This window comes from Cibotium barometz, chromosome 8 (genome assembly GCF_041138505.1).
Source record: "Cibotium barometz isolate CiBa-2024 chromosome 8, ASM4113850v1, whole genome shotgun sequence".
NCBI classification, from domain to species: domain Eukaryota; kingdom Viridiplantae; phylum Streptophyta; class Polypodiopsida; order Cyatheales; family Cibotiaceae; genus Cibotium; species Cibotium barometz.
Window position 1 is genome coordinate 25,502,436 of NC_141053.1, and position 72,089 is coordinate 25,574,524.

Sequence of the window (72,089 nt, forward strand, 5' to 3'; positions counted from 1 at the left end):
TTATGTTAAGGGATGAGCTACAAGCAAGAGAACCACAGGAAGCGGTACGAGGGTAAGAGCTTCAACTACTCTTCCCTATTTGTGTTGGTGACTATAATCGTGGTGTTGTATTGTGTGGGAAAGCACCCTAGAGGTGCAAGATATTGTGGTGAGATAGGAATGCCACATGTAATATTGCATGGTGTGTGAGAGTTGACCAAAAGAGTGGAAAAGGAGTTACCACATGGATGATGATGTGTAAAGTGGGATAAGGCTAGAGAGCCTATATCATTGTATGGTTCATTGTGATATGAAATACAAGGGAATAGTGTTGAGTGTGCAATCTCTCTCTCTCTAGTTATGGAGTTCTTAGTGTGGTTTAATCCAACTATGTCCTTCACCATGATCAATCCCATTTCTAGAATCTTAACATGGTATCAGAGCCTAGCTCGTGTTAAGGGTTGAGCTGCAAGCAAGTGAACCACAAGAAGCAGTACGAGGATAAGAGCTTCAACTACTCTTCCCTATTTGTGTTGGTGACTACACCCTTGTCAAGAGCTCCCGGGAGGCACCGGTAAATGATCTCTGATTGAGGAGCTTTCTTTGCGGGAGTAAAGCTATAGGGCAACTATATCGAACACCTATCGGATAAATTTTTTTGGGTCAAAAACGCATTTCGGGCGCGTCTGGACCTCCGTTTTTCAGAAAGCAGGCGATTTCGAGAACTGTGGGTGTAAGTCATCGATTCTCTGCAGAATTCTGTTTTAAGAACTGCAGGAAGACAGATTGACTGTGCAGACCCTGTGGATGCTGCAAAGAGGTCAACAGTTTCCATTGGGTGTATGTATGCATATTGAAGTCAGTGGTTGTGACATTTGAGAGTACTACAGTACCGCTGCAGAAAATACAACAGTTTGTGCAGGATAAACCAGAGTGCTATTTCTGGTAAAATTGTGTGTTTACCAAGATGTCAAATGATGGGATACCCCAGATTGTGGCTGAGAAGCTTGATAAGAATAGCTTCCATGCTTGGAGGTTCAGGTTGACGAATTTCCTGATGGGAAAGGGCTATTGGGACTTCATAGAAGGTGAGTATGAAGAGGCACCAGAGATACCGGACATAAATCCGACTGCTGCTGGCTGCAGATATGAAAGAGTTTAAAGACTGGAACCAAGGAGCCAGGAAAGTTATGTATTGGCCTCTCCATTATTCAGGATACCATGATTGGGCACATTCAGGATGCCAAGACCCCCAAGGAGGCGTGGGACACCTTGGTAAAGCTTTATGAAACAAATACCAAGGCACGTAAGATATAGTTGAAGAATGAACTTCATACTGTGGATAAAAAAAGCATGTCTGTGAATGGCTATGCGTTAAAGATAAAGAGTATTAAGGAATCCATTGCATCTATTGGTGTGTCAGTAGATGATGATGATAAGGTGGAGGTCTCTCTATGTGGTCTTGGGCCACAATACAAGGCGTTCAAGACGTCTATTCAGACTCGAGAAAACATTCCCAACTTTACAGATTTGGTGTCTATGCTGATTATAGAAGAGAAGAGCTTGGGTGAAGACCAACAGTCTTCACAAAATAAAAACAGTTCAGAGCAACAACAACAACAACAACAATAACAACAACAACACGCAGGTGGAAGAGGCAAATTCAGAGGCAAGGGGAGTCAAAGAGGCCGTGGAAATTGGCAAAGGCAGTATAATGATGCACGTGAATGCTATTATTGTGGTAAGCCTGGACATGTGCAGGCAGAATGTTATAAGATACAGGCTAACATGCAAAATGGAAAAGTGTAGCAAAACAACTATACATCCTCAAGCAGAAATAATGAGGATAATGAAAGGTTGTTTGTTATGCAGCATGTCGTGAATGCCATGTCTAAAAATGTTGATGCAGCACAAAAGATGATGTATGGTATGTGGATTCAGGTGCTTCAAACCACATGACAAGTCATGGGGAGTGGTTCAATGAGATGAAAAACCCGGAAAGACCAGGTTTTGTGGAAACAGGGGATGACACTGCTCATCTAATTGCCCATGTTGGAGATGTGCCATTGTCTATGCAGGATGGCAAAGTGAAGTACCTTGCAGATGTACTTCATGTTCCGAACATAACAAAGAATCTGGTTTCGTTTGGCCAGATGATTGAGCAAGGTTTGCAAGTTCGGTTTAATCCTGATGGTTGTTATGTTGAAGACTTTAAAGACAAGTGCAGGTTGGTTGCAAAAGGCAACAGAGTGGGCAGAATGTTTACGTTGAATGTAGACATGCCTGAAATGAGTGCTGCGATGTTTGCAAATGGTTTAGGAATTGTTGCAGACACAGACATTTGGCATAAAAGAATTGGACATGTGAATGTGCAGAGAATGAAGTCTATGTAGACTAAAGGAATTGTGAGAGGGCTGCCAAAGTTTAAAGTGGAAGGTATGCAGAGAATATGTGAAGCATGCCAATTTGGAAAGCAAACAAAGCATGTATTTCCACGCAACAGATATGTGAGTAAAAATGCACTAGATGGTGTGCATTTAGATGTATGGGGTCCTACAAAGACCTTGTTTATGGGAGGCTGCAGGTATTATGTGACTTTCATTAATGACCAAACAAGGAAAGTGTGGGTATATTTCATGAAGGAGAAGAGTGAGGTGTTCACTCACTTTCAGAATTTCAGAGTTTTGGTTGAAAAGCAAACAGGGAAATATGTAAAGTGCCTAAGGTCAGATGGAGGGGGAGAGTACTTCTCCAATGAGTTCTCTGAATTTTCGAAGAAGAATGGTACTCGGAGACAGTTTACATGCAGATACACTCCACAGCAAAATGGAGTTGTTGAGTGGAAAAACAGGCACATTGCTGAGATTGCGCGAGCATTGATGAAAGAAGAAGAAGATTTTCAGTCTCTCACCTTGTGTGTTCTCTATTAGGGTTTTGTGAGTGTGTATGTGTGCTTGCAAGAGCTCAAGCTCTCTTCCTCCTTGTATTTTTTCATGGCGCTGAAAATTTAAAAAATAAAAAAAAAACTGCGTGCCAGCAGCCTACAACACAAGTGATAAACATCACTTTTTTAATTTTTTGAGAGAAAATAATTCAACTTTCCAAAAAAAATAAAAATAAAAATAAAGGTCCATTCACACAAGGATCCTAAGGTTGTAACTCTCTTCAAAGATATGTTCATACATCGAGGGTTCCCTGCCCAGTTGCAACCAAGGGGTTTGTAATTTTATTTTTCACCCAAATATAATGATGGACAATCGTCCACGAGCATGCGTGCTCAAAACGAGAAATTTTTGTATTCACCCATTGGTATGAGGGTTGCCCTGCCCCAGCTCACCTAGAAGCTCGAAATGGTTGTTGCGTGATGTGTGCATGAGTGATGCACGTGTGAGGTGCATGCGCATGGGTTGGTTCCCACCCAAACTTCCATGTTCAAATCGGATGCAGTGGTTCTGCTGTGAGCGAGTCGGCTCAAAATGGACTAGGTGTCTAAGATGGTAGACACGGGCACACATGTTTGGTTGATGGACACTCCAATGTATCATTGAGGGGGAGTGTTGAGAGATAGCGATTGCATTTGTGCAATGCTACATTGATATAGGTGATGGATAATGGGTGAGTTATGGAACACCTCGATTAAGAGGGGGTGTTGAGAGATATAATCGTGGTGTTGTATTGTGTGGGAAAGCACCCTAGAGGTGCAAGATATTGTGGTGAGATAGGAATGCCACATGTAATATTGCATGGTGTGTGAGAGTTGACCAAAAGAGTGGAAAAGGAGTTGCCACATGGATGATGATGTGTAAAGTGGGATAAGGCTAGAGGGCCTATATCATTGTATGGTTCATTGTGATATGAAATACAAGGGAATAGTGTTAAGTGTGCAATCTCTCTCTCTCTCTAGTTATGGAGTTCTTAGTGTGGTTTAATCCACCTTAATCTTATGCTTAATCTATGTCCTTCACCATCATGATCAATCCCATTTCTAGAATCTTAACACCTCACAGTTATCATGGCTCTCATGAGAGTGGCAACCGTCGTCGTAGTGAGGGTAGTCATAGGGAGGGTAGGGGCGATCATATCTCACACTGCACTAGCACTGAGAGTGGAGGTAGAGGAGATAGAGAATGCCTAGGGCAGTGCTTTGGGGGTGGGGATAGTTCTTCAGAGTCACCACCACATCATGGTGATATATCATATTATGATATCACAAATGTGGGCGGCATAGTTGATGACTCTCGTGGGAAGGACGTGGTAAACTACTTGTGCTGCCAAGTAGTTTCTGCACACTATAAAGACTGCTTTATACATTTTAAGCAGCAAAGGGAGAGCCTTGTAGATGATTGCATTAAAGTTGTCCACAAAAAGTATCCTAATCCTCACAACTAAAGGTTTAACAGCAGATGGACGCAACACAAAATCAAAGACATACTTAAGAATAGGAGGTCTCTAGTAAGGAGACATGCAAAGGAGGAGAAAGCCCGAATAGATGCCAGTCAAAATGGACACGGCAAGCCATTTACTGCTTATAGGGGTGAGTGGATGAAAGCCAAGAAGGAGTAGTGAACCAACAAACAAGAGAAGCGCGACGGCACACACAAATGGAGCGATATGGATCATTGCACTTCCGATCTAGAGGTCGTGCATCATGGGAGGCTAAGTTTGTATGTATAGTATAACTTCATGTCTTTGAGACTGGTTACCATCATCGCCCACAGTAGAGGAGATACATGGGATTACCTTCACGATGAAGGGATCATCTTCGACGAACAATACAATCGAGCAAGGAGAACATCAATGCAAGTAATACTTTTTATTTTATTTACAAAATATGTTTCAATTTTTATAATACTTTATATTTTTATTTATATATATCTTCACTTTGTGTAGGTACAGGTGGACAAGATGACCCAGAGAGTGATGACTCCTCCGAGTAGTTTTTCTTGTAGTTTTTCTTCATGTATAGTTTTGGTTTATGCAACTATGTTTGTTTTTCAAGCCTCATGTGGCTACCATCGTGTAGTATGGATAATTTCTTGGATACAAGATAAAATTTTTCATCTTCTTTATGTATCTATGTTTTTATTCAAGCCTTATGTGGCTACGATCATGTATGGAGGAATTTTTAGATATAAAATATAATTTCTCATCTTCTTTAATCAATATCCGAAGTGTGTTCACAAATCTTTTTGTGCATATCTATCTTTAATTTAAGTTTTTATGTAGATATCTTTGCTAATCCTGATTCCTCTATGTACAAGGAAGCAAAACCTTACACCAGAGAGCTGCCTGCGCAAAAAATGCAGTTGCATGTGTAGAAAATGCAGCTATACATCTGCACAGGCAGATCTCTGGAAATCTTTTTAATTGCAGAACATGTCTATAACACAGGCTATAAAGGTGTCTATTTACGCGTCTATATGCATGTCTGTAAGCGCGCTTATATCAGTATAGACGCGCTTATAGATGCGTCTGTATACGCGATTATAAATGCGCCCATAACATTTTAAAGCACGTTGTCAAAACACGTCTATAAAGGTGCCTATGGTCGCTTTTCCATTTACGTTCGTACCTTGTCTATTTCTTCAATGCACCCTTAATGGTGATCTGTTTGCTGTTGTTATGATGATGTGACCGTGATTTCTATTATATCAATTTAGTTTATGCAATTTGTGCCATTCGGGTAAATAGGCACCTCACAAGTGATGAAAAAGAAATCCAAAAAAGACGATTATGGAGTTCTATTTTCCAAACAATTATTACAGTGCTTAATTACATAAACAGTAATTTAAGTAATAAATAGAGAGACTTAGAATTTAGAAAGTGCTAGATTTGAAGTGAAGTAAGCATGTGTGCCTCGTTGGGCGTCTCCGGTCCTCTCGTGTTGATGAATAGAAAACATTTTGGTTAAGCGATACAAAAACCTTCAACTTGAAATTTTAAAAGGTTTTTATTGAAATTGTTTTAGGTTTGAAGCAAAAAAAATTAACTAAAATGCCTTAAAATTAGGAGGTTTTATTTTCAAATTTGAACATTAAACCTCGGTTTTTCCGTGTAGAGTACTAGTGTTCAAAAAGAAACATTTCACGAATCAATTAAAGAATGGTTTTTTTTTATACATGCTTCAGAATGAATTACTTTCTTCTTGACAAATCCTTTTTCACTGGTAACTGGATAGTAGAGCAGCCAAGAACGCCAATGGCAGAGCAAAGCTGAGACACCACAGTACGTACATTTGGATTCCCACAGTACGTACATTTGGATTCTCCAGCGTCGTGTTGATGAAATAACTGAGGTCAATTCATGAGTGCTCGAGTACTAATGTTCTAAAAAAATATTTCACCGACCTCGATTTAGACGCTAATGGCAGAGTCAGGGCCTAAATTTGACGGGTTACTTAAAATTTCAAGTGACATACACTTTTCCAAACTACTTTTCACATGACATGAATTTTCAAAATCATGTTATTCAAATGACAAGCAATTTATCAAAATGAAAAGCTTTTTTAAAAACTAAAAAACTATATGTAATTAAACAATCAATCTACAAACAAGCTTTTTTTTAAAGTGAAAATTTAGGTATAAGTGTTGATGAAACTTGTATTTACATAAAGCATCCAATCTACAAACAAAAGGCTTCAATGTAATACTTATGTTGTGAAAGTACTAATGTAATACTTATTCTGGAGTGATGTTGTCAACCATCTTATATACCCATACATTGGCCAACATGCTGTCCAGACAAGATGCCTTGCATGTCCAACTTGCCAAAATTAGGCCTTTGACTATTGTTTAGTTGTGTTGCACTTCATGGAATTAGTGAACAAATCACTCTAATGGCATCGCCCTCCTCTTTTTTACTTGTAACCAAATATCAAAAACATCTTTCCAACAAACTTGTGATGCATCACTTGCATTAAGTGATAACAACATCAATGCATCAAGCGTCTCCAGACACATGCTACTTCTCAAGCTACTCTTTATGTCATTTTGTCTAGAGAAACCTCGCTCACATGATGCTGTACTCGCTGGAATTACTATGCTTGCTTGCCATAAATGCATCAGTCCTGGAAATGTGTCCCACCAAGTCTTTGTGTTGCTGCAGATTGCCCAAGCATCATGCATACCTCTACTCCTAGCAACCCTGTACAACATGCCAACAAAATCCTCCCGCTCACCCAAACATTTTCTAATGTCAATTGTTGAATCATCAACATTAAGCTTGCCAATAAGCCTCTCTAACCATTCTTCAGTCCTTTTATCCCTTTCAATTACATCTGAAGGATAGGCAGAGGGATTAAATAGCTTGACCGAGTTGAAAACCCCAAGATCAAGAAACCTATTATTTAAAGCATTCAAAACATCTTGTACAAATGTCCTTCCAATGTAAATACATTCAGCGAGGGAACCACTTGCACTTCCAGCATCATGAGGCAATACATTGAGATCAAGAGTTTCATCCTCCTCTTCTGAATCACTTACTCCTCTGTCTCGTTTCTTTTTTGGAGCTAATTTTGGAACTGGCACAAAGTGTAGCACATGCTTATGAGTAAACACATTAGAATCAACATATAACATATTCCCATCTTTTGACATGTTCAAAAACTTTGTAAGCTGTTTTGAACCAGCACCAAATTCGCCCTCATAAGATATATACCTTTTAGTGAGCTTCTCAAATGTCAAATCCAAGTAGACTCCAATCATAGTAACATCCATGTTCTCCCTCTGAAATTCTACAGTTAATTTATTCAATTCAACCAAAACATCAGCCAGCAAATGCATCATAAACTGGACTTGAAAGATTGTGGCATAATTGTACCATTTTTTCTCATGCATTCTCCATTGCTCCAAAATAGCAGGCATTAAGGGAACCAATCTTTCCATTACTTGGCCTCTAGATAGCCATCGAATTGCATGGATTTGTAAAACTTTCAAGTCTGCAATATGATACTCATGCATCAAGTTTCGAAGTTCGACATGTCGATTTGTTGATTTCCCTAGCCATGCATATACCTTGTTTGCAACCTTATCAACAAAAGCAAACACATGAGGATTCGATGCAAAACCATCCTTTGCTGCAAGTGCCTCACGGTGGGCAATACAATGCACGCCCATAATTCGTGAAGCCGATGCTTGAAACCGTGCCACTACACCTGTCTTATGACCTGTCATTGCTGAGGCACCATCCGTTACAAATGCAACTAATTTCTTCAAATCCAGATTACTCTCTAAGAGCATGGCATGGACAGCATTGTAGATTGCCTCCCCAGATCCATTATCAACTGGTAGCAATCTCACAAATTTACAATTGGGCTCTCCTTTGCCATTCCCAGGCAAGTACAAAATGTAGATAATCAAATGTTTCTCCATGGTTCTATCTGTACTTTCATCAATGAGGATTGAAAAAAATGGACTTTCACAAATTTCAGCATACAAGTCTTGCCTAGTACAATCTCTAAAAGCCATCAAGAACTCTCTTCCAGATACCGGATTGGTATATGCACCATACTCATCAGATGATGGCATATTAGGAGTGCCAAGTTCCCTTTGTAACTTACATTGAGTGGGATATTTCTCCAATGCAATATCATTGCATGCACAAAAGTGTACCAGCTTCATACAAGTGATTATTCTAGACTGTTCAGAATGCACCATTGTGTCAATACCCCCATCTATTGGTCCTTTGCCACCAATAGCCTTTAGCTTTGCATGATAAATACTTGCAGCTCTCCTATGATCTGCAGATTTTGCATGCTCATTCAAGGCTGAAAGCTGAATGCTTTGGGATCCACCCATTGTGAAAGTATTCACTCTTCCATCTTCTTCACACCAAGTGCATTTTATGCGGTCCTCATTACATGTAGACTTGCATAAATATGCCCAAGGATGTAGTAGAGTCCATTGAGTCCTCCACTTCCTTTTGGGTTTATTGGAAGAAGACTCTTGGGAAACCTCATTACAAGTTTTCGAGCTCCCACCACTACTCTCATGTCCTACATTGGCAATGGTCTGTCTTGACAAAAAAGAATCTATTGAAGGTTGTGACTTTTTCTTTTTATTGCGTCCTCTATGAGGCACTAGATTGGGACGGTCAACCATCACTGAAAATTTAAGAATAAAATAAGAAAAAGAAGCCACATGTTAATAAAGAGAAGAGAGCATACGGTATACCTTAACGGTTAAGCACGTTCATTTATACAAGGCCGTTATACTCCTTACCGATTAAGCATGTTCATTTATACAAGGCATATATACTACTATAGTAGGGGAACAACAGACTAACAACAAAAACAAGACACAAAAGGGAATAGCTGAAGATAGCTTAACAAAATGTTAAAACAATCCAAATAAGAATCCAACCTGGGAATAAATTGCAGCTACTAGCAGGTCCTTCCTCCACCAAGATCGGAAGTAGCTAGCTATGATCACAACTCACTAATCAAGATTCAAGAATCATAAAAGTAAGTTAAGAGAGAAAGACAGATAGAGAGCAATTTCATTTAATTGTACATAATCATACAATACAAAACCACCTCTATATATTATAACATTTGTCATAAGTAAACAATCCACTGCTAGATCTGTATTAGATTAACAACATGGCTATAAGTAAACAATCCATTTGTCAGATCAACAACATGGCTATAAGTAAACAATCCATTTGTCTAATCTGCAAACTGAAGCAGTCGTTCAGTAAATCCATTTTTTATAGAAACCTTCAATCGTATATTATAAAGAGTGTAATCAAGCAATAGCTACATACCTGAGAGTCGAGACAAGTGCTGAGAGGCTGAGAGGATGAGCAATGGTGGATGCTAGGACAAGTGACATGTTAACCAGTCACGAGTGAACCAACAATGCAAACTAAGTGAGCACTGAGTATAACTCACCCAAATGAAGCCATTTTTATAGTAGGAGCCACACGTGCTAGCTAGTAGCGGCCAAGTTCCAACTATCACTGATTCACTGCAGTCTGCCATGATGCCATCTTCATTGAGAGAAATCTGCAAGGACTCTCCCTCACACTCAGGACTCAGGAGTGGGTAGTCACTAGTAACTACCCACGAGCAGGGCTGTACACACAGCTGGACAGAGAGGTGGCCGCCGTGGCCGGAAGAGGAAACGGGTTACAACTTACGGGAGTGCCAGTGGTGGGGGCCCCGGGCCACCTCTCCAGCAGTCCGAATCTTGATCAATGATAAAGAAATCAAAAATTACAGAAAACGCAAGAATGGAAGACTCAAGAGAGAGATCTGAGAGAGGTGACAGCCTACAGGTCGACCGTCGATCATCGATGTATACATAATACGAGTTACAAGTTACAACTTTACAAGAGCAGGCTGCAGGCTAGCAGCCATGGAGGATACGATTCACGAATCACGATGAGTCCTCAGTCGATGACCATGGTCCATCACCATGGACACTGGGTGATCCACGCTGGCAGGCTGGCAGCTACGTTCTTTGAGAAAAGGCAGGCGCCACCGTGCCACCATGCCAGGCTCCAGCCTCCAGGGGCCAGGGCTGAGGGCTTGCCGCTTCGTGCAGACTCCAGAGGGTAGAAGCGAGTCGGGCCGGCCCGCCGCCCACCGGGTCTCAGAGCCTAGAGGCTCGCCGCTGTATGTGCTCAGCGAGTCAGCCTCCTTCAGTTGAAGTTCAGCCAGGAGCCTCCGAGTCCCGACTCCCGACCCTCCAGACTCCGAGGGTCCGAGCCTGAGCGAGTGAGCCTCCTACTTCACCGCGGTCCGCAAGCACCAGGCTGGCTGGTGGCAGCTATGAGCATTGAGCCACCACTCCACAGTCTCGACTCTCCACCAAGGCGGCAGCGCGGCTGAGTCGGCCAGGCTCGAGCCTCGGCCTATGCTGCTGCGGCACCTGCAAGCCTGCAAGGGTGCATGCATGCAGCATAATGCATGTGCGGCGTGCCATGCATAAGTTAAGACAGCCGCGGCCCACACCAACTGGCACAGCTGGCCAGTGGCACACTGGCACGGTGGCCACTGGCGCCTATTAGGCTATGGCACGCGGCAGTGGCCAGTGGGCGACTCGCCCAGTGCCCACCATAAATCCATAATCACTCCACATCGGCCGAGGCTGCATGCATAGGCCGAAGTTGATGAAACTTAAAACATCATTATGATTCATTAATACTATTTAATTAAATAGTATTAGCTAATAGCAATTTAGCATATTAGGAAATTGGAATTTAGGCTTTAAATAGGCTAATAGCTATTAGCCTATTAGCATTGAGCAAATTAGCAATTACCCAATATTTGTAAAATTTGCAAATCATGTTTGTGCATCCGAAATTATATATATATATATATATATATATATATCAAAAAAAATGAAAAGCACTTTTTAAAAAATGACATGTCATTTGAAAGGCATTTGAAATTACTCTATTTCAGAGTGAAAAGTTAATTCTAATGCATTGCATGTTTTTTGACATAGTTTTTTTAAAAAAACCTTTTTTGACGGGCAAAATCACCCTTGACAGGTAAAACACCCGTCAAATTTAGGCCCTGGGCAGAGTAGAGCTGAAACATTTAGGCGAAGCTGAAAATGTTTCTGTAGCACTGATAGGGCCAATCTGGCATCGCCCAGTGTAGACCGTGCGATGTGAAGACCGTGCGATGTGAAGTTGTGTGGTGAAGCGCATTTCCGATTCAATCAATAATAGAGACAATGAGAACGCTGCCACGACATCTAGAAAGGGTGATTGAATCGACGTACGTAAGAGATGAGGGGTCGTGAAACTTTTGTGCTTAATTGCACATTTGAAAAGTGGGTGACAGATACAAGCGTGGGTGATTATAATAAATTAAAAGCAATGCCGTGGCCACGATCATATCTATAAAAGGTGATTGAATCGGCTCAAGAGAAGGGTGATTGAATCGGGTGAAACAAGAGAAGATTGCCAAAGCCAGCTAGGAATCATGGCTCCCATCACCTCCTCGACCACAAGCACCAATAATATTGAGCCCAATGGCCAGTTGAAGGGTGTCAAAGCCATGCTGGATCACGGCGTTAGAGAGGTGCCAGCCTCTTACGTAAGGCCGGCCCACGAGCGTCCCTCCGCGGACGAGTATGCAGACCTCGAAGTCCCCGTAGTGGACCTTTCACACTACAAGACGCGGTGGGCGGATATCGTTGACCAGGTTGGTCGTGCATCGGAACAGTGGGGCTTCTTCCAGGTTCGCGTGGCAGTTCCTGAGATTATCCTTAATGGTTTTTCCGTCCACCATTATAAGTGTGTAATGCTGCTTATTATGGCATGGGCGCAGGTGATTAACCATGGCGTGGACACAGAGAAGATCATGAAGGCTATGAAGAAGTTCTACGAGCTGCCTATCGAAGAAAAGAACCAACTCCCGTTTGAGGATGCCCACGCGCCCGTGGCGTTTGCCACGGGCACGAGACTTATGCATGAGGATGCATGTGGCTTATTCATAAGCCTCATCCATAAACCTTATGTACAAGGCTCATGCATGAGGTTTATGCATAGGGGTAATGCATAAGCTTTATGCACTAGCCTCATGCATGAGGCTCATGCATATAGTCACCTCTTGAGAGAAGCATGGCTATCCATAGAGGGGAGAGAAAATAACAAACCCTAATCTTAAAAACCTAAAACTTACAAACCCTATAACATGTAAAAGCATAAGAGAGGAAACAGAAAAGAGAGAGATCTCTTGCCTTATGAGGCTTGTATGAGTGGATAACCTACAAAATCAAACCAAATAAAGAAAAAAAAGTATTAGTTATCATAATCTTAACCCTAATAGAAAGCATATACAAAACCCTAATCTCAATAGAAATACTAATGAAAGCTTTTACATCACATACAAAACTTATTGAATTGTTTTTTTCCCTTCTTATTGAAGCTTAACCCTAACCCTAGCTTTTACATGAAACCTTAATAGAAAGCTTTGATTGAGAGCCATGAAAGCTCTCTATTAAGTTTTGTATGTACAAGCTAGGGTTAGGGTTACCCTTTGAGAAGGCAAAAAAAAGAAAAGAAAAACTTCAAAGAGAAGGAAAATACTCAAAAGAAAGCTTTCATGGAAAGCTTGTTTGCATAGGAGATAAATGAAAATAGAAGACATACCTTGCATAGGAGATAAATGAAAATAGAAGACATACCTTGCATGAGTTTCACGAGGATAGGAAAATACTCAAAAGAAAGCTTTCATGGAAAGCTTGTTTGCATAGGAGATAAATGAAAATAGAAGACATACCTTGCATGAGCTTCACGAGGATAGGGTAGAAGAGGTAGAAGTGATGGATTAGACAAACTTGAAAAAACTCAAGGTATCACAGTTAGGACATTCAAATAATAAAATCGACACAGCGACAAAAAAGGTAGGAGTACTTTTTCTAGGCCATGTTGCTAAGCAACATTTTTTTCATAGTGTAGTAGCATTTTTTGCTGCAAAAAAGCTCTTTTGAGTAGAGATAAAATGTAGCAACATTTTTACACTGTTTAATACCATTTTTTTACTGCTCGTAGCATTAAAATCCTTGGGATTCCCCCTTCCAAAATGCCACTGAAATGCTCCTATGCCCCAATGTGTTATAATGATGGTAGTAAGTAAAGTATGAGAGTGATGTAGCAATGAGAGTAATTGAGTGAAAACAATAAGGGCACTACGGAGGCGCTATGGGGAGAAATTTGATGGCAAGTAAAAGAGAGACAGTGCATTTGTAGGAAGAACCATTAAAGGTGATGGCAGTAGCAAAGAAGGAACCCTACACCAGGAGACTTATGCATGAGGATTTATTCATAAGCCTCATGCATAAACCTTATGTACAAGCCTCATGCATAAGTCTCATGCATGAGGTTTATACATAGGGGTAATGCATAAGCTTTATGCACTAGCCTCATGCATGAGGCTCATGCATATAGTCACCTCTTGAGAGAAGCATGGCTATCCATAGAGGGGAGAGAAGATAACAAACCCTAATCTTAAAAACCTAAAACTTACAAACCCTATAACATGTAAAAGCATAAGAGAGGAAACATGAAAGAGAGAGATCTCTTGCCTTATGAGGCTTGTATGAGTGGATAACCTACAAAATCAAACCAAATAAAGAAAAAAAAGTATTAGTTATCATAATCTTAACCCTAATAGAAAGCATATATAAAACCCTAATCTCAATAGAAATATTAATGAAAGCTTTTGCATCATATACAAAACTTATCGAATTGTTTTTTTCCCCTTCTTATTGAAGCTTAACCCTAACCCTAGCTTTTACATGAAACCTTAATAGAAAGCTTTGATGGAGAGCCATGAAAGCTCTCTATTAAGGTTTGTATGTACAAGCTAGGATTAGGGTTAATCATAAACTGAATTATACTAAAAATTCCTCTTCTTCTCATTTAATTTCTTAGATCTCAAATACCATGGAAATTCCTCTTTTTGTATTTAATTAATTGCATTCCAATGTCATGGGTACTCCTCTTTTATCATATCAAATATTTCTCATAAAGTAATTTCATCTAAAATAAAATACCCATTAATTCAGTATGCTAGGAATTTCTCTTTTCCCATCTAAATCATGGAATTCTAAATGTCATAGGAATTTCTCTTTTAACATTTAAATATTTCTCATAGATAAAATAAATTTATCTAAAATTTATCTTTGAATTTAAACACAATACTCATTAATTCCAATATGCTACGAATTTCTCTTTTCTCATCTAAATGATGGAATTCCAAATGTAAAAGGAATTCTTCTTTGACCATTTAAACTTATCTAAGTAAAAAGATAAATTTAACCAAATCTTCTCTTTAAATATAAATAAAAATCTCAATTAATTCCTTTACACTAGAAATTACAGTTTTCTCATTTAAATATTTGAATTCCAATATGGTGGGAATTTCTCTTTCATCATTTAAACTTATCTTTACAAAAAGATAAATTTAACTAGAATCCTTCTTTAATTTTTTTTAAATAAAATCTACATTATTTTAGCATCACAATTTTTCTCTTATTTCATTGGAATACATGGATTTTCATTGTCATGGGGATTGCTCTTTTAACATAAAAATGGATTACTAGAAATTCCTCTTTTTCGTATTTAACTATTTATGTATAAACCTAAAAATTAATTTTTTGATGATCATAATCAGAATCATTCAATTAATCTAGGATGATTAATCCTAGAATATGGTAGGAAGTCCTCTTTTCATAATATAAATGAAAATGATTTACGTGTTTATTTTTCAAAAATTCTGCCATAGCTCCGCTCTGCTATTACTGATAATTCTTAATAAACTTGAAAGAATAAAGTTTAGTATTATTCATGTGATTAGAATAACCACTAATTGGATCATTATCCAATTATGGATTGATTCTAAATTTTACCATAAATTAAATAGCATAAAAGTATTAAAAAGATATTATTTTGGCCTCCAATTAGACAAGCATAGAAATTACTTTTAGATTAGAGAAATGCTTCATGAGAAGCTTCATTCGAATTTAGAATAGGTCATAGGAATGACCATTCTTTGGGGGAGAGAGAGAAATTCTTAAAAACCATTATAAATTAAGCATAAATGGAAATCTATGTGTTTCTTCATTACAATACATTAAAGAATTTCAATAGTATTCAAAAGCCATTCAAATTAATCCTTCTCAAGCTTGAGAGGGGTTGAGAAGAGAAACATTGGAGATTTAAGAAAAAGACAATAATCCACACTTTACCTCCTAAATTACTTGATTCTTTGATCACACTAGAGGCCCCCAACCAATCAATTGGTTTGATATGTTGATGAAGTCTCCAAGGATGATTGAAGAGACACAGAAGCTCCAATCTCTTGAATTTTTAGAGGATTTTTAGAGGATAATAGAAATTATCAATATTTCAGTATAATACTGGCATGGTATAGTTCTCGTATTTTTTTACAAAGGGCTAAGGATCTATTTATAGGTGAGGGAGGCCTCTTACCAAAAGTCCAACTATTTTCTAGAATTTTCCAGGTTCAGTTTGGGTGAATTTGGACAAAATTTGGACCTAGTTTGGCTCCCTTTTGATTTGGTTTAATCGAAGAGAGAGGAGAGATAAAAATATCACAATATTTTTAAGTTTAAAACTCCACCACACATGTTAAATAGGTGCCTCCTTGAATAGCTTGCTTATCCTTACCAAGGTGTCAAAATTGAATCTTATACCCAAAATATCTCATTTTTTTAGTAATACTCATAGTTTTTTACTAATAAACCTTGTCCTTAGTCAACTCTTCATCTTATGTGAGCATTTACTCATTTTTGGGAGTTTTTCTTTTACAAATTGGATTTATCTCCTCCCCACACTTGGATTGATCCAATGGGCCCATAGGAACCTTAATTGGACCATAATTCAAAATTTTTTGAAAATCTAGATCCTTAGGCTAAGGTTCTTTATACTCCTTTTCAATTAATTCCAAATGCACATTGGAAAGTTCTTTTTGAATTTCTTTTTCGGAGGAAATCATTTTAGACACTAGGAAGATTTTTATATCAAAAAATATCTCAATCTTGGATTACCTCTCTCTAAGCCAAAACAGGGTAAAATTGAATCTTTCTTTTATTTCAAAGAGGAGAATAATTTACAAGATCAAAAGGGGAGGTTCTTACACCTGTACACCTCAAAAGCTGGAGGGAGGAATTTTACATCCTACCCCACTTAAAAAACACGAGATGTCCTCATCTCATAGGTGGAGTATAATCTCTATCATCTTCTTCTTCTTCTTCAATCACCTCCAGCGTTATTGCCTTGGAAGTGGACGGTTGATTTGGGAACATCTCTCCTTGACTTCTTGTATTCTCAAGCGGAGGTCTTGCATTACTTTGGATTAAAACTGCAGGTTGGTTAGACGGTCTACCTCTAGGATTTCTTTGATTTTCGCGAAAAGAAACGTGATTACTCTCGATGGAAGGAGCTAGAGTCTTGAATCTTGATCCTTGATTTTTCTGCCCTAAAAACCTTGTTCCAAAAGGTGTTGGGCAATCCATACGGCTATGTCTAAATCCTTGAGAGTTAAAGCATTTCACTTCCTTTGTTGAACTTCTGAAGTTGCATTCCAAGGGATTGAGTTCCGAGAAAAGGACATTTCTTCCATTCTGGAACTTCCCTTATCCTAGGTTTGACCCTTGTATCTCTTAGACGGTGGAAGGTTGGAATCACCTTCTGGAGCTAAAAACCTTTTGAAAGGTGATGGTGCTGGCTTCGAGGGGACTTGGATATCAAATGCCTTGGCGAAATCCTTCGCGCTTTGGCCATGGAAACCGGCTTGGCTTTATTCACTAGGATATTCACATGGAAACCGGCTTGGCATTCTTCACTAGGATATTCAAAGGTTCGTTTAGTCCCAGAATGAACCTGGCCATCAGCTGTTCTTCATCCAACGGTGGCGAGTATTTGAGGAGGAGAGCAAACGCTTGTTGATATACTTCAATAGTTCTGCTCCCCTTGGGTTAACTCTAAGAATTCGTTCATCTTTGTTTCCAAAAAGCGGGGAGGACAGAATCTCTTCCTTAGATAAATTTTGAGATCATTCCATATCTGAGTGTTTCGATCCACACGATTTGTCTCGTAGTGGTTTCTCCATGCTACTCTAGCTATTTCTACTATCTTCAGCCTTGCAAGAGCCATTTTGCTCTTCTCATTGTACCCGGTGACATCGAAGTACTCTTTCATTGCTTCAATCCACTTCTCCACAGTCTCGCCCATGTTTTCCCATTCACCCTTGAAAGGTCCAGGCTGCGATCTATGAAGATTTTTACGAACATCCAAGTCGAGCTCTTCCTCATCGAGTTGGGGGTTATCATTCCTACCATGATGTTCTCGATCCATGATTCTATCAATACGAAAATTCTTGTTAAGTCCTTTTATTTACAATTCAAATCCGACTTTAGATCCAATTGATTCTGGGGTTCTTTAGATTGGTCAGCTCGCTCCACAGAATCATGGGATAAAGATCCCTTATATAGAACTCATTATCAGATAACAATTCATTCAGAACATATCATTCATATTCTCAACACAATAATGGTCCATCAGACCGAAAATTCTATCTGAACATTCCTCCATGGAAGTTTCAGTTATGCAGGTTTTTAATTTGTCATCCCTTAACTGGATCCACTAGGTCCAGTGTCAACAGTAGCAATTTGTCAGCACAATCCACTAATCTCGTAGTGATTTGCTGAAGTCCTTATCGTCATTCTAGTTACAAACATCATCATAGGGACTCCGAGTCCCATTCATCCTTATTGTGGCTTTGATCAACCGATTGCTTTTCGACCAAAATTCAAGAATCATCTCAATCAGAATCAAAATAAACTCACCAATTCTCAACCAGAACCTTAAAATCAAATCAACCACATTGGAATTCATCATCTGGATAGCATTTTTACTTATAATTTCAAGGTCTTGGATTAACTCGTATACACTGCCAGTTAAGAGCTACAGTTATACCCTCGGTATATACAGGTAGTCATGGTCCTTGGAATTATAAGGTAAATACCATCATGACTAAGCCTTAAGCAAGTTAGAGATTTCCATACAATTGCAGTACTTCATCTGAAGACCCGCTTTCAATTTTATGAATCTTCATTTTGAATATCGATTTGTATGAATTTTATCACATAATTATAACTTTTTATTGTTACTTCACAAATTTTTGGCATTTTTGGCTTTTCAGTTGATCCACTTTAGCCAATTCGCTCTCATACAAGCTGAAAGATCCCTACTCCCTCCACGCAACGGTCGGATTTGGGGGTACTAGGAGTGGAAGTAGCACTCCTTGCGCAGGGCAGGATCGCTCACTCGAGGTCTCGCCCGCGGATATCCAGACAAGAGACTAATCCCTCGGCTCTTCAAAAACCGAACCCGAAAAAACTTCCCTCATCCAGAAAGCACGAGCAAGTCCTCTAGGATATTTGTACTCTAACGTAGTCAGGGTCATTACTGATCAAACTGATCCGACCCAACTTGTGAGTCACTTGGTCAGATCAAGGAAGATACTTGCACTTGGATCATAGAAACCAACGCTTTTTTCCCCATCGAGAGGCATAGCCGTTGATTCTTTTTCCATAGAACAATTACTATCTGGGATTTACTTTATCTATCATACTATAACAGAATTGAGTCTCATTTTATAGATCCATCAGTCCAGCCTAACCCCATCTAGTCAAATGGGTTAGCCAACCGCCCAACCACTGTATTGATGGGATCCAATTGAGAATTTGGTTAGGTTTTGTCCTGGGTACCAGGGAAAAGAGTTACCAGGTCCCCTAGCCGGATATTCATGCAAATTTAATGCCACTCACACCACTTACACACCCAATATAAAATTGCCTTTTTCTTCACAGTCAGCAATTGCCTTTTTCTTCACAGTCAGCTATCTTTAAACAATCATTTAATGAAACCGTAGTGTCACTGATCATAATCCTCTAAAATATTCGAATCCTAATTTCCCATCATTCCTTCATCGGTGTACCTATGGCATCATTGGCAACCAAAACGCTCACCACCTATTTCTTAGGGGCCTTTTTGATAGTTCCTAACTCATAGTACCCGACAATATATTCACTTATAAAAAAATCAAGATGGAATCTCTGCCGTTGAAGATCAACAAGATCAACCAACAGCTCCATATAAAAGAGCCTTAGACTCATCCGTTGAGGACCAGCAAGGTCTATCAACCACATCCATGCCCGGTTTCAGAAAACAACTCTTACTCGTTGTTCCAATATCTTCCACAACGCATGTGTGGGTATCTTCAGCGACCCAGAACCCGAGCACCGTATGGTCAGCACCCTCTAGGATCCTTCGCAGGTCACCTAGCGCTTCACTCATAGGCCGCTTCCTTGGTCACTCATCTACCGTACCGAAAGCTCACCATTTAAATCGAATCGAGGCTGGTCAAGAACTCGGCCGACCTTGCTATGCGAGACGTCCTCCGTTGACTCTTCGCGCCAGCTGTTGCAACTTTAGCAGCTAGGTCTCCCACGACCTCGTTCACAAGATGGTCAAAATGCTTCCCCAGCATTTTTGACATAAAACAGTCATTTAAAAACAGGTCATAAATACAATTCCTATAATGAACTCTCGTCTTTCACAATGTTCCACATCCGTCCACATTATTTAAGCCATATCCAATTCATATGTATACCCATTCTCATCCAATCACATCATTTTCCATATCATCTCATCTTTCCTCATCTACATCTCATCCACTCGCATCAACCCATATTGACATTCCATCACACCTCATTCATTTCACATCTATCTCAATTTACATCACATCTCATCTCATTCATTTCACATCTCATCTCATTCATTCTTATCCCAATTCACATCACATCACTTCTCATTCATTCACTCACATGGACATCACATCCTTTCACATACACATCCACATTCATTCTTCCACATACACATCCACATTCATTCTTCCACATACACGTCCACATCCATTCTTCCACATACACGTCCACATCCATTCTTCCACATACACATCCACATCCATTCTTCCACATACACATACACATTCCTTCTTCCACATACACATCCACACCCATTCTTCCTCATACTCATCCACATTCATTCTTCCACATACACATCCACATCCATTCTTCAACATACACATCCACATTCATTCTTCGTCATACACATCCACATCCATTCTTCCACATACACATCCACATTCATTCCTCCACATACACATCCACATCCACATCCATTCTCATTACATCACATCCTATTTTCATCTTATCACATCCCATACACCTCTTATCACATCCATTCTTATCCGATCGCATCCCGTTTACATCTTATTTTATCCTATCATATCCCATAGACATCTTATCGCATCCTATTTTCACCTTCTAATTCATTCACATGCTATTCCCATTTAACAGCTTTTTCTAGGTTGATCCTGATAATGAAACTTTTTCTAAATTTCTACCAATTGCTTGGCCAAATTAAAGGTTCTTTTTCTCCATAACTATTTCCATATTCATTCACAATTTCTCAAATGAATTATATTCAATGTTCCTCTTTTGAATAAAAGAATTCATGGGATTTATAGAAATCAATTCTACCCATATTTTTACTTTTAATAAATAATCATAAATTGAATTGTACTAAAAATTTCTCTTCTTCTCATTTAATTTCTTGGATTTCAAATACCATGGGAACTTCACTTTTCTTATTTATTTAATTGCATTCCAATGTCATGGGTATTCTTTTTTTATCATCAAAATATTTCTCATAAAGTAATTATATCTAAAATAAAATACCCATTAATTCAATAAAATATTTCTCATCTAAAATAAAATACCCATTAATTCAATATGCTAGGAATTTCTCTTTTCCCATCTAAATGATGGATTTCCAAATGTCATAGGAATTCCTCTTTTAACATTTAAATATTTCTCATAGATAAAATAAATTTATCTAAAATTCATCTTTGAATTTAAATACAATACTCATTAATTCCAATATGCTAGGAATTTCTCTTTTCCCATCTAAATGATGGAATTTCAAATGTCATAGGAATTCCTCTTTTACCATTTAAACTTATGTAATAAAAAGATAAATTTAACTAAATCTTCTCTTAAAATTTAAATAAAAATCACCATTAATTTCTTTACACTAGGAATCACACTTTCCTTACTTAAATATTTAAATTCTAGTATGGTGGGAATTCCTCTTTCATCATTTGAACTTGTCTATACAAAAAGATAAATTTAACTAGAATCCTTCTTGAGTTTTTTAAATAAAATATACATTATTTTAGCATCACAATTTTTCTCTTATTTCATTGGAATACATGGATCCATTGTCATGGGGGATTACTCTTTTAACATAAAAATGGATTACTAGAAAAATCCTCTTTTTCGTATTTAACTTTTTAGGTATAAATCTAAGAATCAAAATTTTCATGATTATAATGAGAATCATTCAATTAATCTAGGATTATTAATCCTAGAATATGGTAGGAAGTCCTCTTTTCATAATATAAATGAAAATGATTTATGTGTTTATTTTTCAAAAAATTTACCATAGCTCCGCTCTGCTATTATTGATAATTCTCAATAAATTTGAAAGAATAAAGTTTAGTATTATTCATGTGATTATAATAACCACTAATTGGATCATTATCCAATTATGGATTGATTCTTAATTTTACCATAAATTAAATAGCATAAAAGTATTAAAAAGACATTATTTTGGCCTCCAATTAGACAAGCATAGAAATTACTTTTAGATTAGAGAAATGCTTCATGATGAGAAGCTTCATTCGAATTGAGAATAGGTCATAGGAATGACCATTCTTTGGGGGAGAGAGAGAAATGCTTAAAAACCATTATAAATTAAGCATAAATGGAAATTTATGTGTTTCTCCATTACAATACATTAAAGAACTTCAATAGTATTCAAAAGCCATTCAAATTAATGCTTCTCAAGCTTGAGAGGGGTTGAGAAGAGAAACATTTGGAGATTTAAGAAAAGGAAGACAATAATCCACACTTTACCTCCTAAATTACTTGATTCTTTGATCACAGTAGAGGTTCCCAACCAATCAATTGGTTTGGTATGTTGATGAAGTCTCCAAGGAAGATTGAAGAGCGAGAGAAGTTTCAATCTCTTTAATTTTGAGGATTTTAAGAGGATAATAGAAATTATCATTATTTGAGTATAATACTGGCATGGTATAGTTCTCATATTTTTTTACAAAGGGCTAAGAATCTATTTATAGGTGAGAGAGGCCTCTAACCAAGTCCAACTATTTTCTAAAATTTTCTAGGTTCAGTTTGGGTTAATTTGGACAAGATTTGGACCTAGTTTGCTCCCTTTTGATTTGTTTTGTTCTAGGAGAGAGGAGAGATACAATATCACAATATTTTTTAGTTTAAAACTCCACCACACATGTGAAATAGGCACCTCCTTGAAGAGCTCCCTTCTCCTTACCAAGGTGTCAAAATTGAATCATTATACCCAAAATATCTCATTTTTTTAGTAGTACTCATAGTTTTTTACTAATAAACCTTGTCCTTAGTCAACTCTTCACCTATGTGAGCATTTACTCATTTTTGGGGGGTTTCTCTGTTATAAATTAGATTTATCTCCTCCCCACACTTGGATTGATCCATAGGAACCTTAATTGGACCATAATCCAAAAATTTCTTAAAATCTAGACCCTTAGGCTGAGGTCCTTTATACTCCTTTTCAATTAATTGCAAATGCAAATTGGAAAGTCCTTTTTGAATTTCTGTTTCAGGGGAAACCATTTTAGACACTAGGAGAATTTTTATATAGAAAAATATCTCAATTTTGGATTACCTCTCTCTAGACATTTTCTCTGTCTAAGCCGAAACAGGGTAAAATAGAATCTTTTTTTATTTTAAAGAGGGGAATAATTACAAGATCAGAAGGGGAGGTTCTTACACCTGTACACCTCAAAAAATGGAGGAAGGAATCGTACATCCTACCCCACTTAGAAAACACGAGATATCCTCATCCCGTAGGTGGAGTATGATCTCTTTCACATCTTCTTCTTCTTCTTCAATCACCTCCAGCAATACTATCTTGAAAATGGATGGCCGATTTGGGAACATCTCTCCTTGACTTCCCCTATTTTGAGGCGGGAATCTTACATCCTATCCCACTTAAAAAACACGAAATGTCCTCACATCTCGTAGGTGGAGTATGATCTCTGAGGCGGGAATCTTACATCCTACCCCACTTAAAAAACACGAAATGTCCTCATCTCGTAGGTGGAGTATGATCTCTTTCATCTTCTTCTTCTTCTTCAATCACCTTTAGCGTTACTGCCTTGAAAGTGGACGATCGATTTGGGAACATCACTCCTTGACTACCCCTATTCATCATCTTCTTCTTCTTCAATCACCTTTAGCGTTACTGCCTTGAAAGTGGACGATCGATTTGGGAACATCACTCCTTGACTACCCCTATTCTGAGGCGAAGGTCTTGCATTACTTTGGATTAAAATTGTGGGTTGGTTAGACGGTCTACCTCTAGAATTTCTTTGATTTTGGCGGAAAGAAACCTGATTACTTTGGAAGGAAGGAGCTGGAGTCTCGAATCTTGATCCCTGAAGGCTTATTTTTCTGCCCTGAAAACCTTGTTTCAAAAGGTGTTGGGCAATCCATACTGTAATGTCTAAATCCTTGACAGTTATAGCATTTCATGCCCTTGTTCAAGGGTGGAACTTCTCAAGTTGAATTCCAAGGGATTGAGTTCCAAGAAAAAGATATTTCTTCCATTCTGGAACTTTCCTTATCTTAGGCTTGACCTTTATATCTCTTAGATGGTGGAAGGTTGGAATCACCTCTGCTAAAAACCGTTTGAAAGGTGATGGGGCTACTAGCTTCGGCGGGATCTTGACATCAAAGGCCTTGGCAAAATCCTTCGCCATCCACACTGCTTCGGCCATGGAAACCGGCTTGGCATTCTTCACTAGGATATTCAAAGGTTCGTTTTAGTCCCAAAATGAACCTGGCTATCAGTTGTTCTTCATCCAGCGGTGGCGAGTATTTGAGGAGGAGAGCGAACGCTTGGTGATATACTTCAATAGTTATGCTCCCCTGGGTTAACTCTAAGAATTCGTTCATCTTTGTTTCCAAAAAGCCGGGAGGACAGAATCTCTTCCTTAGGTAAATTTTGAGATCATTCCATGTCTGAGTGTTTCGATCCACACGATTTGTCTTGCAGTGGTTTCTCCATGCTACTCTGGCTGTTTCGATCCACACGATTTGTCTTGCAGTGGTTTCTCCATGCTACTCTGGCTGTTTCTACTATCTTCAACCTTGCAAGAGCCATTTTGCTCTTCTCATTGTACCCAGTGACATCGAAGTACTCTTCCATTGCTTCGATCCACTTCTCCACAGTCTCGACCAAGTTTTCCCCTTCACCCTTGAAAGTTCCAGGTTGCAATCTATGAAGAGTTTTAGGAACATCCAAGTCGAGCTCTTCCTCATCGAGTTGGGGGTCATCATTCCTACCACAACGACCTCGATCCATGATCCTATCAATATGAAAATTCTTGTTAAGTCCTTTTATTTACAATTCAAATCCGACTTTAGATCCAACTGATTCTGTGGTTCTTTAGATTGGTCAGCTCTCCATAGATTCATGGGATAATGATCCCTTATATAGAACTCATTATTAGATTCATTCAGAGCATATCATTCATATTCTTAACACAATAATGGTCCATCAGACCGAAAATTCTATCTGAACATTCCTCCATGGAAATTTCAGTTATGTAGGTTTTTAATTTGTCATCCCTTAACTGGATCCACTAGGTCCAGTGTTAACAGTAGCGATCTGTGCACAATCCACTAATTTGGTAGTGATTTGCTAAAGTCCTTATCATCATTCTAGTTACGAACATCATCATAGGGACTCATCCCATTCATCCTCATTGTGGCTTTGTTCAATGGATTGCTTTTCAACCAAAATTTAGGAATCATCTCAATCAAAATCCAAATCAACTCACCAATTCTCAACCAGAACCTTAAAATAAAATCAACCACATTCAAATTCATCATCTGGATAGCATTTTTACTTATAAATTCAAGGTCTTGGATTAACTCATATACACTTCCAGTTAAGAGCTACAGTTATACCCTCGGTATATACGGGTAGTCACACGGTCCTTGGAATTATAAGGTAAATACCATCATGACAAGGCCTCAAGCAAGTCAGGGATTTCCATACAATTGCGGTACTTCATCTGAAGACCCACTTTCAATTTTATGAATCTTCATTTTGAATATCAATTTGTACGAATTTTATCACATAATTATAACTTTTTACTGTTACTTCACAAATTTTTGACATTTTTGGCTTTTCAGTTGATCCACTTTAGCCAATTTGCTTTGATACCAGCTGAAAGATCCCTACCCCCTCCACACAATGGATTCGGGGGTGCTAGCAGCGAAAGTAGCTCTCCTTACGGTGCGGGTAGGATCCCTCACTCAAGGCCTCGCCCACGGATATCCGGACAAGAGACTAATCTCTCGGTTCTTCAAAAATTGAACCCGATAAAACTTCCCTCGCCCAGAAACCACGGGCGAGTCCTCCAAGATATTTGTACTCTAACGTAGTCATGGTCATTATTGACCAATTTGATCCGATCAAACCTGTGAGTAACTTGGTCAGATCAAGGAAGATACTTGCACTTGGATCATAGGAACGCTTTTTTTCCAAATCAAACCGAGGCTAGTCAAGACCTCGGCTGACCTTGCTACGCAAGACGTCCTCTATTGACTCTCGGCTAGCTGTTGCAACTTTATCAACTAGGTCTCCACGACCTCGTTCACAAGATGGTCAAAATGCTTCCTCAGCATTTTTGACATAAAACAGTCATTTAAAAATAGGTCATAAATACAGTTCCTATAACTCTCATCTTTCACATTGTTCCACATCCGTCCACATTATTTAATCCATATCCAATTCATATGTATACCCATTCTCATCCAATCACATCATTGTTCCACATCCATCCACATTATTTAATCCATATCCAATTCATATGTATACCCATTCTCATCCAATCACATCATTTTCCATCTCATCACATGTTTCCTCATTTACATCTCATCCACTCGCATCAACCCATATTCACATCCCATCACACCTCATTATTTCACATCTATCTCAATTTACATCACATCTCATCTCATTCATTTCACATCTCATCTCTTTCATTCTTATCCCGATTCACATCACATCACTTCTCATTTATTCACTCACAGCGACATCACATCCTTTCACATACACATCCACATCCATTCTTCCACATACACATCCGCATTCATTCTTCCTCATACACATCCACATCCATTCTTCCTCATACACATCCACATTCATTCCTATACACATCCACATTCATTCTTCCACATACACATCCACATCCCTTCTTCTACATACACATCCACATTCATTCCTATACACATACACATCCACATCCGTTCTTCCTCTCATACTCATCCACATTCATTCTTCCAAATACACATCCACATTCATTCCTCCACATACACACCCACATCCATTCTTCCACATTCATTCTTCCTCCTTCACATCTTATCACATCCTATCACATCCCATACACCTATTATCACATCCATTCTTATCTTATCGCATCCCGTTTACATATTATCACATCCCATATACATCCTATCCTATCCTATTTTCACCTTATCTCATCCATTCACATGGTATTCCCATTTAATAGCTTTTTCTAGGTTGATCCTGATAATGGAACTTTTTCTAAATTTCTGCCAATTGCTTGGCCTAATTAAAGGTTCTTTTTCTCAACGACTATTTCCATATTCATTCACAATTTCTCAAATGAATTATATTCAATATTCCTCTTTTGAATAAAAGAATTCATGGGATTTACAAAAATCAATTCTACCCATATTTTCACTTTTGATAAATAATCATAAATTAAATTAAACCAAAAATTTCTCTTCTTCTCATTTAATTTCTTGGATCTCAAATACCATGGGAATTCCTCTTTTTGCATTTAATTAATTGCATTCCAATGTCATGGGTATTCCTCTTTTATCATCAAATATTTCTCATAAAGTAATTTCATCTAAAATAAAATACCCATTAATTCAATATGCTAGGAATTTCTCTTTTTCCATCTGAATGATGGAAATCTAAATTTTATACGAATTCCTTTTTTAACATTTAAATATTTCTCATAGATAAAATAAATTTATCTAAAATTCATCTTTGAATTTATATAAAATACTCATTAATTCCAATATGCTAGGAATTTCTCTTTTCCCATCTAAATGATGGAATTCCAAATGTCATAGGAATTTCTCTTTTACCACTTAAACTTATCTAAGTAAAAAGATAAATTTAACTAAATATTCTCTTAAAATTTAAATAAAAATCTCCATTAATTCCTTTACACTAGGAATTACACTTTCCTCATTTAAATATTTGAATTCCAATATGGTGGGAATTCCTCTTTCATCATTTAAGCTTATCTATACAAAAAGATAAATTTAACTAGAATCCTTCTTTAATTTTTTAAAGTATTAAAAAGAAATTATTTTGGCCTCCAATTAGACAAGCATAGAAATTACTTTTAGACTAGAGAAATGCTTCATGAGAAGCTTCATTCGAATTGAGAATAGGTCATAGGAATGACCATTCTTTGGGGGAGAGAGAGAAATGCCTAAAAACCATTATAAATTAAGCATAAATGAAAATTTATGTGTTTCTCCATTACAATACATTAAAGAACTTCAATAGTATTCAAAAGCCATTCAAATTAATGCTTCTCAAGCTTGAGAGGGGTTGAGAAGAGAAACATTTGGAGATTTAAGAAAAAGAAGACAAGTATCCACACTTTACCTCCTAAATTACTTAATTCTTTGATCACAGTAGAGGCCCCCAACCAATCAATTGGTTTGGTATGTTGATGAAATCTCCAAGGAAGATTGAAGAGAGAGAGCAGCTCCAATCTCTTCAATTTTTAGAGGATTTTAAGAGGATAATAGAAATTATCATTATTTGAGTATAATACTGGCATGGTATAGTTCTCATATTTTTTTACAAAGGGCTAAGGATCTATTTATAGGTGAGAGAGGCCTCTAACCAAGTCCAACTGTTTTCTAGAATTTTCTAGGTTCAGTTTGGGTGAATTTGAACAAGATTTGGACCTAGTTTGCTCCCTTTTGATTTGTTTTGTTCTAGGAGAGAGGAGAGATAAAATATCACAATATTTTTTAGTTTAAAACTCCACCACACATGTGAAATAGGCACCTCCTTGAAGAGCTCCTTTCTCCTTACCAAGGTGTCAAAATTGAATCAATATACCCAAAATATCTTATTTTTTTAGTAGTACTCATAGTTTTTTACTAATAAACCTTGTCCTTAGTCAACTCTTCATCTTATGTGAGCATTTACTCATTTTTGGGGGTTTTTCTTTTATAAATTAGATTTATCTCCTCCCCACACTTGGATTGATCTAATTGGCCTATATAGGAACCTTAATTGGACCATAATCCAAAAATTTCTTAAAATCTAGACCCTTAGTCTAAGGTCCTTTATACTCTTTGTCAATTAATTGCAAATGCAAATTGGAAAGTCCTTTTTGAATTTCTGTTTCAGGGAAAACCATTTTAGAAACTAGGAGGATTTTTATATCAAAAAATATCTCAATTTTTTATTATCTCTCTCTAGACATTTTCTCTCTCTAAGCCAAAACAGGGTAAAACATAATCTTTCTTTTATTTCCAAGAGGGGAATAATTACAAGATCAACCTTTACACCTCAAAAGCTAGAGGGAGGAATCTTACAATGCTACTAGTAGTACTAGACACTAGGAGGATTTTCATATTAAAAAATATCTCAATTTTGGATTATCTCTCTCTAGACTTTTTCTCTCTCTAAGCCAAAACAGGGTAAAACATAATCTTTCTTTTATTTCCAAGAGGGGAATAATTACAAGATCAGAAGGGGAGGTTCTTAAACCTTTACACCTCAAAAGCTAGAGGGAGGAATCTTACAATGCTACTAGTAGTACTAGACACTAGGAGGATTTTCATATCAAAAAATATCTCAATTTTGGATTATCTCTCTCTAGTCATTTTCTCTCTCTAAGCCAAAACAGGGTAAAACATAATCTTTCTTTTATTTCCAAGAGGGGAATAATTACAAGATGAGAAGGGGAGATTCTTAAACTTTTACACCTCAAAAGCTGGAGAGAGAAATCTTACAATGCTACTAGTAGTACTAGAAAGCAACCTCGTGATCTCGATAGCACAGAATTGTCAACAGTGAGACGAGCACGAGTAGCAGGAGGTTCCTCCACCATGTGAAGGATAAAATGTTCCACCTCCATGAGGGCAACGTGTGGGAAGAACTCCCTCCCAATATGGGTCTCATTCTAACATGAGAGGAAGTCCAAGTAGCAAGCAGAGGACAAGGAGGCTCTACAAGTGAGGAGAGCATGGCTAGTATTTTATATTTACAAGCACCACTAGAGATGCATGTAGTAGAGCCTCCACCACAACCTCGCCATGGTCGCCCAACAGACACGACTTGAAGAAGGCTCCTCTTCCTCCAAGGCCTCAAAACCCAAATGTGCCTCCATGTGCACCAAGGAGGAGGAGGAAATATGGAGTCAAAGCACTCCAAGAGATACGCAGATTTTAAAAATCTATGGATCTCCTTATTTCCAAGGCACCTTTCACACATATTGTAAAAGAAATCCGATATAGTTACTCTCAAGACTATTGTGTGCAAATCCTTACATTGGGAGCTTTACAAGAAGTTGCAGAAGCATTTTTGGTGACCTTTTTTTAGGATGAAAACCTCTGTGCTATCCATGCCAAGAGGGATACAATAATGATGAAGGAAGTTAAACTAGCTAGACTTTTGTGTTGTCAAGACTTGTAATCAGCGCTGCTGCTATGTAAGAACTTATCTTTATCGATAGAAGGCTCAAGTTTTTTTATCTTGTGTCATTTTAAGCTTGTATAGTCATGGTTTTTTATTTTGGGACACATTTTGAGATATATTTTATTAATTACTAGGTGCAAAATTGAACTCAATTGAACCATGTTTCTCATATAGCAAGTTATAAAACACATAAGTGCAATTTTTGTAAATTCTTCTAGAGAGTTTATAGATTTATAATTTTTTTGTTCATTTTAATTGCAAAATTGAATTATGAATTTGTAACAAAACTTTTCAAAAAAAAACTAGATTTTTTTTCTAAAGAATCCAAAACAATATTTAATATCCTGTACACCGGCCTTCCAAGCCCTCTCCAGGGGGCCTATCCCAAAGGGCCCCAAGCTAGCACGAGGCAACCTGGGGCCAGACAAACTTGCTCCCCAAGCTTCAGGGGGGCTAGCCCAAAGGGCCGCCCCAAGCTAGCACGGGGCAACCTGGGGCCAGACAAACTTGCTCCCCAAGGTCTCTGAGGGGGCTACAAGAGCCTTGCTTGTTTTCCCCAGGTTGCCTCATGCTGGCCTAGGGCGTTTTGGGCCCATGCAGCCCCCCCGAGGCCTGGGGGAGGGCTTGGAAGGCCTATACAGGCTCAAAAGTAATGTTTAAAATTATTTAATTTTTTGGAATTGATTTCAAAAACAATTACAAAGATTTAGTTTATTAGTACAAACTCAACTACAAAATTGAACTCACTCCATTCAACTACAAATTCATAATCAACTGCACTGTTACAAAATTCACTTCATGTAAAATTCAACTACAAAGATTAAAATTGGCCCCAACGTAGATACTTCAAAAAAGGTTTTTTTTTTTACCAAAACAAGGGATTACATGATAAGCATTACAATTTACATCCCAATTGTTTAGTCTTTTGATTGCTTCTTTTCAAGCGTTGCACCTTCTCTTGTTGAGGGGAAGAGTGTCTGACATGATGGAATCTACAATACACTTAGCATCTCTCTCTCTTACAATTTTGGCAATGGGTGCATTCTTGGAGATGCTAGACAAGCACAACACTTTAGATAAGGCCTTGAGAGCAAAAAGTTGGAATCCTCCTATAGGGCTAAAAGCATTCTGGACAACCACATAGTATTTAGTTGGAATATGGCCCATGTAATGGGCCAATGCTAAGTTAGTTCCAAAGGGATCCCTTGTGCCACCCTTACTATGTGCCCAGGCATCCAACTCCATGACATGTTGCATACAAACCACATTTTAGTAATCAATCATGCCATGAATAGGAGTAAACAACTAGGGATTATTAGCTTACCGAGTGTAGTTCATTAGATGCTATCACATCTGGCTACTCAATGTTAAATGACACCTTGTGCTCCTCGAATTGTTGAGGAGTCAAATGCACCAAGCTGACTTGGGGCAAGCTAGCTTGTACTTCTTTAAATTCCTCTCCTCAGACACCTGACCTTGTTCATCTTCTTGTATTTTCCCTTGAACAAATTGGACACTCTCTAATATCGTACCATCAATTGGTACAAGTTTCTCCGTCATGTATTAAGAGGATCTATTATCAAAAGTGGTTAATCTAGACCGATAGCAAGGAGAGACAAGCACTCATCTTGGTTTACTTTAAACATTTTTTCTAAGTCTTGCACAACAAGAAGAGAAACTACTCTCCATCTACCACTATGGAACTAATGTTAACTCGTGCATATCTAGTGCTTCCCCTATTTGATCAAACTCATTCTTTGTAGGTGGATGCATCCACAACCGCTATTGTTGTTGACCCTTATCCAGTAGCCCGTGAGGTGGTACCTTTATCTTTTCTACCTCTTCATGTTGTTGAAGAAGAACCAAGGCCAGAGCTTGCTCCACCACTTGATCAAGGAGCTTGGGCTTTGGATCTACCTCCTTTCTCTTAACTAAATCAGCCAAGGCAACGTCACTAACCTCAACCTCATTATCGAACTCTTGTCTTGAGTGGAGAGCACCTTAAAGTGCCCATCTTCTTGTATGCCTTGTCAGTACCTATGCAATTGCTTAGTATAGTTTGCATTGGTTTTGTTGATGTAGCATAGAATCTTGCAAGGGACCCAGAGACTGTTACTATTGGGGATAATCATAGAAAAGGGCTTCATGTATGTTTCCATGTACTCCAAGGTCTCCTTGTAGCCATGTTCGGCAAGGAGGATAATTGCTTCAAACTCAATGGTGTGAGAGAAAATGTGAAATAGCTCTAGGAATCCAAGAACATTCTCATACACCATGGAATGATCCATCAGGATCGTAACATGAGAGTGGAAGCCAAGCTATAGGGAATATATGTTAGAAAAGTGCCTGTGATTATTAGTGATACAAATGAAAAAAAATGAGGGAGGTTCCCTATTTATAGAAAAAATTAGGGTTTGAAATTGACAATTTCACACTTATCAAAAAAGGGCCGACCACCCAAAGTACTTTATTAAACATAGTCATTTTAATTAAAATACTTAATCCAAGTAATATATTTAATCATATGTATCCAAATAATAATTTTATACAAACTTATCCAAATTGAATATATTGTGATCATTCAAACTTGATCCAAATAGTCCATGCCATTCATTACATTATCGACCAAAAAGGATAAAGTTGGATTAGAATGAAAAACAATTACATTGACATTACCCAATTACACTCCTAATTACAATTCCACACCCATGCCCCTCCAAGAATCACAGAAGACATACCTTGCATGAGCTTCACGAGGATAGGGTAGGAGAGGTAGAAGTGATGGATTAGACAAACTTGAAAAAACTCAAGGTATCACAGTTAGGACATTCAAATAATAAAATCGTCACAGCGACAAAAAAGGTAGGAGTACTTTTTCTAGGCCATGTTGCTAAGCAACATTTTTTTCATAGTGTAGTAGCATTTTTTGCTGCAAAAAAGCTCTTCTGAGTAGAGATAAAATGTAGCAACATTTTTACACTATTTAATACCATTTTTTTATTGCTCGTAGCATTAAAATCCTTGGGATTCCCCCTTCCAAAATGCCACTGAAATGCTCCTATGCCCCCAATGTGTTATAATGATGGTAGTAAGTAAAGTATGAGAGTGATGTAGCAATGAGAGTAATTGAGTGAAAACAACAAGGGCACTACGTAGGCGCTATGGGGAGAAATTTGATGGCAAGTAAAAGAGAGACAGTGCATTTGTAGGAAGAACCATTAAAGGTGATGGCAGTAGCAAAGAAGGAACCCTACACCAGGAGACTTATGCATGAGGATTTATTCATAAGTCTCATGCATGTGGCTTATTCATAAGCCTCATGCATAAACCTTATGTACAAGCCTCATGCATAAGTCTCATGCATGAGGTTTATGCATAGGGGTAATGCATAAGCTTTATGCACTAGCCTCATGCATGAGGCTCATGCATATAGTCACCTCTTGAGAGAAGCATGGCTATCCATAGAGGGAGAGAAGATAACAAACCCTAATCTTAAAAACCTAAAACTTACAAACCCTATAACATGTAAAAGCATAAGAGAGGAAACATGAAAGAGAGAGATCTCTTGCCTTATGAGGCTTGTATGAGTGGATAACCTACAAAATCAAACCAAATAAAGAAAAAAAAGTATTAGTTATCATAATCTTAATCCTAATAGAAAGCATATACAAAACCCTAATCTCAATAGAAATATTAATGAAAGCTTTTACATCATATACAAGACTTAACACCATATTGGGGAATATGGGAATTTCCCATAAGTTTGGGACACGTGGTCAAATCTTTGGATTAATGATAACTTGAACAGCGTTACTCCAAATTGAGCGCTCTATAGCTCACAAGATTCCATTTTCCAAGCACTTTCCAACAATAGGTCACATGATGTGGTTTTGAAAAACTTATAGGCATGTTATCCAGGTCCCACCTTTTTAGTATTCAAAAAATGGGAGTTGGGAAATTCCCAAACTCACAAATATAGTGTTACTTATTGAATTGTTTTTTTCCCCTTCTTATTGAAGCTTAACCCTAACCCTAGCTTTTACATGAAACCTTAATAGAAAGCTTTGCTGGAGAGCCATGAAAGCTCTCTATTAAGGTTTGTATGTACAAACTAGGATTAGGTTAATCATAAACTGAATTATACTAAAAATTCCTCTTCTTCTCATTTAATTTCTTGGATCTCAAATACCATGGGAATTCCTCTTTTTGTATTTAATTAATTGCATTCCAATGTCATGGGTACTCCTCTTTTATCATATCAAATATTTCTCATAAAGTAATTTCATCTAAAATAAAATACCCATTAATTCAGTATGCTAGGAATTTCTCTTTTCCCATCTAAATCATGGAATTCTAAATGTCATAGGAATTCCTCTTTTAACATTTAAATATTTCTCATAGATAAAATAAATTTATCTAAAATTCATCTTTGAATTTAAACACAATACTCATTAATTCCAATATGCTACGAATTTCTCTTTTCTGATCTAAATGATGGAATTCCAAATGTAAAAGGAATTCTTCTTTGACCATTTAAACTTATCTAAGTAAAAAGATAAATTTAACCAAATCTTCTCTTTAAATAAAGATAAAAATCTCAATTAATTCCTTTACACTAGAAATTATAGTTTTCTCATTTAAATATTTGAATTCCAATATGGTGGGAATTTCTCTTTCATCATTTAAACTTATCTTTACAAAAAGATAAATTTAACTACAATCCTTCTTTAAATTTTTTTAATAAAATCTACATTATTTTAGCATCATAATTTTTCTCTTATTTCATTGGAATACATGGATTTTTATTGTCATGGGGATTACTCTTTTAACATAAAAATGGATTACTAGAAATTCCTCTTTTTCGTATTTAACTATTGATGTATAAACCTAAAAATTAATTTTTTTGATGACTATAATGAGAATCATTCAATTAATCTAGGATGATTAATCCTAGAATATGGTAGGAAGTCCTCTTTTCATAATATAAATAAAAATGATTTATGTGTTTATTTTTCTAAAATTCTGCCATAGCTCCGCTTTGCTATAACCGATAATTCTTAATAAATTTGAAAGAATAAAGTTTAGTATTATTCATGTGATTAGAATAACCACTAATTGGATCATTATCCAATTATGGATTGATTCTTAATTTTACCATAAATTAAATAGCATAAAACTATTAAAAAGATATTATTTTGGCCTCCAATTAGACAAGCATAGAAATTACTTTTAGATTAGAGAAATGCTTCATGAGAAGCTTCATTCGAATTTAGAATAGGTCATAGGAATGACCATTCTTTGGGGGAGAGAGAGAAATTCTTAAAAACCATTATAAATTAAGCATAAATGAAAATCTATGTGTTTCTTCATTACAATACATTAAAGAATTTCAATAGTATTCAAAAGCCATTCAAATTAATCCTTCTCAAGCTTGAGAGGGGTTGAGAAGAGAAACATTGGAGATTTAAGAAAAAGACAATAATCCACACTTTACCTCCTAAATTACTTGATTCTTTGATCACACTAGAGGCCCCCAACCAATCAATTGGTTTGATATGTTGATGAAGTCTCCAAGGATGATTGAAGAGACACAGAAGCTCCAATCTCTTGAATTTTTAGAGGATTTTTAGAGGATAATAAAAATTATGAATATTTCAGTATAATACTGGCATGGTATAGTTCTCGTATTTTTTTACAAAGGGCTAAGGATCTATTTATAGGTGAGGGAGGCCTCTTACCAAGTCCAACTATTTTCTAGAATTTTCCAGGTTCAGTTTGGGTGAATTTGGACAAAATTTGGACCTAGTTTGGCTCCCTTTTGATTTGGTTTAATCGAAGAGAGAGGAGAGATAAAAATATCACAATATTTTTAAGTTTAAAACTCCACCACACATGTTAAATAGGTGCCTCCTTGAATAGCTTGCTTATCCTTACCAAGGTGTCAAAATTGAATCTTATACCCAAAATATCTCATTTTTTTAGTAATACTCATAGTTTTTTACTAATAAACCTTGTCCTTAGTCAACTCTTCATCTTATGTGAGCATTTACTCATTTTTGGGAGTTTTTCTTTTACAAATTGAATTTATCTCCTCCCCACACTTGGATTGATCCAATTGGCCCATAGGAACCTTAATTGGACCATAATTCAAAAATTTCTGAAAATCTAGACCCTTAGGCTAAGGTCCTTTATACTCCTTTTCAATTAATTCCAAATGCACATTGGAAAGTTCTTTTTTAATTTCTTTTTCGGAGGAAATCATTTTAGACACTAGAAAGATTTTTATATCAAAAAATATCTCAATCTTGGATTACCTCTCTCTAAGCCAAAACAGGGTAAAATTGAATCTTTCTTTTATTTCAAAGAGGAGAATAATTTACAAGATCAAAAGGGGAGGTTCTTACACCTGTACACCTCAAAAGCTGGAGGGAGGAATCTTACATCCTACCCCACTTAAAAAACACGAGATGTCCTCATCTCATAGGTGGAGTATAATCTCTGTCATCTTCTTCTTCTTCTTCAATCACCTCCAGCGTTATTGCCTTGGAAGTGGACGGTTGATTTGGAAACATCTCTCCTTGACTTCTTGTATTCTCAGGCGGAGGTCTTGCATTACTTTGGATTATAACTGCAGGTTGGTTAGACGGTCTACCTCTAGGATTTCTTTGATTTTCGCGAAAAGAAACGTGATTACTCTCGATGGAAGGAGCTGGAGTCTTGAATCTTGATCCTTGATTTTCCTGCCCTGAAAACCTTGTTCCAAAAGATGTTGGGCAATCCATACGGCGATGTCTAAATCCTTGAGAGTTAAAGCATTTCACTTCCTTTGTTGAACTTCTGAAGTTGCATTCCAAGGGATTGAGTTCCGAGAAAAGGACATTTCTTCCATTCTGGAACTTCCCTTATCCTAGGCTTGATCCTTGTATCTCTTAGACGGTGGAAGGTTGGAATCACCTTCTGGAGCTAAAAACCTTTTGAAAGGTGATGGTGCTGGCTTCGAGGAGACCTGGACATAAAATGCCTTGGCGAAATCCGTCGCGCTTTGGCCATGGAAACCGGCTTGGCATTCTTCACTAGGATATTCAAAGGTTCGTTTAGTCCCAGAATGAACCTGGCCATCAGCTGTTCTTCATCCAGCGGTGGCGAGTATTTGAGGAGGAGAGCAAACGCTTGTTGATATACTTCAATAGTTCTGCTCCCCTTGGGTTAACTCTAAGAATTCGTTCATCTTTGTTTCCAAAAAGCGGGGAGGACAGAATCTCTTCCTTAGATAAATTTTGAGATCATTCCATGTCTGAGTGTTTTGATCCACACGATTTTTCTCGTAGTGGTTTCTCCATGCTACTCTAGCTATTTCTACTATCTTCAGCCTTGCAAGAGCCATTTTGCTCTTCTCATTGTACCCGGTGACATCGAAGTACTCTTTCATTGCTTCGATCCACTTCTCCACAGTCTCGCCCATGTTTTCCCATTCACCCTTGAAAGGTCCAGGCTGCGATATATGAAGATTTTTACGAACATCCAAGTCGAGCTCTTCCTCATTGAGTTGGGGGTTATCATTCCTACCACGATGTTCTCGATCCATGATTCTATCAATACGAAAATTCTTGTTAAGTCCTTTTATTTACAATTCAAATCCGACTTTAGATCCAATTGATTCTGGGGTTCTTTAGATTGGTCAGCTCGCTCCACAGAATCATGGGATAAAGATCCCTTATATAGAACTCATTATCAGATAACAATTCATTCAGAACATATCATTCATATTCTCAACACAATAATGGTCCATCAGACCGAAAATTCTATCTGAACATTCCTCCATGGAAGTTTCAGTTATGTAGGTTTTTAATTTGTCATCCCTTAACTGGATCCACTAGGTCCAGTGTCAACAGTAGCAATTTGTCAGCACAATCCACTAATCTCGTAGTGATTTGCTGAAGTCCTTATCGTCATTCTAGTTACGAACATCATCATAGGGACTCCGAGTCCCATTCATCCTTATTGTGGCTTTGATCAACCGATTGCTTTTCGACCAAAATTCAAGAATCATCTCAATCAGAATCAAAATAAACTCACCAATTCTCAACCAGAACCTTAAAATCAAATCAACCACATTTGAATTCATCATCTGGATAGCATTTTTACTTATAATTTCAAGGTCTTGGATTAACTCGTATACACTGCCAGTTAAGAGCTACAGTTATACCCTCGGTATATACAGGTAGTCACGGTCCTTGGAATTATAAGGTAAATACCATCATGACTAGGCCTTAAGCAAGTTAGAGATTTCCATACAATTGCAGTACTTCATCTGAAGACCCGCTTTCAATTTTATGAATCTTCATTTTGAATATCAATTTGTATGAATTTTATCACATAATTATAACTTTTTATTGTTACTTCACAAATTTTTGGCATTTTTGGCTTTTCAGTTGATCCACTTTAGCCAATTCGCGCTCATACAAGTTGAAAGATCCCTACTCCCTCCACTCAACGGATTTGGGGGTACTAGGAGTGGAAGTAGCACTCCTTGCGCAGGGCAGGATCGCTCACTCGGGGTCTCGCCCGCCGCGCGGATATCCAGACAAGAGACTAATCCCTCGGCTCTTCAAAAACCGAACCCGAAAAAACTTCCCTCACCCAGAAAGCACGAGCAAGTCCTCTAGGATATTTGTACTCTAACGTAGTCAGGGTCATTACTGATCAAACTGATCCGACCCAACTTGTGAGTCACTTGGTCAGATCAAGGAAGATACTTACACTTGGATCATAGAAACCAACGATTTTTTTCCCCATCGTGAGGCATAGCCGTTGATTCTTTTTCCATAGAATAATTACTATCTGGGATTTACTTTATCTATCATACTATAACAGAATTGAGTCTCATTTTATAGATCCATCAGTCCAGCCTAACCCCATCTAGTCAAATGGGTTAGCCAACCGCCCAACCACTGTATTGATGGGATCCAATTGAGAATTTGGTAAGGTTTTGTCCTAGGTACCAGGGAAAAGAGTTACCAGGTCCCCTAGCCGGATATTCATGCAAATTTAATGCCACTCACACCACTTACACACCCAATATGAAATTGCCTTTTTCTTCACTGTCAGCTATCTTTAAACAATCATTTAATGAAACCGTAGTGTCACTGATCATAATCCTCTAAAATATTCAAATCCTAATTTTCAATCATTCCTTCATCGGTGTACCTATGGCATCATTGGCAACCAAAACGCTCACCACCTATTTCTCAGGGGCCTTTTTGATAGTTCCTAACTCATAGTACCCGACAATATATTCACTTATAAAAAAATCAAGATGGAATCTCCGCCGTTGAAGATCAGCAAGATCAACCAACAGCTCCATATAAAAGAGCCTTAGAGTCATCGGTTGAGGACCAGCAAGCTCTATCAACCACATCCATGCTCGGTTTCAGAAAACAACTCTTACTCCTTGTTCCAATACACAACGCACGTGTGGGTATCTTCAGCGACCCAGAACCCGAGCACCGTATGGTCAGCACCCTCTAGGATCCTTCGCAGGTCACCTAACGCTTCACTCATAGGCCGCTTCCTTGGTCACTCATCTACCGTACCGAAAGCTCACCATTTAAGTCGAATCGAGGCTGGTCAAGAACTCGGCCGACCTTGCTATGCGAGACGTCCTCCGTTGACTCTTCGCGCTAGCTGTTGCAACTTTAGCAGCTAGGTCTCCCACGACCTCGTTCACAAGATGGTCAAAATGCTTCCCTAGCATTTTTGACATAAAACAGTCATTTAAAAATAGGTCATAAATACAGTTCCTATAATGAACTCTCGTCTTTCACAATGTTCCACATCCGTCCACATTATTTAAGCCATATCCAATTCATATGTATACCCATTCTCATCCAATCACATCATTTTCCATATCATCTCATCTTTCCTCATCTACATCTCATCCACTCGCATCAACCCATATTGACATTCCATCACACCTCATTCATTTCACATCTATCTCAATTTACATCACATCTCATCTCATTCATTTCACATCTCATCTCATTCATTCTTATCCCAATTCACATCACATCACTTCTCATTCATTCACTCACATGGACATCACATCCTTTCACATACACATCCACATCCATTCTTCCACATACACATCCACATTCATTCTTCCACATACACATCCACATCCATTCTTCCTCATACACGTCCACATCCATTCTTCCACATACACATCCACATCCATTCTTTCACATACACGTCCACATTCATTCTTCCACATACACATCCACATCCATTCTTCAACATACACATCCACATTCATTCTTCGTTTTACACATCCCTATTCATTCTTCCACATACACATCCACATCCATTCTTCAACATACACATCCACATTCATTCTTCGTTTTACACATCCCTATTCATTCTTCCACATACACATCCACATCCATTCTTCCACATACACATCCACATTCATTCCTCCACATACACATCCACATCCATTCTCATTACATCACATTCTATTTTCATCTTATCACATCCCATACACCTCTTATCACATCCATTCTTATCCGATCGCATCTCGTTTACATCTTATTATATCCTATCATATCCCATAGACATCTTATCGCATCCTATTTTCACCTTATCTCATCCATTCACATGCTATTCCCATTTAACAACTTTTTCTAGGTTAATCCTAATAATGAAACTTTTTCTAAATTTCTACCAATTGCTTGGCCAAATTAAAGGTTCTTTTTCTCCATAACTATTTCCATATTCATTCACAACTTCTCAAATGAATTATATTCAATATTCCTCTTTTGAATAAAAGAATTCATGGGATTTACAGAAATCAATTCTACCCATATTTTTACTTTTAAGAAAAAATCATAAATTGAATTGTACTAAAAATTTCTCTTCTTCTCATTTAATTTCTTCGATCTCAAATACCATGGGAACTTCACTTTTCTCTTATTTATTTAATTGCATTCCAATGTCATGGGTATTCCTTTTTTATCATCAAAATATTTCTCATAAAGTAATTTCATCTAAAATAAAATACCCATTAATTCAATAAAATATTTCTCATCTAAAATAAAATACCCATTAATTCAATATGCTAGGAATTTTTCTTTTCCCATCTAAATGATGGATTTCCAAATGTCATAGGAATTTCTCTTTTAACATTTAAATATTTCTCATAGATAAAATAAATTTATCTAAAATTCATCTTTGAATTTAAATACAATACTCATTAATTCCAATATGCTAGGAATTTCTCTTTTCCCATCTAAATGATGGAATTTCAAATGTGATAGGAATTCCTCTTTTACCATTTAAACTTATGTAATAAAAAGATAAATTTAACTAAGTCTTCTCTTAAAATTTAAATAAAAATCACCATTAATTTCTTTATACTAGGAATCACACTTTCCTTATTTAAATATTTAAATTCCAGTATGGTGGGAATTCCTCTTTCATCATTTGAACTTGTCTATACAAAAAGATAAATTTAACTAGAATCCTTCTTGATTTTTTTTTAATAAAATATACATTATTTTAGCATCACAATTTTTCTCTTATTTCATTGGAATACATGGATTTCCATTGTCATGGGGGATTACTCTTTTAACATAAAAATGGATTACTAGAAAATCCTCTTTTTCGTATTTAACTTTTTATGTATAAACCTAAGAATCAAAATTTTCATGATTATAATGAGAATCATTCAATTAATCTAGGATTATTAATCCTAGAATATGGTAGAAAGTCCTCTTTTCATAATATAAATGAAAATGATTTATGTGTTTATTTTTCAAAAAATTTACCATAGCTCCGCTCTGCTATTATTGATAATTCTCAATAAATTTGAAAGAATAAAGTTTAGTATTATTCATGTGATTATAATAACCACTAATTGGATCATTATCCAATTATGGATTGATTCTTAATTTTACCATAAATTAAATAGCATAAAAGTATTAAAAAGACATTATTTTGGCCTCCAATTATACAAGCATAGAAATTACTTTTAGATTAGAGAAATGCTTCATGATGAGAAGCTTCATTCGAATTGAGAATAGGTCATAGGAATGACCATTCTTCGGGGGAGAGAGAGAAATGCTTAAAAACCATTATAAATTAAGCATAAATGAAAATTTATGTGTTTCTCCATTACAATACATAAAAGAACTTCAATAGTATTCAAAAGCCATTCAAATTAATGCTTCTCAAGCTTGAGAGGGGTTGAGAAGAGAAACATTTGGAGATTTAAGAAAAAGAAGACAATAATCCACACTTTACCTCCTAAATTACTTGATTCTTTGATCACAGTAGAGGCCCCCAACCAATCAATTGGTTTGGTATGTTGATGAAGTCTCCAAGGAAGATTGAAGAGCGAGAGAAGTTCCAATCTCTTCAATTTTGAGGATTTTAAGACGATAATAGAAATTATCATTATTTGAGTATAATACTGGCATGGTATAGTTCTCATATTTTTTTACAAAGGGCTAAGGATCTATTTATAGGTGAGAAGTCCAACTGTTTTCTAAAATTTTCTAGGTTCAGTTTGGGTGAATTTGGACAAGATTTGGACCTAGTTTGCTCCCTTTTGATTTGTTTTGTTCTAGGAGAGAGGAGAGATACAATATCACAATATTTTTTAGTTTAAAACTCCACCACACATGTGAAATAGGCACCTCCTTGAAGAGCTCCCTTCTCCTTACCAAGGTGTCAAAATTGAATCATTATACCCAAAATATCTCATTTTTTTAGTAGTACTCATAGTTTTTTACTAATAAACCTTGTCCTTAGTCAACTCTTCATCTTATGTGAGCATTTACTCATTTTTGGGGGGTTTTTCTTTTATAAATTAGATTTATCTCCTCCCCACACTTGGATTGATTCATAGGAACCTTAATTGGACCATAATCCAAAAATTTCTTAAAATCTAGACCCTTAGGCTAAGGTCCTTTATACTCCTCTTCAATTAATTTTGCAAATGCAAATTGGAAAGTCCTTTTTGAATTTCTATTTCAAGGGAAACCATTTTAGACATTAGGAGAATTTTTATATAAAAAAATATCTCAATTTTGGATTACCTCTCTCTAGACATTTTCTTTGTCTAAGCCAAAACAGGGTAAAATAGAATCTTTTTTTATTTTAAAGAGGGGAATAATTACAAGATCAGAAGGGGAGGTTCTTACACCTGTACACCTCAAAAGATGGAGGAAGGAATCGTACATCCTACCCCACTTAGAAAACACGAGATGTCCTCATCCCGTAGGTGGAGTATGATCTCTTTCATCTTCTTCTTCTTCTTCTTCAATCACCTCCAACGTTACTACCTTGAAAATGGATGGCCGATTTGGGAATATCTCTCCTTGACTTCCCCTATTTTGAGGCGGGAATATTACATCCTACCCCACTTAAAAAACACGAAATGTCCTCATCTCGTAGTTGGAGTATGATCTCTTTCATCTTCTTCTTCTTCTTCAATCACCTTTAGCGTTACTGCCTTGAAAGTGGACGATCGATTTGGGAACATCACTCCTTGACTACCCCTATTCTGAGGCGAAGGTCTTGCATTACTTTGGATTAAAATTGTGGGTTGGTTAGACGGTCTACCTCTGGTATTTCTTTGATTTTGGCGGAAAGAAACCTGATTACTTTGGAAGGAAGGAGCTGGAGTCTCGAATCTTGATCCCTGAAGGCTGATTTTCCTGCCCTGAAAACCTTGTTCCAAAAGGTGTTGGGCAATCCATACTGTAATGTCTAAATCCTTAACAGTTATAGCATTTCACGCCCTTGTTCAAGGGTGGAACTTCTCAAGTTGAATTCCAAGGGATTGAGTTCCAAGAAAAAGATATTTCTTCCATTCTAGAACTTTCCTTATCTTAGGCTTGACCTTTATATCTCTTAGATGGTGGAAGGTTGGAATCACCTCTGCTAAAAACCGTTTGAAAGGTGATGGGGCTACTGGCTTCGGTGGGATCTTGACATCAAAGGCCTTGGCAAAATCCTTCGCCATCCGCACTGCTTCGGCCATGGAAACCGGCTTGGCATTCTTCACTAGGATATTCAAAGGTTCATTTTAGTCCCAAAATGAACCTGGCTATCAATTGTTCTTCATCCAGCGGTGGCGAGTATTTGAGGAGAAGAGCGAACGCTTGGTGATATACTTCAATAGTTCTGCTCCCCTGGGTTAACTCTAAGAATTCGTTCATCTTTGTTTCTAAAAATCCGGGAGGACAGAATCTCTTCCTTAGGTAAATTTTGAGATCATTCCATGTCTGAGTGTTTCGATCCACACGATTTGTCTTGCAGTGGTTTCTCCATGCTACTCTGGCTGTTTTGATCCACACGATTTGTCTTGCAGTGGTTTCTCCATGCTACTCTGGCTGTTTCTACTATCTTCAACCTTGCAAGAGCCATTTTGCTCTTCTCATCGTACCCAGTGACATCGAAGTACTCTTCCATTGCTTCGATCCACTTCTCCACAGTCTCGACCAAGTTTTTCCCTTCACCCTTGAAAGTTCCAGGCTGCAATCTATGAAGAGTTTTAGGAACATCCAAGTCAAGCTCTTCCTCATCGAGTTGGGAGTTATCATTCCTACCACGACGACCTCGATCCATGATCCTATCAATATGAAAATTCTTGTTAAGTCCTTTTATTTACAATTCAAATCCGACTTTAGATCCAACTGATTCTGGGGTTCTTTAGATTGGTCAGCTCTCCATAGATTCATGGGATAATGATCCCTTATATAGAACTCATTATCAGATTCATTCAGAGCATATCATTCATATTCTTAACACAATAATGGTCCATCAGACTGAAAATTCTATCTGAACATTCCTCCATGGAAATTTCAGTTATGTAGGTTTTTAATTTGTCATCCCTTAACTAGATCCACTAGGTCCAGTGTTAACAGTAGCGATCTGTGCACAATCCACTAATCTGGTAGTGATTTGCTAAAGTCCTTATCATCATTCTAGTTACGAACATCATCATAGGGACTCATCCCATTCATCCTCATTGTGGCTTTGTTCAACGGATTGCTTTTCAACCAAAAATTAGGAATCATCTCAATCAAAATCCAAATCAACTCACCAATTCTCAACCAGAACCTTAAAATCAAATCAACCACATTCAAATTCATCATTTGGATAGCATTTTTACTTATAAATTCAAGGTCTTGGATTAACTCATATACACTTCCAGTTAAGAGCTACAGTTATACCCTCGGTATATACGGGTAGTCACACGGTCCTTGGAATTATAAGGTAAATACCATCATGACAAGGCCTCAAGCAAGTCAGGGATTTCCATACAATTGCGGTACTTCATCTGAAGACCCACTTTCAATTTTATGAATCTTCATTCTGAATATCAATTTGTATGAATTTTATCACATAATTATAACTTTTCACTGTTACTTCACAAATTTTTGACATTTTTGGCTTTTCAGTTGATCCACTTTAGCCAATTTGCTCTGATACCAGCTGAAAGATCCCTACCCCCTCCACACAATGGATTCGGGAGTGCTAGCAGCAAAAGTAGCTCTCCTTACGGCGCGGGGCAGGATCCCTCACTCAAGGCCTCGCCCACGAATATCCGGACAAGAGACTAATCTCTCGGTTCTTCAAAAATCGAACCCGAAAAAACTTCCCTCGCCCGGAAACCACGGGCGAGTCCTCAAAGATATTTGTACTCTAACGTAGTCATGGTCATTATTGACCAATTTGATCCGATCAAACCTGTGAGTAACTTGGTCAGATCAAGGAAGATACTTGCACTTGGATCATAGGAACGCTTTTTTCCCAAATCAAACCGAGGCTAGTCCAGACCTCGGCCGACCTTGCTACGCAAGACGTCCTCTGTTGACTCTCGGCCAGCTGTTGCAACTTTATCAACTAGGTCTCCACGACCTCGTTCACAAGATGGTCAAAATGCTTCCCCAGCATTTTTAACATAAAACAGTCATTTAAAAACAGGTCATAAATATAGTTCCTATAATGAACTCTCATCTTTCACATTGTTCCACATCCATCCACATTATTTAATCCATATCCAATTCATATGTATACCCATTCTCATCCAATCACATCATTGTTCCACATCCGTCCACATTATTTAATCCATATCCAATTCATATGTATACCCATTCTCATCTAATCACATCATTTTCCATCTCATCACATGTTTCCTCATTTACATCTCATCCACTCGCATCAACCCATATTCACATCCCATCACACCTCATTATTTCACATCTATCTCAATTTACATCACATCTCATCTCATTCATTTCACATCTCATCTCTTTCATTCTTATCCCGATTCACATCACATCACTTCTCATTTATTCACTCACAGCGACATCACATCCTTTCACATACACATCCACATCCATTCTTCCACATACACATCTGCATTCATTCTTCCTCATACACATCCACATCCATTCTTCCTCATACACATCCACATTCATTCCTATACACATCCACATTCATTCTTCCACATACACATCCGCATCCATTCTTCTACATACACATCCACATTCATTCCTATACACATACACATCCACATCCGTTCTTCCTCTCATACTCATCCACATTCATTCTTCCAAATACACATCCACATTCATTCCTCCACATACACACCCACATCCATTCTTCCACATTCATTCTTCCTCCTTCACATCTTATCACATCCTATCACATCCCATACACCTATTATCACATCCATTCTTATCTTATCGCATCCCGTTTACATATTATCACATCCCATATACATCCTATCGCATCCTATTTTCACCTTATCTCATCCATTCACATGGTATTCCCATTTAATAACTTTTTCTAGGTTGATCCTGATAGTGGAACTTTTTCTAAATTTCTGCCAATTGCTTGGCCTAATTAAAGGTTCTTTTTCTCAACGACTATTTCCATATTCATTCACAATTTCTCAAATGAATTATATTCAATATTCCTCTTTTGAATAAAAGAATTCATGGGATTTACAAAAATCAATTCTACCCATATTTTCACTTTTGATAAATAATCATAAATTAAATTAAACCAAAAATTTCTCTTCTTCTCATTTAATTTCTTGGATCTCAAATACCATGGGAATTCCTCTTTTTGCATTTAATTAATTGCATTCCAATGTCATGGGTATTCCTCTTTTATCATCAAATATTTCTCATAAAGTAATTTCATCTAAAATAAAATACCCATTAATTCAATATGCTAGGAATTTCTCTTTTCCCATCTGAATGATGGAAATCTAAATTTTATACGAATTCCTTTTTTAACATTTAAATATTTCTTATAGATAAAATAAATTTATCTAAAATTCATCTTTGAATTTATATACAATACACATTAATTCCAATATGCTAGGAATTTCTCTTTTCCCATCTAAATGATGGAATTCCAAATGTCATAGGAATTTCTCTTTTACCACTTAAACTTATCTAAGTAAAAATATAAATTTAACTAAATATTCTCTTAAAATTTAAATAAAAATCTCCATTAATTCCTTTACACTAGGAATTACACTTTCCTCATTTAAATATTTGAATTCCAATATGGTGGGAATTCCTCTTTCATCATTTAAGCTTATCTATACAAAAAGATAAATTTAACTAGAATCCTTCTTTAATTTTTTAAATAAAATATACATTATTTTATCATCACAATTTTTCTCTTGGTTCATTGAAATACATGGATTTCTATTGTCATGGGGATTACTCTTTTAACATAAAAATGGATTACTAGAAATTTCTCTTTTTCGTATATTACGATTTATGTATAAAGCTAAAAATTAATTTTTCCATGATTATAATGAGAATCACTCAATTAATCTAGAATGATTAATCCTAGAATATGGTAGGAAGTCCTCTTTTCATAGAATGAATGAACATGATTTATTTTTCAAAATTTTTACCATAGCTCCGTTGCTATTACTGATAATTCTCAGTAAATTTGAAAGAATAAAGTTTAGTATTATTTATGTGATTATAATAACCACTAATTGGATCATTATCCAATTATGGATTGATTCTTAATTTTACCATAAATTAAATAGCATAAAAATATTAAAAAGACATTATTTTGGCCTCTAATTAGACAAGCATAGAAATTACTTTTAGATTAGAGAAATGCTTCATGAGAAACTTCATTCGAATTGAGATTTCTTTGGGGTAGAGAGAGAAATGCTTAAAAACCATTATAAATTAAGCATAAATGAAAATTTATGTGTTTCTCCATTACAATACATTAAAGAACTTCAATAGTATTCAAAAGCCATTCAAATTAATGCTTCTCAAGCTTGAGAGGGGTTGAGAGGAGAAACATTTGGAGATTTAAGAAAAAGAAGACAATAATCCACACTTTACCTCCTAAATTACTTGATTCTTTGATCACAGTAGAGGCCCCCAACCAATCAATTGGTTTGGTATGTTGATGAAATCTCCAAGGAAGATTGAAGAGAGAGAGCAGCTCCAATCTCTTCAATTTTTAGAGGATTTTAAGAGGATAATAGAAATTATCATTATTTGAGTATAATACTGGCATGGTATAGTTCTCATATTTTTTTACAAAGGGCTAAGGATCTATTTATAGGTGAGAGAGGCCTCTAACCAAGTCCAACTCTTTTCTAAAATTTTCTAGGTTCAGTTTGGGTGAATTTGGACAAGATTTGGACCTAGTTTGCTCCCTTTTGATTTGTTTTGTTCTAGGAGAGAGATATTTTTTGATATAAAAATCCTCCTAGTATCTAAAATGGTTTTTCCTGAAATAGAAATTCAAAAAGGACTTTCCAATTTGCATTTGCAATTAATTGAAAAAGAGTATAAAGGACCTTAGACTAAGGGTCTAAATTTTAAGAAATTTTTGGATTATGGTCCAATTAAGGTTCCTATATGGGCCAATCAGATCAATCCAAGTGTGGGGAGGAGATAAATCTAATTTATAAAATAAAAACTCCCAAAAATGAGTAAATGCTCACATAAGATGAAGAGTTGACTAAGGACAAGGTTTATTAGTAAAATACTATGAGTACTACTAAAAAAATAAGATATTTTGGGTATAATGATTCAATTTTGATACCTTGGTATAAGGAGAAGGGAGCTCTTCAAGGAGGTGCCTATTTCACATGTGTGGTGGAGTTTTAAACTAAAAAATATTGTGATATTTTATCTCTCCTCTCTCCTAGAACAAAACAAATCAAAAGGAAGCAAACTAGGTCCAAATCTTGTCCAAATTCACCCAAACTGAACCTAGAAAATTTTAGAAAATAGTTGGACTTGGTTAGAGGCCTCTCTCACCTATAAATAGATCCTTAGCCCTTTGTAAAAAAATATGAGAACTATACCATGCCAGTATTATACTCAAATAATGATAATTTCTATTATCCTCTTAAAATCCTCTAAAAATTGAAGAGATTGGAGTTCTCTCTCTCTTCAATCTTCCTTGGAGACTTCATCAACATACCAAACCAATTGATTGGTTGGGGGCCTCTACTGTGATTAAAGAATCAAGTAATTTAGGAGGTAAAGTGTGGATTATTGTCTCTCAAGCTTGAGAAGCATTAATTTGAATGGCTTTTGAATACTATTGAAGTTCTTTAATGTATTGTAATGGAGAAACACATAAATTTCCATTTATGCCTAATTTATAATGGTTTTTAAGCATTTCTCTCTCTCCCCCAAAGAATGGTCATTTCTATGACCTATTCTCAATTCGAATGAAGCTTCTCATCATGAAGCATTTCTCTGATCTAAAAGTAATTTCTATGCTTGTCTAATTGGAGGCCAAAATAATATCTTTTTAATACTTTTATGCTATTTAATTTATGGTAAAATTAAGAATCAATCCATAATTGGATAATGATCCAATTAGTGGTTATTATAATCACATGAATAATACTAAACTTTATTCTTTCAAATTTATTGAGAATTATCAGTAATAGCGACGGAGCTATGGTAAAATTTTTGAAAAATAAAACATTTTCATTTATATTATGAAAAGAGGACTTCCTACCATATTCTAGGATTAATCATTCTAGATTAATTGAGTGATTCTCATTATAATAATGGAAAAATTAATTTTTAGCTTTATACATAAATAGTAATATACGAAAAAGAGAAATTTCTAGTAATCCATTTTTATATTAAAAGAGTAATCCCCATGACAATAGAAATCCATGTATTTCAATGAACCAAGAGAAAAATTGTGATGCTAAAATAATGTATATTTTATTTAAAAAATTAAAGAAGGATTCTAGTTAAATTTATCTTTTTGTATAGATAAGCTTAAATGATGAAAGAGGAATTCCCACCAATGAGAAAAGTGTAATTCCTAGTGTAAAGGAATTAATGGAGAGTTTTATTTAAATTTTAAGAGAATATTTAGTTAAATTTATCTTTTTACTTAGATAAGTTTAAGTGATAAAAGAGAAATTTCTATTACATTTGGAATTCCATCATTTAGATGGGAAAAAAGAAATTCCTAGCATATTGGAATTAATGAGTATTGTATATAAATTCAAAGATGAATTTTAGATAAATTTATTTTATCTATGAGAAAAATTTAAATGTTAAAAAAGAAATTCATATAAAATTTAGATTTCCATCATTCAGATGGGAAAAGAGAAATTCCTAGCATATTGAATTAATGGGTATTTTATTTTAGATGAAATTACTTTATGAGAAATATTTGATGATAAAAGAGGAATACCCATGACATTAGAATGCAATTAATTAAATGCAAAAAGAGGAATTCCCATAGTATTTGAGATCCAAGAAACACCAAATTAGTGAATTTGGGAAATTCCCAATTCCCATTTTTGAATACTTAAAAAAGGGGACATGGATAACATGTTTGTAAGTTTCTCAAAACCCTATCATATGACCTATCGTTGGAAAGCGCTTGAAAAATGGAATCTAAAGAGCTATAAAGCGCTCATTTTGGATTAGTGGTGTTCAAGTTATGGTTAATCCAAACTTTTGACCACGTGTCCCAAACTTGTAGAAAATTCCCATATTCGCCAATAAAGTGTTAAGAAATTAAATGAGAAGAAGAGAAATTTTTAGTATAATTTAATTTATGATTATTTATCAAAAGTGAAAATATGGGTAGAATTGATTTCTGTAAATCCCATGAATTCTTTTATTCAAAAGAGGAATATTGAATATAATTCATTTGAGAAATTATGAATGAATATGGAAATAGTCGTTGAGAAAAAGAACCTTTAATTAGGCCAAGCAATTGGCAAAAATTTAGAAAAAGTTCCATTATCAGGATCAACCTAGAAAAAACTATTAAATGGGAATACCATGTGAATGGATGAGATAAGGTGAAAATAGGATGCGATAGGATGTGTATGGGATGTGATAATATGTAAAGGGGATGCGATAGGATAAGAATGGATGTGATAATAGGTGTATGGGATGTGATAAGATGTGATAAGATGTGAAGGAGGAAGAATGAATGTGGAAGAATGGATGTGGGTGTGTATGTGGAGGAATGAATGTGGATGTGTATTTGGAAGAATGAATGTGGATGAGTATGAGAGGAAGAACGGATGTGGATATGTATGTGTATAGGAATGAATGTGGATGTGTATGTAGAAGAATGGATGTGGATGTGTATGTGGAAGAATGAATGTGGATGTGTATAGGAATGAATGTGGATGTGTATGAGGAAGAATGGATGTGGATGTGTATGAGGAAGAATGAATGCGGATGTGTATGTGGAAGAATGGATGTGGATGTGTATGTGAAAGGATGTGATGTCGTTGTGAGTGAATGAATGAGAAGTGATGTGATGTGAATCGGGATAAGAATGAAAGAGATGAGATGTGAAATGAATGAGATGAGATGTGATATAAATTGAGATAGATGTGAAATAATGAGGTGTGATGGGATGTGAATATGGGTTGATGCGAGTGGATGAGATGTAAATGAGGAAACATGTGATGAGATGGAAAATGATGTGATTAGATGAGAATGGGTATACATATGAATTGGATATAATGGATTAAATAATGTGGACGGATGTGGAACAATGATGTGATTGGATGAGAATGGGTATACATATGAATTGGATATGGATTAAATAATGTGGACGGATGTGGAACAATGTGAAAGACGAGAGTTCATTATAGGAACTGTATTTATGACCTGTTTTTAAATGACTGTTTTATGTCAAAAATGCTGGGAAAGCATTTTGACCATCTTGTGAACGAGGTCGTGGAGACCTAGTTGATAAAGTTGCAACAGCTGGCCGAGAGTCAACAGAGGACGTTTTGCGTAGCAAGGTCGGCCGAGGTCTTGACTAGCCTTGGTTTGATTTGGGAAAAAAGCGTTCCTAGTATCTTTCTTGATCTGACCAAGTTACTCACAGGTTTGATCGGATCAAATTGGTCAATAATGACCATGACTACGTTAGAGTACAAATATCTTGGAGGACTCGCTCGTGGTTTCTGGGTGAGCGAAGTTTCTTCGGGTTCGGTTTTTGAAGAACCGAGAGATTAGTCTCTTGTCCGGATATCCATGGGCGAGGCCTTGAGTGAGGGATCCTGCCCCGCGCCGTAAGGAGAGCTACTTTCGCTGCTAGCACCCCCGAATCCATTGTGTGGAGGGGGTAGGGATCTTTCAGCTGGTATCAGAGCAAATTGGCTAAAGTGGATCAATTGAAAAGCCAAAAATGTCAAAAATTTGTGAAGTAACAGTAAAAAGTTATAATTATGTGATAAAATTCATACAAATTGATATTCAGAATGAAGATTCATAAAATTGAAAGTGGGTCTTTAGATAAAGTACCGCAATTGTATGGAAATCCCTGACTTGCTTGAGGCCTTGTCATGATGGTATTTACCTTATAATTCCAAGGACCGTGTGACTACCCGTATATACCGAGGGTATAACTGTAGCTCTTAACTGGCAGTGTATATGAGTTAATCCAAGACCTTGAAATTATAAGTAAAAATGCTATCCAGATGATGAATTTGAATGTGGTTGATTTGATTTTAAGGTTCTGGTTGAGAATTGGTGAGTTGATTTGGATTTTGATTGAGATTATTCCTAAATTTTGGTTGAAAAGCAATCCGTTGAACAAAGCCACAATGAGGATGAATGGGATGAGTCCCTATGATGATGTTCGTAACTAGAATGATGATAAGGACTTTAGCAAATCACTACCAAATTAGTGGATTGTGCACAGATCACTACTGTTAACACTGGACCTAGTGGATCCAGTTAAGGGATGACAAATTAAAAACCTACATAACTGAAATTTCCATGGAGGAATGTTCAGATAGAATTTTCGGTCTGATGGACCATTATTGTGTTAAGAATATGAATGATATGCTCTGAATGAATTTGATAATGAGTTCTATATAAGGGATCATTATCCCATGAATCTATGGATAACTTACCAATCTAAAGAACCCCAGAATCAGTTAGATCTAAAGTCGGATTTGAATTGTAAATAAAAGGACTTAACAAGAATTTTCATATTGATAGGATCATGGATCGAGGTCGTCGTGGTAGGAATGATAACCCCCAACTCGATGAGGAAGAGCTCGACTTGGATATTCCTAAAACTCTTCATAGATTGCAGCCTCGAACTTTCAAGGGTGAAGGGAAAAACTTGGTCGAGACTGTGGAGAAGTGGATCGAAGCAATGGAAGAGTACTTCGATGTCACCGGGTACAATGAGAAGAGCAAAATGGCTCTTGCAAGGCTGAAGATAGTAGAAATATCCAGAGTAGCATGGAGAAACCACTGCAAGACAAATCGTGTGGATCGAAACACTCAGACATGGAATGATCTCAAAATTTACCTAAGGAAGAGATTTTGTCCTCCCGGCTTTTTGGAAACAAAGATGAACGAATTCTTAGAGTTAACCCAGGGGAGCAGAATTATTGAAGTATATCACCAAGCGTTCGCTCTCCTCCTCAAATACTCGCCACCGCCGCCGCTGGACTCGCCACTCGCCGCCGCCGCTGGATGAAGAACAGCTGATAGCCAGGTTCATTTTGGGACTAAAACAAACCTTTGAATATCCTAGTGAAGAATGCCAAGCCGGTTTCCATGGCCGAAGCAGTGCGGATGGAGAAGGATGTTGCCAAGGCCTTTTATGTCAAGATCCCACCGAAGCCAGTAGCCCCATCACCTTTCAAACAGGTTTTTAGCAGAGGTGATTCCAATCTTCCACCATCTAAGAGATATAAGGGTCAAGCCGAAGATAAGAAAAGTTCCAGAATGGAAGAAATATCTTTTTCTTGGAACTCAATCCCTTGGAATTCAACTTGAGAAGTTCCACCCTTGAACAAGGGCGTGAAATGCTATAACTGTCAAGGATTTAGATATCACAGTATGGATTGCCCAACACCTTTTGGAACAAGGGTTTCAGGGCAGGAAAATCAACCTTCAGGGATCAAGATTCGAGACTCCAGCTCCTTCCTTCCAAAGTAATCAGGTTTCTTTCCGCCAAAATCAAAGAAATACCAGAGGTAGACCGTCTAACCAACCCACAATTTTAATCCAAAGTAATGCAAGACCTTCGCCTCAGAATAGGGGTAGTCAAGAAGAGATGTTCCCAAATTGATCGTCCACTTTCAAGGCAGTAACGCTAAAGGTGATTGAAGAAAAAGAAGAAGATGAAAGAGATCATACTCCACCTACGAGATGAGGACATTTCGTGTTTTTTAAGTGGGGTAGGATGTAAGATTCCTGCCTCAAAATAGGGGAAGTCAAGGAGAGATATTCCCAAATCGGCCATCCATTTTCAAGGCAGTAACGCTGGAGGTGATTGAAGAAGAAGAAGAAGATGAAAGAGATCATACTCCACCTACGGGATGAGGACATCTCGTGTTTTCTAAGTGGGATAGGATGTATGATTCCTTCCTCCATCTTTTGAGGTGTACAGGTGTAAGAACCTCCCCTTTTGATCTTGTAATTATTCCCCTCTTTAAAATAAAAAAAGATTCTATTTTACCCTATTTTGGCTTAGACAGAGAAAATGTCTAGAGAGAGGTAATCCAAAATTGAGATATTTTTCTATATAAAAATTCTCCTAGTGTCTAAAATGGTTTCCCTTGAACAGAAATTCAAAAAGGACTTTCCAATTTGCATTTGTAATTAATTGAAAAGGAGTATAAAGGACCTTAGCCTAAGAGTCTAGATTTTAAGAAATTTTTGGATTATGGTCCAATTAAGGTTCCTATGGATCAATCCAAGTGTGGGAAGGAGATAAATCTAATTTATAAAAGAAAAACTCCCCAAAAATGAGTAAATACTCACATAAGATGAAGAGATGACTAAGGATAAGGTTTATTAGTAAAAAACTATGAGTACTACTAAAACAATGAGATATTTTGGGTATAATGATTCAATTTTGACACCTTGGTAAGGAGAAGGGAGCTCTTCAAGGAGGTGCCTATTTCACATGTGTGGTGGAGTTTTAAACTAAAAAATATTGTGATATTTATCTCTCCTCTCTCCTAGAACAAAACAAATCAAAAGGGAGCAAACTAGGTCCAAATCTTGTCCAAATTCACCCAAACTGAACCTAGAAAATTCTAGAAAACAGTTGGACTTGGTTAGAGACCTCTCTCACCTATAAATAGATCCTTAGCCCTTTGTAAAAAAATATGAGAACTATACCATGCCAATATTATACTCAAATAATGATAATTTCTATTATCCTCTTAAAATCCTCTAAAAATTGAAGAGATTGGAGCTTCTCTCTCTCTTCAATCTTCCTTGGAGACTTCATCAACATACCAAACCAATTGATTGGTTGGGGGCCTCTACTGTGATCAAAGAATCAAGTAATTTAGGAGGTAAAGTGTGGATTATTGTCTTCTTTTTCTTAAATCTCCAAATGTTTCTCTTCTCAACCCCTCTCAAGCTTGAGAAGCATTAATTTGAATGGCTTTTGAATACTATTGAATTTCTTTAATGTATTGTAATGGAGAAACACATAAATTTCTATTTATGCTTAATTTATAATAGTTTTTAAGCATTTCTCTCTCTCCCCCGAAGAGTGGTCATTCCTATGACCTATTCTCAATTCGAATGAAGCTTCTCATCATGAAGCATTTCTCTAATCTAAAAGTAATTTCTATGCTTGTCTATTTGGAGGCCAAAATAATATCTTTTTAATACTTTTATGCTATTTAATTTATGGTAAAATTAAGAATCAATCCATAATTGGATAATGATCCAATTAGTGGTTATTATAATCACATGAATAATACTAAACTTTATTCTTTCAAATTTATTGAGAATTATCAATAATAGCAGAGCGGAGCTATGGTAAATTTTTTGAAAAATAAACACATAAATCATTTTCATTTATATTATGAAAAGAGGACTTCCTACCATATTCTAGGATTAATAATCCTAGATTAATTGAATGATTCTCATTATAATCATGAAAATTTTGATTCTTAGGTTTATACATAAAAAGTTAAATACAAAAAAGAAGATTTTCTAGTAATCCATTTTTATGTTAAAAGAGTAATCCCCCATGACAATGGAAATCCATGTATTCCAATGAAATAAGAGAAAAATTGTGATGCTAAAATAATGTATATTTTATTAAAAAAATTCAAGAAGGATTCTAGTTAAATTTATCTTTTTGTAAAGATAAGTTTAAATGATGAAAGAGGAATTCCTACCATACTGGAATTTAAATATTTAAGTAAGGAAAGTGTGATTCCTAGTGTAAAGGAATTAATGGTGATTTTTATTTAAATTTTAAGAGAAGATTTAGTTAAATTTATCTTTTTATTACATAAGTTTAAATGGTAAAAGAGGAATTCCTATGACATTTGAAATTCCATCATTTAGATGGGAAAAGAGAAATTCCTAGCATATTGGAATTAATGAGTATTGTATTTAAATTCAAAGATAAATTTTAGATAAATTTATTTTATCTATGAGAAATATTTAAATGTTAAAAGAGGAATTCCTATGACATTTGGAAATCCATCATTTAGATGGGAAAAGAGAAATTCCTAGCATATTGAATTAATGGGTATTTTATTTTAGATGAAATTACTTTATGAGAAATATTTTGATGATAAAAAAGGAATACCCATGGCATTGGAATGCAATTAAATAAATAAGAAAAGTGAAGTTTCCATGGTATTTGAGATCCAAGAAATTAAATGAGAAGAAGAGAAATTTTTAGTACAATTCAATTTATGATTATTTATTAAAAGTAAAATTATGGGTAGAATTGATTTCTGTAAATCCCATGAATTCTTTTATTCAAAAGAGGAATATTGAATATAATTCATATGAGAAATTGTGAATGAATATGAAAATAGTTATGGAGAAAAAGAACCTTTAATTTAGCCAAGCAATTGGTAAAAATTTAGAAAAAGTTCCATTATCAGGATCAACCTAGAAAAAGCTGTTAAATGAAAATAGCATGTGAATGGATGAGATAAGGTGAAAATAGGATGCGATAAGATGCGTATGGGATATGATAGGATATGATAAGATGTAAACGGGATGCGATCGGATAAGAATGGATGTGATAAGAGGTGTATGGGATGTGATAAGATGAAAATAGGATGTGATAAGATGTGATGTAATGAGAATGGATGTGGATGTGTATGTGGAGGAATGAATGTGGATGTGTATGTGGAAGAATGGATGTGGATGTGTATGTGGAAGAATGAACAGGGATGTGTATGACGAAGAATGAATGTGGATGTGTATGTTGAAGAATGGATGTGGATGTGTATGTGGAAGAATGAATGTGGATGAGTATGAGGAAGAATGGGTGTGGATGTGTATGTGGAAGAAGGAATGTGGATATGTATGTGGAAGAATGGATGTGGATGTGTATGTGGAAGAATGAATGTGGACGTGTATGTGAAAGAATGGATGTGGATGTGTATGTGGAAGAATGGATGTGGACGTGTATGAGGAAGAATGGATGTGGATGTGTATGTGGAAGAATGAATGTGGATGTGTATGTGGAAGAATGGGTGTGGATGTGTATGTGAAAGGATGTGATGTCCATGTGAGTGAATGAATGAGAAGTGATGTGATGTGAATTGGGATAAGAATGAATGAGATGAGATGTGAAATGAATGAGATGTGATGTGATGTAAATTGAGATAGATGTGAAATGAATGAGGTGTGATGGAATGTCAATATGGGTTGATGCGAGTGGATGAGATGTAAATGAGGAAAGATGAGATGATATGGAAAATGATGTGATTGGATGAGAATGGGTATACATATGAAATGGATATGGCTTAAATAATGTGGACGGATGTGGAACATTGTGAAAGACGAGAGTTCATTATAGGAACTGTATTTATGACTTGTTTTTAAATGACTGTTTTATGTCAAAAATGCTGGGGAAGCATTTTGACCATCTTGTGAACGAGGTCGTGGGAGACCTAGCTGCTAAAGTTGCAATAGCTGGCGGAGAGTCAACGGAGGACGTCTCGCATAGCAAGGTCGGCTGACTTCTTGACCAGCCTCGATTCGATTTAAATGGTGAGCTTTCGGTACGGTAGATGAGTGACCAAGGAAGCGGCCTATGAGTGAAGCGCTAGGTGACCTGCGAGCGAAGGATCCTAGAGGGTGCTGACCATACGGTGCTCGGGCTCTGGGTCGCTGAAGATACCCACACGTGCGTTGTGGAAGATATTGGAACAAGGAGTAAGAGTTGTTTTCTGAATTACCGGGCATGGATGTGGTTGATAGACCTTGCTGGTCCTCAACGGATGAGTCTAAGGCTCTTTTATATGGAGCTGTTGGTTGATCTTGCTGATCTTCAACGGCGGAGATTCCATCTTGATTTTTTTATAAGTGAATATATTGTCGGGTACTATGAGTTAGGAACTATCAAAAAGGCCCCTGAGAAATAGGTGGTGAGCGTTTTGGTTGCCAATGATGCCATAGGTACACCGATGAAGGAATGATTGGAAATTAGGATTCGAATATTTTAGAGGATTATGATCAGTGACACTACGGTTTCATTAAATGATTGTTTTAAAGATAGCTGACTGTGAAGAAAAAGGCAATTTCATATTGGGTGTATAAGTGGTGTGAGTGGCATTAAATTTGCATGAATATCCGGCTAGGGGACCTGGTAACTCAATGGAGTCTTCTTGGGCCCTTTAGTTTGGACGTTTAGTGAAATGCTTAAAATGCTAATCCATCTTTGACCAAGCCTAGAGGCCTAGTCCTAAAAGCATATATTTGATTTTTCACAAAAACAAAAAAAAAATAAAAAAAGGAGATATTCCTAGATCTGGCCACCTAGGTGACTTTAAAGCTTTGTAATGGGCTGTCAGTCAGTTATCATAGCCTGCAACAACCTTTTCGAACTCCAAACATTCCAAAAATTCGTCACTTTCTTCTCCCCTTTTTTGTGTGTACACCAGATCTCTTTCTCTCTCTAAATCTTCTCTCTAAAACGCCCTGCACTCCTTCTCCATGGAAAAAAGCGTCTTTCTCTACTCCAAAAGCCATAGCTAGCAGATCTGTACTCCTAAATGAGCCTTCTCTCTCCAAACCCACAGTAGTAGCCATGGCTTGCACGAAAGAAGCTTACCATGAGCATTCTCTCTACAGTACTTGGTCCTCTCTCCATAGCTAGCAGGTCTGTACTCCTAAATGAGCCTTCTCTCTCCAAACCCACAGTAGTAGCCATGGCTTGCAAGGAAGAAGCTTACCAGGAGCATTCTTTCTACAATACGTGGTTCTCTCTCCAAACCCACAGTAGTAGCCATGACTTGCACAGAAGAACCTTTTCATGATGTATTCTCTCTAGATATATTGCTTAGCAGCCATAGCTTGCACTAAAGAAGCTTCCCATGATGCATTGTCTCCTTTGCATTTTCATCTCACCATTGCCAACCCTCTCTATGTTTCTTTGGCTCCCTTTCTGGCTTCTTTCTCTATCCACAATGCAGCTCTAGAGAAGCAACCCTCATCTCCATTCTTCCCATTATTTTTTGATACCATATCCTGCTCCTTCCACTCCTATTCAACCCAAGCTTACAAGCCTACTTTCTTGTAGATGGCACTACAAGACATCACCAATAAGCCTTCTAAGATCCGCCTTCAGGTTGATTTGGAGACAGAATACGCAGCCCTACACAGTAGGCATGTTGCACCTAATATTTCATACGATCAGCTTTGAATGCAAGGATCAAAGGCCATTGATCTTTGGATTGATGAAAATCTTTATCCACCAGATCCAATATCTGGTGGCCCCTCCACCATTCAAAAGCATTACAAGTTTTCTTAAGTTTGTTGATGATGGTTTCAATGGGCTTCTTGGCTATTGTAGGAGATTACACATGTTGTGGCTAGACGAGGCAGCTGAAAAGAGGCAAACACAATTTGCCTTCGACCAGCTTCAAGCGCCATCGACTAAGCAGATCAATAGTTTGATGCAGAGGATTAAAGAACTCTCAGAGGAGCTTGAGGTGCAGAAGAATAATCTAGCGGATCGTGTGCGCACAATAAATCAATTTACCGATAATTATGTTCGTCTTCAACACTCCACTCATAATCTTCGGCGTCGTGTTCACCATTTCACTCACCTTCCCATTGGATATCACGCAAGGAAAAGAAAACGTAAAGCTGTTGGGTTGCTTTCTAAGACAGCAGGCGCATGCAAGAGGCGTAAACAAACAACCAGGTCAAAATTTTTGTAGGAATTATAGCAGCTTTGAGAAGCAATTAATGAATAAAGCATCTCTCATGGGTGACTCTTGCGATTGTAGGGCTTGTGCAACAGCTATACTAGGATGTAACAACGCTGAGGACAATGTTAATGCCTCCCTTCTTCAGCATGTCCTTCAGGAGAAGGATATCATGGAAATGATAACAGGTCCTGGTAATGATAAGCTGCGGGAGACCCTTCGTCAACATTTCTTGAAGGAAATCAAAGAAATTGTCACACCCAAAGAGATGCTTGATATATGTGACTCAGCAGGTATTAGCCAGAAAGGTTACAGAGAAATGTACAGGTCAATCACTTTAGGGTTGCGAGCAAAGGGAGTTATGCAATCCTTGCTTCCAACACTTTATAGCTTACAGATGGCAAAGAAGTGTGCTAATGGTGATATTGCATCCATGTTCGAGGGTGGGTACAAGTGGGTGGAGGATATTATGCCAATGCCAACAATCAAACCCTTTGAATACAATGCATATAACAATGTCTACATTGACATGGAAGTGCTACAAAAAGCAATGATTCAGTACTATAGCCTCACACTTGAAGAGATAGGTGGAAATGCCGTGTTTGTCTTGAAGCTGGATGAATGTCAAGTGGTTAAAGGTCAAAGACTGGAGCGTGTTAGTTTAACCTTGATGAGCCAAGCACTTAGAGGAAAGCCTTTAGAGACCCAAGAGTTGGATGCAACTGAAGACAGCAACAATAGGGGTCAAGGGCATAAGCAAGACTACTATGGCATTCAATCAGAGAAGAACATCTGGTGGCAAGCAGCAAGGGTCCTCCCAAAAGAGAACCATGATACCTTGAGGTGGTATTTTGAACGGTCTGGCATTCAACATGTCGTCTCTTGTCAGGTCAATGGTCAAAAGCTTGATGTTCCCGGAATAGGCTGCTTTAACATTGAATGGCACTTGGGTGGCGATCTAAAAACCTTAAAGTGTATGTTGGGTTGTAAAACAGGTGCGAATACTATATTCTCATGTGTTTACTATTGTCATTCCAAGACAGCAGTAGACTCAAGAGTAAAAGGGAAACAACCTAGCAAAGGTAAAAGTCAAAAACAGGTGGGTGCAAAAAAAGCAATCGTTTTTGATGTTGAACAGAGGAAAGGATCAAAGGTATGGCATAATGGCATATTAAGTTGTGACCAGAGCAAGCCACCTAGTCGTGACCAGGAGGACAATGCTTGGAACTCAATCTTGGAAATTCCACTATGTCAAGTGCATGTGTGCACATTACATGCAAGACTCAGGATTTTGGATAAGCTATTGATGCTCCACATAAACTATGTCTGGAACATGGAGCCCGAAGATCGACGAGAAGAGTCAATACGTGCACTAGAGGGTGTACTTTCCTCTATGGGATTACATGCTGGAGCAGTGGTCTTGACAAAGGACAGAAAATCAAACCCTACACAAGACAACCCTAATAAAATTTGCATGGGTGGATCAAAGGCAAGACACTTGCTATCAAACCACTTGGGTTCTCATAGCCACACTGACTTTGAAATTTGGAAGAAGATATGTGATGCCACAACATATCGAGGAAATGATGCCAGGCTTGGCCTAAAACGTGCACATGTATGGGAGGTGTGTAATAAAATGGTCGATCTTCTAGAGCGACCTCACCTGGATGACCATGGTATTGAGGCACTTAAACAAGCCACTTGTAGATTTACAAAAGAAATGGTCGAGGCATGGGGAGAAACACACATTACTCACTACATGGTAATGTTGTATTTCTTGTGTCCTTGTAGTATGTTCTTCATACTGTTTGTTGACTTTTTGTAATTTTCTATGCAGCATATATTGTATGCACATGGGCCATACTTTCTCGATAGATATGGCTCTTTAGCACTTTGGAGCAATCAAGGCATGGAGAAATCACATTACCAAGCAAAGGCCGTGTATTTTAAGGGCACTCGCCATGGTGGTGGCAAAGTCAAGAGTAATGCACTCCATGAAATGTTCAACTGGTTCTATCACGTTCTGGTTGGCAAAAAAAGGCAGAAAAGTCGTGGTAATTTGTCTCTTAGGCGTCAAATAATGAAAACTATTAATGCAAGAAGAACTGAAGGATACAACAGATCAAATGCTAGGGAGAGACTACGGCAGTGGGTAGCACGCAAGCGTCGGTGTGGTTCCTCATGGGCTTAAACTCTCTGATTATAATCTTTTTGTGTTTTTAAATTTTCTAAAAGTTTTAAAAAATTATATTTATAGACATATTTAAGTCATTTTTCATTTATAGCCACCACATTTCAATTTCTTCTTTGTGCTCTACTCTCTCTTGCCCTCCCACTATCTCTTGCACTCGTACATACCTAGGCCATGCCAGAAGAACAGGAGCAAGACTTGCGGTTTTTCGATCAACTCGGCCCACTACCTGCTACAGCAAAAAGGACAAGTCTACCTATCGTAACAGAGCAAGAGGCAAAGGAGATGAGAGAAGAAGAGCGCAGGAAGGAGGCTGAAGAAGCGCAACGCAGGAAGGAAGCTGAAGAAGCAGAGCCTAGTAGAGAAGCAGAAGAAGAGCGGCGTCGAAAAGAAGCGGAGGAAGGTCAAGGGCAACCACCGGAGATTGTTATTAAGGCCGACACCCTAGAACAGCTAGAGGTTATCTTACAGAACAGGGAGGTCGAGCTCTTGTCCTATGGCATCACGAAAGATACCATTGACAAAGAGTTTGCTCTTGTGAGGGCAGCTTGGGAGACAGAAATGCAAAAGAGACAGCAGCCCAGAGAGGACGCAAGGAGGGCAAGCCAAGCACAGCCAACAGGCAGCCACAACATCCAGACGTCCAGTCAAGAAGTGTGGTAAAACAATGGAGAGCAAGTTTCGGGACCAACAAGAAGAGGAAGAGCGTGCACAAAAGAAAAAGAAGTTCAGGTCTGAACGACCACCGTGGGAGAATCAAAGACCACCACCGCCTCCACCAGTTACAAAGAAGAAGAGCAAATGGAGGCCAGGGACAGTCGCGCTACGAGAGATTAGGAAATATCAGAAAAGCACAGATCTTCTCATCCCCAAGGCACCATTCTCTTGACTGGTGAGAGAAACAATGGAAAAATATTCTGACAGGGTTGACCGCATACAGAGCACAGCTCTTGAAGCTCTTCAAGAAGCTGCTGAAGATATTGTAGTTTCTGTTTTTGAAGACTCAGTGCTGGCTATGGTACATGCCAAGAGAGTTACTTTGAAGCCTGTAGATATGTCCCTAGCCCTACGTCTACGTTTAGAGCGTAGCCTTCTACCTCAATAGGCTAACCCACTTTGTAATTCTCCCTACAAAATTTTGTAATGTTCCCAAATTCCTTTGTAGCATTTTCACACATTAATGAAAGCTTTGTGAGTTGTGTTACATTCTTTGTTGAGTCCATTTTTTTTTGTATGCTCAGTGCCAATGAACATTTCATTTAAAAAATATAAAAGCACTATACACACAGGAAAAAACACACACAAACACACACACACACACACACACACACACACACACACACACACACACACATATATACACACACAAACATATATACACACATATATATATACATATACAAATATATATACATATACACACACACATATATATATATATATATATATATGTACACACACACACACATATATATGTATATTTATATATACAAAAAAGGTAGATCCTATAAAGTCACCTAGAGACCCTTATAGAGTGCCTTATGAGCCTCAAGGCCAAAAAAATAATTAAAAAAAAATGCCATGTGCGCGGCGCGTTAATCGCTAGTTTGACCACGTCAAAATGTCGATTTACGCGCCGTAGCGCACATGGTTTTCTTTTTTTTGATATCTTTGGTCTGGTGAGGCTCATAAGACCCTTTAGGTGCCCTAACAGCCCCAAAATCTTTTATATATATATAGGTACACACACACACGTACACACACATATATATATATGTATATATATACATATATGTACATATATATATACATATATGTACATATATATATACATATATGTGAGTGTGTATACATCTATAAATACAATATTTTTTCATACCGCTCTAACCCAATCTCGATTACTTTTTTTAATCACGATCTCATTTAAAATGAATCCTAAACAATATTTTCTATGAACACATGAACAAAATCTTAAAATTGCGAGGCTTAAAATAGTATATCACAAGTACGCCAAGAAAAATCACAACTTACAATGCACAACAAAAAATTTTTATTAAACTTGGAAGAGAAGTTTGCATTACATCTTTTTAATAAGCTCTTGGAAGAGCTCAGGAGAGAGAGTTCTAGAGGCTGGTTTCTGGCCTAAGCTTTGGAATATATCACTCGGCTCATTGATTCCTTGAGCCTGAGAAAGGGCACAATGGCCTAAAACTGAGCCGGGATGGTTGCCCGTAAATCAATACAAGGCAGCTTCCCTAGCTACCAAAATACATTTATTTATGTTCGAGGCTAAGGGGTTCTCCGATAAGACTGCACTAAGTGCTTTACATTTTAGGAGCTCGGCATAGGCGATCTCTGCATAGTCTAAATGAAAACCCGCACTATGTCGGCTCTGAGGGCAGGTATGTAGTGCCAAAGAGATGCATCTCGACCCTCTGACTTTGGCCGCGTTCCTCCTACTTGCATAGCAAACTTGTCCACTTCAAAAGCAGTCTGTCAACATGTCAATATAGAAGTTAGGAAGCGTGAAATGATACAACTAAAAATAATTTGCTTTACAACTAAGAAGTTAGGACATACCTCAGTTGCATCGTCACTTGCAACTAGTTGCTCATTTGTCAAGTTTATGCTTCCTTGGTCTTGAGCATCGCCAGCAACCAAGGGCATGTGTGGTTCAAAGGCAGCTACGCTCTCGTAGAATTGCACATCTTGCTTTATTTCAACGAGCGCTTTGGCCACTACAACTTCCAAGGTACTGCTACCAATATCGTATGCAAGCGCTTTTGTGAGGTTGTCATCTTCAAAAGAGATTTTCACTTTTCCTTTGTCTTGACCCCCAGCATTCACGGCAATAATAGAAAGTGCCTCATCCTCGCGAAACCCGAGTGTCTTGGCAATGTCATCCAAAAACAAAAACTCTTTCCCATCAATAATGATTGGATGCAAAGACATGATAACAAGGTCTGGGACCTCCTCAAGTACTTCATCGCCCTCTAGAACTAGGTCCGGAACCTCCTCGGGGACATTCTCTTGTAGAGCCACCAATGCCATTGAGGCCTCCCATTGTTCTGTAACATTCTCTTCCTCAGCATGGGCCTCTTGGACCTGCTCCATTAGCTTTACTTTGCCCTTTTCTTTTTCCTTGCCACTTTCTTTCGCCACACCCTCTTGTAACAGAAGGACCAAAACCATGTCCCAGCTCAGGAAACAAGTGCCGATGTTGCCCATTTGTAGATCCAAGAGTAAGTCTTCCTCCTCATTTCTGTAGTCCTTTTCTGTGAGGGATTTTAAAAACCTGGATAGGCGAAATCTAAAATTCTTGTCTTCCCTGAATATGTACTTGATGAGGTCAACTGGAACCCATAGGCCCTCATCACCCTCAAACATGATGGAGTACGTGCTGATGTGTTCATCCATATACTGAATGACATCTGTAAAAGCATCCGCGTGTAGATGCATTGTTGCACGCACATTAATTGCTCCCTCAAACATAGGGACGATCTCATCAACCCTATGAAGTAACTCAAGCTTTCCTAGCTGTGCAATAAGTGCGTCAAGTAGAGGTGCCATGACTATGAGTGATTGGAAGAAATAGAGAGTGTGTGATACAGAAAGGTGTGCGAAATTGAGAGCAAGTGTTAGGAGAGAACGATAATTGTCAATTGATGAAAATGAGTAAAGTATCGTTTATAAATGGGTGACCTTGTTATAAAATTTTTAAAAACTTTTAAAATTTGTAAGTACCAAAAAATTTTAAACGCATGGTATGCGAAAGCAAGAACGTATCCTTCTATCGCAAGGTCATTTCCAATTTACTAGTGGGTCAAGCCACAGATGCTTGTGTGACCAACCTTACACTATCACAAAAAAATAAAACTTGCACAAGACAATTGAAAAACCTTAATAAGACAGTGAGGCACAAAAATTGAAATTGTATTTACTTCAATTCAAGATTACATATCCAGTGGTTATCTGCTGATAGCTACACAGCCAGGGAAAGTAATTTCTCTACAAAGAAAAGATCGTTCTTGCCTTTTGCGCACTACTCTACCATTGATTATCAAAGCAAAATCACCACTCAGTGAGAATCGAAGAACTAAGTAGTCACGTAAGTTGGCAAGGGACCAGTCATCATTCACAGTAACATCTTCTACATCCCCACCTTGCATGGATATATGTAGCACACCCTGTTCTATAGAGGTTGTGTCGGAGTCTAACGCCTCCCATTCTCCATTTGTAAGCTTCCATTGCTTGTAAGGAAACGCAATGGACAACTGTTGCTTGGCAATATGATAGCGCATCACAACCTTCTCAACTATTACTCCGCATCTGATGGTGTCTCCATTGTGTTGAACAACTTTTTTATCCCATGCAGGTGATAAGAAACAAGTCAGAGCTCTCTCCCCCTTTGCAATCCATAAAGTTGGGGTACGATGTGTGTCACTTGTACGGAACAGGTACACAAAGAGGTGTAGAGGTATGAAGCAGGTTATGGTTGCTTTGTGAGATCCATATGTGCACTTCATAGCATTTTGCACCTTGCTTTCGATCTGCAAACAAGCCATGGCCACTGAAGCATTGTCTGGAATTGGCCATTCAATAGATGTGAGAGTTAGCGTAGGTTTTGGAACTAATTTTCCAGTACCATTTGCTGTCGTGGGAACCACATATGTATCCTCATAGAAGAAGATGTTTCGTGCAAGAAGTTGTGCAGCTGGACACCCTCCAAAGATTAAACTACCAAGCTCCACATGGTATGCTTCAAAGCCTTCTGAAATTGCCTCCATAGGCTCCCACTCACTATAGTTTGAGGGAAAAATATCTACGCACAGGAACCCAAGAACAATCAAAGCAATGCTCAGTATACCATTATTAGCACACAATTGATTTAAAAACAAGAATATAAAGTGGTGAAATAACTTACAATTTGCAGGAAATCGTTGACGTTGGTCATGGTCTGCTAGTTTCAGCTCTATTGCCTTGTAAACATGTTGGACCTTGGCTAGATTTTTTCCATCACGATCTTGTTTGAGCTCCAATATCCGCCCTTTCCAATGGTGACTTTGTATATCAACGTATCGCTTTGACACCTGGTGGGTTCCTCTTGTACTAGGCTGCATCGTAATCCAATTCCACTTCTCGTACTGTTTGATGTTCCAGTGCCCATCCTCATCTTGACCACTGCTACAAGAGAGAGATTAAATACTGATCGGAGGCCTTCGAGCTCTAGAAGAAGACATCAGATGTATATATTAGAGAGATTATAAACCTTGATGGCAAAGGAAAATAGAATGGTGAGAAAAAAACTTAGACTAGGGAGATGTACAAAAGAGAAGGAGTTATAGAGCAAGTTCCAAGGGCTTGGCTGTGCTATTACTGCACTTTGAAAGAGGATATTGGAGGGGGTGAGAGGAGACAATGAGTAAGATTATGAGAGCCAAAGCATTTGCAACTCAAGCTTCCATAGCTTGGCTCCACTGTTACACTCTGTAAAAGGAGGTTGGACAAGGTAGAAGGATGAAGTAAGGAAATGTAAGTGAGGATCAAACTTCCATAGCTTCTGAGAGGAGGTTGCAGATCAAGCTTCCATAGCTAAGCTCTGCTGTTACACTCTGTAAAAGGAGGTTGGACAAGGAAGAAGGATGAAGTAAGGAAATGTAAGTGAGGATCAAACATCCATAGCTTCTAAGAGGAGGTTGCAGATCAAGCTTCCATAGCTAAGCTCTGCTGTTACACTCTATAAAAGGAGGTTGGACAAGGAAGAAGGATGAAGGAAGGAAATGTAAGTGAGGATCAAACTTCCATAGCTTCTAAGAGGAGGTTGCAGATCAAGCTTCCATAGCTATAGATCTAGGTTTTTGAGTGAAGAGAGAGGTAGATCAAGAGGTAGATAGCTAAAAGAAGTAGTCTAGAGAGTGAAAAACACCCTGCTATGAGAAAGGGGGAAGAGAGAGCGTTTTGGAGGGAACGTGGGAGAGAGGGATAGTGGAAAGTGAAGGGGAATGTGCGTTGAATGCATGGGAACTCGTTTTTGGGCCTCTATCACTTTAGAGACCTTACTTAATGATGGCTGCAGGCTGCAGCTATCCTATTTTTGAGTTTTAGTTGATTTTGAAAATTTAAAAAGAGCCTATTTAGCCTATTATTCTAAGTTTGACCACTACCTTCTAGGCTCTTACAAACCATTGGTTTCAGTCCACATGTAATCTCCCTATTTGTCTATTTCTTAATCACCTCCATTAGGCAATGGCAAATTAAAGGGCCCAAAAAGACTCCATTGAGTTCCTAATGATGAAGGAATGATTAGAAATTAGGATTTGAATATTTTAGAGGATTATGATCAGTGACACTACGGTTTCATTAAATGATTGTTTAAAGATAGCTGACTGTGAAGAAAAAGGCAATTTCATATTGGGTGTGTAAGTGGTGTGAGTGGCATTAAATTTGCATGAATATCCGACTAGGGGACCTGGTAACTCTTTTCCCGGGTACCCAGGATAAAACCTAACCAAATTCTCAATTGGATCCCATCAATACAGTGGTTGGGCGGTTGGCTAACCCATTTGACTAGATGGGGTTAGGCTGGACTGATGGATCTATAAAATGAGACTCCATTCTGTTATAGTATGATAGATAAAGTAAATCCCAGATAGTAAGTGTTCTATGAAAAAAGAATCAACAGCTATGCCTCTTGATGGAGAAAAAAGCGTTGGTTTCTATGATCCAAGTGCAAGTATCTTCCTTGATCTGACCAAGTGACTCACAAGTTGGGTCGGATCAATTTGATCAGTAATGACCCTGACTACGTTAGAGTACAAATATCCTAGAGGACTTGCTCGTGCTTTCTGGGTGAGGGAAGTTTTTTCGGGTTCGGTTTTTGAAGAGCCGAGGGATTAGTCTCTTGTCTGGATATCCACGGGCGAGACCCCGAGTCAGCGATCCTGCCCTGCGCAAGGAGTGCTACTTCCACTCCTAGTACCCCCCAAATCCGTTGCGTGGAGGGAGTAGGGATCTTTCAACTTGTATGAGAGCGAATTGGCTAAAGTGGATCAACTGAAAAGCCAAAAATGACAAAAATTTGTGAAGTAACAATAAAACGTTATAATTATGTGATAAAATTCATACAAATTGATATTCAAAATGAAGATTCATAAAATTGAAAGCGGGTCTTCAGATGAAGTACTGCAATTGTATGGAAATCTCTAACTTGCTTAAGGCCTAGTCATGATGGTATTTACCTTATAATTCGAAGGACCATGACTACCTGTATATACCGAGGGTATAACTGTAGCTCTTAACTGGCAGTGTATACGAGTTAATCCAAGACCTTGAAATTATAAGTAAAAATGCTATCCAGATGATGAATTCGAATGTGGTTGATTTGATTTTAAGGTTCTGGTTGAGAATTGGTGAGTTTATTTTGATTCTGATTGAGATGATTCCTGAATTTTGATCGAAAAGCAATCGGTTGATCAAAGCCACAATAAGGATGAATGGGACTCGGAGTCCCTATGATGATGTTCGTAACTAGAATGATGATAAGGACTTCAGCAAATCACTACGAGATTAGTGGATTGTGCTGACAAATTGCTACTGTTGACACTGGACCTAGTGGATCCAGTTAAGGGATGACAAATTAAAAACCTGCATAACTGAAACTTCCATGGAGGAATGTTCAGATAGAATTTTCGGTCTGATGGACCATTATTGTGTTGAGAATATGAATGATATGTTCTGAATGAATTGTTATCTGATAATGAGTTCTATATAAGGGATCTTTATCCCATGATTCTGTGGAGCGAGCTGACTAATCTAAAGAACCCCAGAATCAATTGGATCTAAAGTCGGATTTGAGTTGTAAATAAAAGGACTTAACAAGAATTTTCGTATTGATAGAATCATGGATCGAGAACATCGTGGTAGGAATGATAACCCCCAACTCGATGAGGAAGAGCTCGACTTGGATGTTCGTAAAAATCTTCATAGATCGCAACCTGGACCTTTCAAGGGTGAATGGGAAAACTTGGGCGAGACTGTGGAGAAGTGGATCGAAGCAATGGAAGAGTACTTCGATGTCACCGGGTACAATGAGAAGAGCAAAATGGCTCTTGCAAGGCTGAAGATAGTAGAAATAGCTAGAGTAGCATGGAGAAACCACTACGAGACAAATCGTGTGGATCGAAACACTCAGACATGGAATGATCTCAAAATTTATCTAAGAAAGAGATTCTGTCCTCCCCGCTTTTTGGAAACAAAGATGAACGAATTCTTAGAGTTAACCCAAGGGGAGAAGAACTATTGAAGTATATCAACAAGCGTTTGCTCTCCTCCTCAAATACTCGCCATCGTTGGATGAAGAACAGCTGATGGCCAGGTTCATTCTGGGACTAAACGAACTTTTGAATATCCTAGTGAAGAATGCCAAGCCGGTTTCCATGGCCAAAGTGCGACGGATTTCGCCAAGGCATTTGATGTCCAGGTCCCCTCGAAGCTAGCACCATCACCTTTCAAAAGGTTTTTAGCTCCAGAAGGTGATTCCAACCTTCCACCGTCTAAGAGATACAAGGGTCAAGCCTAGGATAAGGGAAGTTCCAGAATGGAAGAAATGTCCTTTTCTCAGAACTCAATCCCTTGGAATGCAACTTCAGAAGTTCAACAAAGGAAGTGAAATGCTTTAACTCTCAAGGATTTAGACATCGCAGTATGGATTGCCCAACACCTTTTGGAACAAAGTTTTCAGGGCAGGAAAATCAAGGATCAAGATTCAAGACTCCA

General features: G+C 37.5%; 1 protein-coding gene across 1 annotated transcript; it reads left to right on the forward strand.

Annotated features, from left to right (window-relative positions):
• The first annotated feature begins 11,870 nt into the window (after positions 1-11,870).
• On the forward strand, positions 11,871-31,086 carry LOC147636087 (feruloyl CoA ortho-hydroxylase F6H1-3-like). Its single transcript, XM_086802071.1, has 3 exons — positions 11,871-12,172; positions 12,263-12,378; positions 30,987-31,086. Exons 1-3 carry the CDS (start codon positions 11,915-11,917, stop codon positions 31,084-31,086), a joined length of 474 nt encoding a protein of 157 aa, XP_086658197.1. The 5' UTR covers positions 11,871-11,914.
• Positions 31,087-72,089: the final 41,003 nt, after the last annotated feature.

What these genes read in the sequence shown, in the direction of transcription:
- LOC147636087 (XM_086802071.1), top strand. Translation starts at nt 11,915, where the DNA reads ATGGCTCCCATCACCTCCTCGACCACAAGCACCAATAATATTGAGCCC. An exon ending in AACAGTGGGGCTTCTTCCAG is followed by an intron (nt 12,173 to 12,262) that starts GTTCGCGTGGCA and finishes GCATGGGCGCAG; the next exon opens with GTGATTAACCATGGCGTGGA. An exon ending in GATGCCCACGCGCCCGTGGC is followed by an intron (nt 12,379 to 30,986) that starts GTTTGCCACGGG and finishes TGTTTTCCCCAG; the next exon opens with GTTGCCTCATGCTGGCCTAG.